Source organism: Giraffa tippelskirchi, chromosome X, assembly GCF_054371585.1.
Source record: "Giraffa tippelskirchi isolate mGirTip1 chromosome X, T2T-mGirTip1v1.2.pri, whole genome shotgun sequence".
Taxonomy (NCBI): domain Eukaryota; kingdom Metazoa; phylum Chordata; class Mammalia; order Artiodactyla; family Giraffidae; genus Giraffa; species Giraffa tippelskirchi.
The window spans coordinates 27,208,472-27,280,560 of NC_137289.1; the positions used below are offsets into that span (position 1 = coordinate 27,208,472).

The following is a 72,089-nucleotide window of genomic DNA, read 5'->3' on the forward strand; positions in this document are numbered from 1 at the left end:
CAAGGAGAAGAGGCAGCTCTTGCTTAAAAGACCCCCAAAACTCCTCAGTGGCTTTCTGGGAAGGGTTTTTAAAGGGAACATTTGGGGTTGGGATTGTGTACTTTCTTCTTATGGATTGTAGATGAGGTAACAGGGTGGTGTTGGGGGAATCTTAATCATAAACCTTGTGGTTCCAACTAGTCTGGGATCCACAGGCTTGTGGTCAGTGTGTAGTCACCATCTGTCTAGGCAGAGGAGTCATAGTTTTTACAGATCTCAAAGATATGGATCAAATTGCTACATATATTCCCCTCCCTTCAAGTGTAGGTGAGACGAATGACTTTCTTTTAACCAACAAAATATGTCAAAGGTAATAGGATGTCAATTCCATCACTGTGTTATGTTATACAAAACTCTCCCTTACTAGCAGACTTACTCTAGGGTCTTGTTCTCCTACAAGAAGAAACAAGCTGCCATGAGTCCTACAGACGTAAGGAAATGAATCGTGTCAATAACCTGAGAAAGCTTGGAAGCAGACACTTACTCAGTCAAACTTCCGTGTGAAAATTCAGCCTTTGATGACACTTTGATTAGAGCTTTCCTGAGGACTCAGATAAGCTGTGTGCAGATTCTTAACCAACTGAAATTGTGAGATAGTAAATGTATGTCTTTAAACCATTAATTTTGTGGTAATTTGTTTTGTAGCATAGAATATGCAACTCCTTTTGATAATATAAATACGTATCCCAAATTAACCTATCCTACTTACTGTTTTTTTTTCCTGAATAAATTTAAAATTCTTGCATAACATTTTGAAATTTTCATATCCTATCTATAATTGAGATGTGAATGCCAACTACTGATAACTTAAGTATTTATTTTCCTCAAAACAATACTATAAAATACTTGGAGAAAGAGAAAAGTCAGTTTTCTACTCCTTTTCACATGTTATCATCTCATAGTAACTAGACACTGTTTATGAAAATCATTAAATGCTAAATTTTTAGATTGTTATTATCAATATTAAGATTATTTAAATTAAATCATAGATTCATAAGAAATGAAAGGGACCTTTGAGATGTTTAAATCCTTATTATTCTTTTCAGAGATAAAGAAGTTGAAACCCAGAGATGTGAAGTTGACTAAGATAACTTAGCTAATTAGTGGCAGAACAGGAAATAGGAAACTTGGATACTAACTACTTTTTAACCATTTTATCCTTACATCTAATAACTGTGCTGTTATTTTAAAAGAAATGCATAACTCACTCAAATGAATATTACATATTCAGAATGTAACTAAATGTTTAATTATAAAGGTAAGAATTATAGGGGTTACTATGTTTCTGGGTTTTCTTTTTTTTATAAGAAATGGTGTGCTACTACATTCATGAAGTTATGACATCTCTTTTTCTATCACATTGTCTCTCCACATTAGTGCAAAAGTGATGGAGGTCAATCCATATTTGCTTTTACTGATTTAAGACACACACGTGATTCTTGTTGAAAGACATACTATTTGAATTGTATAGAAGAATAATTCACTATATTGATTAAACACTGCAGTTTCTGTAAGTGGCTCCTGAGGTGTTGAGTCAATACTGAAATGCAATAATTCTCATACTTGCAGTTGGCTCAAAACATTTCTATATCAATCTGTCATATATTAAAGACCATCTGGTACTACATTCTATATTATAACATTTTATTTGGGTTTTGTTAAGACAATTTTTTTACAAACAATGTGTTCTTTCCCCCCTAAATGAGCTAGTTATTTTATTTTGATTCTAGAGCATCATGAGGTAACTGAGTCAGCAAATACTCCTTAGTCACAGTTACCACTAATGCAGCAATTCAATTAGGTAAACTTTCAAACTATAATATTTGTGTCACAAATAATCCCTTTAAAGATGTTCTGGTGAAAAATACTGAAAGGAAAATATGCTATCTATATTCAAAATTCAAGTTGCAGCCTTAAATTTATCATTTCTTTATAAAGTCTTATTGCCCAATAGATGTTTGTGTACTCTATAGCCTTCAATACCTCCCAGGGAAGAAAATAAAAGGAAAATGAAAGGAAGAAAGGAAAAAAGGAGGGAAAGATTAACAATGCACTAATAAAAGAGTAGTAGAATATCACTAAAGATTGCTTTAGGTAATCCAAAATTTCACACCTATCTCTAGGTTATTCAAACTATATTTTGAAACTCTCAACACACATACATGCATGCACACTTTGATCTGACCTTTTGAATAACAAACAGAAGTAAACTAAGGGAATTTACATGGAGAATAGCACATTTTGCCATTCACCCTTTGGTAAATACATTCCCACCCCAATAAGCCAAATTGTCCATTATTCTTTTTATGTACTTTATGAGACAGCAAGGCACTACAGTATATAGATATGCCAGGCAATAAGTGGCCTACAGCTTGGGAGCCAAATCCAAAGGACCAGATGACCCTGATGTTATAGGATTGCTCATGTGAATGTATGGCAAAAACCACCACAATATTGTAAAGTAATTAGCCTCCAATTAAAATAAACTAAAAAAAAAGAAATTAATGGAGACCCTTTATTAATTTCTTTTCATTACTTGGGAACTATATGACTGAGTTCAATCACGTCTTTTCGTTTTCATTTTAGTTTCTCCAAATATAATGCAGATAATAAATACATTGTGGTGGTCCAGTGTTGTAAAAAGAGACATGGACCTACCAGAAAAGATCTACTACTAAAGATATAAAGAAGGAACCTCAATGAGATGGGTAGGAGGGGCAGAGATATGGTATACTCAAGACTTATATGTTTGGGTGGGCAACCCAAAAATTGAAGAATAATTACAAGTGTAGAAATTTTCCCCAAGAACTAAGAGGCCCAATCCACACATCAAGCTCCCCAGCATAAGACTCCTGTGCTGAGAAGACAAGCCCCTAGACCATTTGGATTAAAAGGCCAGCAGGGTTTTCATCTGGGAGACCCACAGGCCTGTGGGAAATAGATTCTACTCTCAAAGTGTGCACAAAAAGATCTCACATGTGCCAAGGAAGAAGCAGTAATTTGATTGGAGCCTGTTTCAGACCTACTTGCTAACCTTGAAAAGCCTCTTAGAGAGGCAGGAGGCATCTGGAGCTCACCCTGAGGACATAGAAACTGGCAGCAGCCATTTTGGGGAGCTTATTCTACCATGACGACACTGGTGCTGGGAAGCATAATTTTGGAATTCCATCCTCTAGCTTATTAGCACTGGTACCCAGCCTCACTCAACACCCTGTCAGCATTAGTACTGAGACAAGCAACTAACTGGATACAGACACAGCCCCATCCACAAACCAGCAAATGATTTGCCTTAAGAAATCCTGAGCCCAAAGAAACTCTGAACATGGCCCCGGCCACCAGAGGGGCCAGCACTAAGCCCCACATACCAGTGCACAGGCACTAGATCTAAGCCAGAGGCTCCAGAACCCATCTTCACCCAACAGTAGGCAGGCACCAGCCCCAGAATCACTAACTGCCCACCAATGAGCCTGCTCAAGCCCTGTGACTAGCCTCATCCACCAGAGGGCAGAAAACAGCCCCAGGAACATCTCAGTCCTGCAACCTGTGGACAAATCCTCTCCACCAGCAGAACAGCTCCAGACCTGGAAGAGCAGGGCCCAAACACTGGCCACCAGCAGGGCAACACAAGCTTTGGGACACCCCAGACACTGCAGCCAGCTGTGTCAAGAATCAGCATCACCCACCATCAACTCTGGGACTCCTAGATTCTGCAGCTAGACCCCAGGACCTGGCTCTGCCTGCCAATGGGCCAGCACTAGCTCTAGAACCAAGCTCTATCCACAAGTGTGCAAGTGCCAGGTACAGGATCTCCTGGAATCCGACTTTGGCTACCAAGGAGACAGCACTAGCTCCAGGACACCCAGAATTCTATAGCCAGCTACCTTGTGACCCAGCCTCACCAAGCAGCAGCCAGAAGTCTCTGCACCAGGTGGGACCTGGCAACCATATATACCAGGGGCCAGTCAAGCCTACTAAACCACCCAGAGTACTCATCCCACCACAACAGAAGGATCCAAGAAGCCCACATAGAAGGCAAAACTAGAGCATATACCTCCAGTGACCGAGAGGAGTACATGATTCTGGAACTAATAAGATATCTCCTAAAAAAAGGCCACTTCTCCAAGTTCAGGAAATGTAGCCAACATACCAGATACATACAAATAAAAACAGCAAGGTAGGTGAAATGAGATGAAAGATGAACATTTTCCAAACAGAAGAACAGGATAAAATCCCAAAAGAAGAACTAAGTGAAGTGCAGATAGCCCATCTAGCTAAGAAAGAGTTCAAGATAAAGATCATAAAAGACACTGAAAGAACTCAGGAAAAGAATAGATGCACAGAGTGAGAAGACAGAAGTTTATAGAGTTAGAAAACATAAATAAAACCAAACAAAGATGAAAAATACAATAACTGAAATGAAAAATACACTAGGAAGAATTAAAAATAGGCTAAATGATACAGAGGAAAAGATCAGCAAGGTGGAAGACAGAGTAGTGGAAATCACAGAAGATGAACAGAAAAGATAATAAAAAGAAATGGGGGCATTTATGAGACCTCTGAGACTATACTAAACATACTAACATTCAGATTATAGGGTTCCCAGAAAGAGAAGGGAGAGAGAAAGGGGAAGAGGGTATATATGAAGGTATAATTGACAAAAAAAATCCCTAATCTGAGAAAGGAAACAGACATCCAAGTCTACACAAAGAAAGTTCCAAGCAAGATCAACCAAAAAACAAACACACCAAGACACACTGTAATTAAAACGGCAAAAATTATAGATAGAGAGAGAACATTAAAAGTCGCAAGAGAAAAGTAACTAGTTACATACAAGGGAATTCTCATAAGGCTATCAGCCTTACATTGATACAAGCTTACCTCAGGAAACAAGAAAGACTTCAAATAAACAACTTAACTGTACACCTGAAAGAACTTGAAAAAGAACAAACAAAACACAAAGGTAGTAGAAGGAAAGAAATAATAAAGATCAAAGCAGAAATAAATAAATAGAGACCAAAAAAATAGAACAGATCAATGAAACTAAGAGTTGGTTCTTTGAAAAGATTTTTTTTAATAATAAACCTTTAGCTAAACACATCAAGAAAAAAGAGAGGGTCCAAATCAAGAAAATCAGAAATGAAAAAGAAGTTACAAATGACACCACAGAAATAAAAAGAGTTAAAAGATATTACTACAAATAGCTATGTGCCAATACAATGGACAGCCTATAAGAAATGCACAAATTCCTAGAAATGTGCAATGAATAGAACCAATAATGAAATCAAGCCCATGATTTAAAAAAACCTCCCAACAAACAAAAATCCAGGGCCAGATGTCTTCACAGGGGAATTCTACCAAACATTTAGAGAAGAACTAATATCTACTCTTCTCAAACAACTCCAAAAAATTGCAAAGAAAGGAATATTGAATTCATTCTATGAGGCTAGCATCACACTGATACCAAAACCAGATAAACATATCACAAGAAAATTACAGGCAATATCATTGATGAATATAGATGCAAAAGTGCTGAACAAAATATTAGCAAACCAAACCACACAATACATTAAAAGAACCATATACCATGATCAAGTGGGATTTATCCCAGGGATGCAAGGATGATTCAATATCCACAAATGAAACAATGTGATAAACCACATTAACAATTTGAAGAAAAAAGTCCTTTTATAAAAGTCATTTTAATAGATACAAAACAATCTTTAAACAAAGTTCAACATTCATTTGTGATAAAAATTCTACAGAATGGGGATATAGAGGGAATGTACCTGCACATAACAGAGGTCATATATAATAAGCCCACAGCTAACATCATACTCTATGGTGAAAACCTGAAAGCATTTCCTCTAGGATCAAAAACAAGATGAAGATGACCATACTCTCCATTTCTACTCAGCACAGTATTATAAGTATTAGAAGTCTTAAGGAAGTCCTTTGCGACAATAATCAGGCACACACACACACATACAAAAAATAAATAAAAGAAACCCAAATTGAAAAGGAAGAAGTAAAACTGTTACTGTTTGCTGATGACATGATTTTATACATAGGATATCCTAGAGACATCACCAGAAAACTACTAGAGCTCATTAATTAATTAAGAAAGTTGTAGGGTACAAAATTAATATACAGAAACCTTCTGCATTTCTATGCACTAACAACAAACTATCAGACAGAAATTAAGAAAGCAATCCCATTTACAATTAAAGAAACTAAAATACCTAGGAATAAACCTACCTAAGGAGGTAAAAGATATATACTTGGAAAACTATAAAACACTGATGAGAAAAATTTAAGATGACAGAAACATATGAAAAGATATATCCTGTTTGTGAACTGGAAAAATTAAATTGCTAAAGTGACCTTACTAACCAAGGCAATCTACAGACTCAACACAGTTCCTATCAAAACGCCGATGGCATTTTTCACAGAACTGAAATAATTTTAAAATTTCTATGGAAACACAAAAGACCCTGAAGAGCCAAAACAATATTGACCAAAAGAACACAGCTGGAGGTATCACATTCCTTAACTTTAGACTACATTACAACACTACAGTAATCAAACAGTATGGGTACTTGCACAAGGCAGACATATAGATCAGTGAATCAATATAGAGAGCCCAGAAGAAAACGTACACATTCATGAACAATTAATCTATGACAAAGGAGACAAGAATACACAACAGAGAAAAGACAATGTTTTCAATAAGTGCTGCTGGGAATACTGAACAGCTACATGTAAAACAATGAAGTTAGGATATTATCTACCAGAACCACACACAAAAATAGACTACAAGTGGATTACAGACCTAAATATAAGACCAGAAACCACAGAACTCCTAGAGGAAAACACAAGCAGAACATTCTAACATAAATCACAGCAATATTTTTTTTTTGCTCTCTCAACTAAGGCAAAGGAAATAAGAGCAAAAATAAATAAATTGGACCTAACTAAACTTAAAAGCTTTTGCACAGCAAAATGAAAACAAATCCTACTGAATGGGAGAAAATATTTGCAAAGAACATGATGGATAAGGGGTTAATACTCCAAACATTCAATACAACTCAACATCCAAAAAATCTGGTTAAAAAATGGACAAGGGACAGAAGAACTGAATGGACATTTTTCCAAAGAGAACATGCAGATGCACAGCAGGCACATGGAAAGATACTCAAAATTGCTAATCCTTCAGTTCAGTTCAGTCACTCAGTCGTGTCTGACTCTTTGCGACCCCATGAACTGCAGCAAGCCAGGCCTCCCTGTCCATCACCAACTCCCAGAGTCCACCCAAACCCATGTCCATTGAGTCGGTGATGCCATCCAACCATCTCATCCTCTGTCGTCCCCTTCTCCTCCTGCCCTCAATCTTTCCCAGCATTAGGGTCTTTTCAAATGAGTCAGCTCTTCATATCAGGTAGCCAAAGTATTGGAGTTTCAGCTTCAACATCAGTCCTACCAATGAATATTCAGGACTAATTTCCTTTAGGATGGACTGGTTGGATCTCCTTGCTGTCCAAGGGACTCTCAAGAGTCTTCTCCAACACCACAGTTCAAAAGCATCAATTCTTCCTCATGGACTGTAGCCCACCAGGCTCCTCTGTCCATGGAATCTTTCAGGCAAGAATACTTGAGTGGGTTGCATTTTCTTCTTCAGGGGGTCTTCCCAACTCAGGGATCAAACCAGAGTCTAATGCAACGCAGCAAATTCTTTACCACTGAGCTACCTTCCTTGTTGTTCAGTTGTTCAGCCATGTCCAACTCTTTGCAACCTCTTGGATTGCAGCACACCAGGCTTCCCTGTACCTCACCATCTCCCAGAGTTTGCTCAAACTAATGCCCATTGAGTCGGTGATGTCATACAACCATCTCTTCCTCCGTCGTCCTCTTCTCCTCCTGCCTTCAATCTTTCCCAGCATGAGGGTCTTTTCCAACAAGTCAGCTCTTGGCATCAGGTGGCCAAAGTATTGGAGCTTCAGTTTCAGTCCTTCCAATGAATATTCAGGATTAATTTCCTTTAGGATTAACTGATTTCCTCTTGCTGTCCAAGGGACTCTCAAGTGTCTTTCTCCAACGCCACAGTTCAAAAGCATCAATTCTTTGAAAGTGCTCAGCCTTCTTTATGATACAATTCTCACATCCATACATGACTACAGGAAAAACCATAGTCTTGACTAAATGGACCTTTGTCAGCAAAGTAATGTCCCTGCTTTTTAATATGCTGTCTATGGTGGTCATAGCATTTCTTCCAAGGAGCAAGCGCCTTTTAACCTCATGGCTGCAGTTACCATCTGCAGTGATTTTGGAGCCCAAGAAAATAAAGTTTTTCACGTTTCCATTGTTTACCCATCTATTTGTCATGAAGCAATAGGACCGGATGCCATGATCTTCGTTTTTTGAAGATCTTTGTTGAGTTTTAAGCCAGCTTTTTCACTCTCTTTTTTCACCTTCATCAAGAGGCTCTTTAGTGCTTCACTTTCTGCCATAAGTGTGGTGTCATCTGCGTATCTGAGGTTATTGATATTTCTCCAGGCAATCTTGATTCCAGCTTGTGCTTGTCCCTGGCATTTTGCATGATGTACTCTGAATATAAGTTAAATAAGCAGGGTGACAATATACAGCTTTGACGTACTCCTTTCCCAATTTGGAACCAGTCCATTGTTCCATGTCCAGTTCTAACTGTTGATTCTTGACCTGATACAGGTTTCGTAGGAGGCAGGTAAGTTGGTCTGGTATTCCCATCCCTTGAAGAATTTTCCACAGTTTGTTGTGATCCACACAGTCAAAGGCTTTAGTGTAGTCAGTGAAGCAGAAGTAAATGTTTTTCTGGAATTTTCTTGCTTTTACTGTAATCCAACAGATGTTGGCAATTTGATCTCTGGTTCCTATGCCTTTTCAAAATCCACCTTGTACACTGGAAGTTCTCGGTCACATATTGTTGAAGCCTAGACATCTTCCTTAGCCAGTGGAAAATTAGATGGATACAGTTTATATGTAAGAGAAACAAAATTTTGAAAATTGTAAAGTACATTCTTGGAGGATGTTTTTCCTTTCATGCCAGTTTTGTTTTAAAGTTTTTTTCCCATGATTTTTACTTCTAAAAAGCATACTGCCACCCATGTGTTTTGTACCATTGTTCATTCTGCTCTGGTCCCAGGGTTTCTTTGCTCAATTAAAAATTTGTTTTCTACAGAACCAAAAACAACCCAGCATAGAATTTATCATGTCTTCTAATGTGTCCAATCTCTTCCTTTAAAAATATTCCTGCATATCTAGTTTTCCTTGAAAGTCCAATTCAATTTGAAGTGGACTAGGAAAGTTTCTTAGCAAAACTAGACTGAATTTTTCTCTCTAGGTTGTACAGATAAGGAAAACTTTTTTTTTTCAACTAGTTTGGGTAACCTGGGTCACTACTTAGGTTAAATTGCATGTTTTCTCTTTCAAAGAATAGACCTAAATATGAATATTTGCCATTATAAGTTATCTCAAGATCAATTCCTAACTCAATAAAACTAATGTGCTTAGTCACTTCAGTCGTGTCTGACTCTTTGCGATCCCATGGACTGTAGCCCCCCAGGTTCCTCTGTCCATGGGGATTCTCCAGGCAAGAATATGGAGTGGGTTGACATGCCCTCCTCCAGGGGATCTTCCCAGTCCAGGAATCGAACCCAGGTCTCCTGCATTGCAGGCAGATTCTTAACCACCTGAGCCACCAGGGAAGCCCAATGTATTATTAATACTGCTAGTAACCATTTATAGTTACATCCTAATATATATCCACTTCTTTTACAATGCAGCTCAAGCCTGCCCCTTCTATTTCCTTTCTTTACTCTGTTTCCTCTTTCTCTCCTACACTTATTATTTAACTAAAGTTTTATTTCCCATCTTTATAAAAGGTTCCATGTTGCAATTTGTTTGAAGGATACCATAATAAAAAATGTAGAGTATTATATTTATATACCACTTTTCACCTCAAAGGATCCCAAATCACTTCAAAAACTATACAATGAACCAAAATCTACAATCAGTCTGTGAACACATCTCCTGTTAGCTTTATTGGAAATTCTGTGTTAAAAACTATTACAAGATCACATTCCTGAGTATATACTTTAATCATATCACCCTCCACTGAAATATAGTCACCTCTGGGATTGGAAGCTGTTTGAAAGCACAGCACAACATTCCACAAGTTTAGAATAGGAAATGAGATTGTGGCTATTCAAGTTAGCAGTTAGTTATTATTTGATTCATAAATGTACCCAATGCTATAAACAGCTTCTGGGCACGTGTACAACATTCATAGAAAATTTAAACACTATTCCAAAAAGAGAGGAAAGCAGTTGGGTGAAAATAGGTGTATACTTTATAGCTGTGCTCATGTATTAAATAAATAAATTATCTTATGGGATGATTTCATCCTAATGTTCTTTGTTAAGCCAGGTCAAAGTGAACAATACTGAGAAAAGTTAATAAAATAGCAAATGAAATGATAAAGGAGAAAAATAGTATTCTAACATTTGACTCTCAAAAGAATTTGAGAGAATGAAGATTCAGAAAAAGTAATCTCTGAGGGAGTCCTCAACAAGGACTCAGAATATTTTCTTAGATTACCTGAATAGTTAGAGTATTTCTTTGCATCAACCCTCCACCATCCTTCTCCAAACTTCAGGCTCCTCCCAGCCTCAAAACTCTCCAATCCCATTTGGGCTAACAATCACATTAAGTACCTATACAAAGAAACACAGATTTGCTTGTGTTCTTTTGCCTCTTTTCCTTCACTATACTTCAAATGGCCGCTTTCTATGTCTTCTACATTGTGGATTGATTTTCTGGACTATCTTCTGAAGTTCTTTACATTTCTCATCCTTTCAAGTGGAAACCACAATAGCCCCTTTCCTATATACATAAAATCACTCATATAAGGGAAGAGGATGTGTTCCTTACAGTTCTTTCAGGCTAACAGGTAAAACTTTATAGAAAAAAGATAAATTACTTTTCTTAGATCATACAGCTTAACAGTGATAGGTCCAGGACTCAAGTTTTCTAAACTTACTTAGTTTAATCAAGCAACTCTAGTGCAAAAACATTCTTTCACTTGTATCTGATCAGTGAGGGTTACTGAATTTTATCTAAAATATGAAACCAAAGTATTAATATGTTTCTACCTAATTCATGACCTTCCTATAAACTTGTATTTTTCATTGTTTTTATTGAGGTAAAATTCACATAACATAAAATTGACCATTTTAAAGTGTACAATTCAGTGGCATTTAGTACATTCTCAACATTATGCAACTGCCATCTCTATTTCCAAAATGTTTTCATCATTCCCAAAAGAAATCCTGTACCCACTGAGCAGTCATTTCCCCATTCCTCCCTATTCTCAGCAACCACCAAAACTAATCTGCTTTCTGTATCTACCTGTTCTGGATGTTTCATATAAATGGAATCAAACAATATGCCACTAGTTGTATTTGGCTTCCTTAACTTGCTTCCCTGGTGCCTCAGATGATGAAGCATTTGTCTGCAATGCGGAAGACTCACGTTCAGTCCCTGGGTGGTGAAGATACCCTGGCAAAGGAATTGGCAACCCACTCCAGGACTCTTGCCTGGAAAATCCCATGGATGGAGGAAACTGGTAGGCTACAGTCCATAGGGTTGCAAAGAGTCAGACAAGACTGAGCAATCTCACTTTCCTTCACTTAGCATAACGTTTTCAAAGTTGATCCATGTTATAGCACGAACTGTATTTCATCCCTTTTTATGATGAAATAACAGTCCACTGTATGGATATATCACATTTGCTTTATCCATTTATTAATTGATAGACATTTGAATTGCTTTATTTTATCCTTTTTTTTTTTTGGGCTATTATGGGTCATACTGGTAGGAACACTCCTGTACATCTTATGTATGAACTTGTGCTTTCAATTCTCTTAAATACATACGTAAGAGTGAGACTGTTGACTTATAAAGTTATTCTGTCCTTAACTTACTGAGGAACTGACAAAATGTATTTCATAGTGACTGAACCATTTGCATTCCCAACAATATTGCATAAGGGTTCTATATCCTCTACATCCTCACCAACACATGTTATTTCCTTTATTTTTTTTTAAATCATAGCCCTCCTATTGGGTACGATGTGGTATTTAGTGGTTTAATCTGCATTTCCCTAGTAGGTAATAATGATTTACTTCTTTATATGTGTTTCTTGGCCATTTGTATATCTTCTTTGGATGAATGTCTAAATAAATCCCTTGCCCATTTTTTAGTTGGGTTGTCTTTTTGTTGTTGAATAGTGTTTTTTATATGTTGTGCATATTAGACCCTTATCATATATATACACACACACACATATATATATATATGAAAGCAATGGCACCCCACTCCAGTACTCTTGCCTGGAAAATCCCATGGACGGAGGAGCCTTGTAGGCTACAGTCCATGGGGTCGCTAAGAGTCGGACACGACTGAGAGACTTCACTTTCACTTTTCCCTTTCATGCACTGGAGAAGGAAATGGCAACCCACTCCAGTATTCTTGCCTGGAGAATCACAGGGACGGGGGAGCCTGGTGGGCTGCCATCTATGGGGTCGCACAGAGTCGGACATGACTGAAGCGACTTAGCAGCAGCATATATATATATATATATATATATATATATATATAATTTGTAAATATTTCATGTCATTCTGTAGTTTTTTCAATTTCTTGATAATGTTCTTTGATGAACAAAAGTATTTTTTTCACATATAAGCTTTTATTTATCATAGTATTTTGGGTGTTTCAAGCGCTGATATAAATTTTACTTTGGTAGCAACTTTTATTGGTTTCTTTTATAAGTATGCCTGTAATTGTATACCAATGTTGTCTACATTCATCTGACAGATGTTTTTTATTCTGTTATAATTTATCTAAAGCTATAAGTCACAATAAAAATGAACAAAAATGAATTACTTGAGTTCCTTTATCATTCTCTTTCAATTAAATGGCTGACAGTTGCTTCCCATAAAGTTGCTGTAAAATTAGACAAAATCAGAATATTATGCACTTCTTTAAAAAAATGCATTCTCTTTCAACTCATGGTGCCTTTGCTCCCAGCTTTATGTGATAAGGATCTATTTTTTTAAAGTCTGTTTAGAAAATAAATTATTATAACATTTATTTCAGTTTTTCAGAATTCCCCTGTCCTCCTGTATTATATTTAATATCTTCTTCTTAAAAAAGATACTCTTTAATTAATATGTGCATAGACTTTCATGAGATCATAAATTATTTGTTTTCATTTTTTAACATTCTCAAAATGTTTGCTTTGACACAATTCCCTAAAATGTTAACATTAGTACAGAAGCTAGTAGAAATCTTTCTGCAAAAGACAATGATGAATGCTATTCTGAAACAGCTATAAAACCATCAATAAATACAATAATATTTTCATCATTACATAGTTTTTTTCTGACCAGCAAGACAAACAGATCTTTTTTTACTTGAATCCAAAGACTATGGCCAGTATGAACCAGGAAGCTTAGGCATATGCAGTAAAAGACTCTGGTATTTACATTTTGAAATATCTAATGTTTGTACAGAATTAAAGAAAGAATGTTCATCACTTTAAAGGTGACAATTTCCGGGAAAATACAGTTTCCCTGAGGTGGGTGCTAACGAATCAATTAAAATTATAGCTAACAGAGTCATTTTAGTGGTTTTTATAACTAATGGCAAGAATTCTAGAAAAAAAAATAAGGAGAAGGAGTAAGAGGATTCAACATACAAGTTATAGCATAACTCCTCTGAGTCTAGGACCAAGTATTTATATTCTAGGCAAATATATAAAGGCCTCAGTAAGTCCAAATGTAGAACAGCATCTAGTAATGCAACACTTTCAGTAATTGAGGCATCCTTTAGAGGAGGCAAGACAAGTAATGCCAGTAACGGGGTAGGTAGTACAGTAGAGGGCCAAAAGCCAATTTTCAGTTACCAAAAAAATATGTGCATGATGGAGAATTTTGCCATTAATTATTAGTGATGCTATACATCTGTGCATATACATTCCTAGCACCAAAATAAAGATAGAATTACTCTTATCAAGAAAGCATTATATAAACATGTTAAAAGGAAAAAAAATATTTACCTGCAAATGTTCCAGATCTAAAACAAAAAGGATAAAAATGTTGTAATAATAGTTTCTTTTAAAATATTTTCTTATTAAGGTAGTTTTACAGTCACAGAAAAATTAAGTGGAAGGTAAGAGATTTCCCATATATCCCCTAATCCTACACATGGATAGCCTCTTCCATTATCTACATTTCACACCAGAGTGGTACATTTGTTATAAGCATTGAACTGACACTGACACAGCATTATCATCCAGAGTCCACAGATTATATTAGGGTCCACGCTTGTACATTCCATGGGATTTGACAAGTATATGATGGAATGTATGCATCATCATAATTTCACACAGAGTAGTTGCACCACCCTAATAATCTTTTGTGTTTCAATTACTCACCTCCCCTTCTTCCCAAGACACCTGGCAACCACTGATCCTTTTATTGTCTCCACAATTTTGTTTTGAATATCACATAGTTAGGTCATATAGTGTGTAATATTTTCAGAGTCACTTCTTTCACTTAGTAATATGTATTTAAGGTTACTCCATGTTTTTCATAGCTCAAAGATCATTTGATTTAAGGCACTAAATAATATTGCACTGTCTGAGTGTACTATTTTATTTATCCATTCCACCTAATGAAGGACATCTTGGTTGCTTACAAGTTTGAGGCATTATGAATAAAATTGAATAAACACTCATGTGCAGGTTTTTGTGTGGACAGAAGTTTGCAACTCATTTGAATGAATATTGAGTAATACAATTGCTAGATTGTATGGTAAGAGTATGTTCAATTTTGTAAGGAACAGTCAAACTGTTTTCCAGTGATGCTGTACCATTTTGCATTCCCACCAGAATTGGATGAGAGTTACTGCTACTCCACAATCTTCCTAGCACTTTGTGTTGTTAGTGTTCTCAATTTATGCCATTCTAATAGATGTTGAGTGGTTGATAATTTCTTGATAGATTATTTCTCTATAAAATAATCTTAATTCCCTATTTTAAGAATATCAATAATATATATAATATGTTACAGCATACATATATTCTCAATAAGAATATATAATTTTCAGATTTTCTCATTGGGGCTGTCTGCTCTTTAATGATGCTCAACCTGAGGGTGAGAAAGTAGGAACCTGTACTCTAGGTGATCACTACAAAAATTGCAAGAGAATAAGTATAGCTTGAAAATGGAGAATTGATTCTGTTTTGCAATTGTATCGATTTTCTTCCTTCTAAAACAAGTTCATTTTAACATAGCTTATGAAAAATTTAAAGCATTCAATTTAACTGTGAAGTTTAAAGAATTTTGACAAATGTACGTATACCCACTTAACTACCACTTTTACAATAAGAACATTTACATCACTATCCCCTCTCCAATACCTCCTCCAAACCTCTAGCCCCTCTAAACCTCTTCTTCCCCTTTTGCAGTCAACCATACCTCCTCCACATAAAGCCATCCATATCATTAACCCTAAGCAACCACTGATCAGATTTCCCCCATTAAAGATTAGCTTGGCTGTTGGACAACTTCATGTAAATGAAATCATAAGAGTATTACTTTCTGTCAGTTGTTTTATTCAGCATGTTTTTGAGATTTATCTATTTTCTGTGTGTACCAGGTTTTTCTTCCTTTTTATAAGTAATATTTCATTGTACATATATACTACAATCTATCCATTTATCTGTGATAGATCTTAAGTCAGTTCAAGTTGCAGGCTATTAAGAATAAAACAGCTGTTAAAATTTGAGCATAAGTCATTTTGTAGATATAATGTTTTTACTTCTGTTAGATAAACACCTATGAGTAGAATGGCTGGGTCATGTGGTAGGCATAAGTTTAACTTTATGAGAAAGCAGAAAACTGATTTCCAAAGTGTTTATACCTTTATTATATACTCCCATCAATGACATATGAAATTCCTGGATGCTCCAAATCCTTGTTAACAACAGTCACTCTTAATTTTAGCCTAGATCAGTGTGAAGTGGTAGCACACTGTGATTATCATTTGTAGTTCCCAAATGTTAATGAAGTTGAGAATATTTTCATTTGTTTAGTTGTTATTCATTTCTCTTCTTTGGTGAACTGTGTTCAAATATTTCTCCCAAATTACATTGAGTTGTTTTTCTTCTTAGTATTTAGTTGTAAAAGTTCTATTTAGAAAACATATTATAGATAATTATATATATAAAGAATATTCTCTCCCAGTCTGGAATTTGAATGGTCATTTCCTTCATGTTACATTTCAAAGAGCAGGAGCTTTCATTTTGATGAAATCCAATTTATATTTTTATAAATTTTATGATTAATGCTTTTGTATCATCTCTAAGCTTTTTTTGCCTATCCCAAAGTTACAAAGATTTTCTCCTATAGTTTCATTTAAATGATTTATACTCTTAGTTCTTTCAGTTAGACCTATGACCCATTTCAAATTTAGTTTTGTGTATGTTATGAACTAAAGGTCAAGGTTCACTTTTTTCCATATGACTATTCAGTTAATTTAGCACTATTAACTTATTGGAAAGACAATCCTTTCCCCCACTGAATTTCTTGATAATTTTGTAGAAAATCAATTTACCATATGTGTGTGGGATTTTTTTTTTTTTGGACTCTTGTGCTTCATAGATAAATATATATATTTATATAGGAGAAAGAAATGGCAACCCACTCCAGTATTCTTGCCTGGAAAATCCCATGGACAGAGGAGCCTGACAGGCTACAGTACATGGGGTCACAAGAGTCGGACACGACTTAGTGACTAAACCACCACCACCACCATAATGGATTAGTCAGCCATGAAAAAGAAGGAAGTCTTTTCACTTGCAAAAACACAGATGGACTTTGAGGGCATTATGGTAATTGAAATAAGTCAGACAGAGAAAGACAAATACTGCATAGTCTCATTTACATGTGGAAAAATAAATAAATTAAAAAACCCAAGCTCATAATTATAGAGAACAGACTAGTGGGTGCCAGAAGCTGGGGAGTAGGGAGGCATGAAAAGGGTGAAGAGGGTCAAAAGATACAAACTCCCTTTATAAAATAAATAAGTCATAGGGATGTAATGTACAGAATGGCAGCTATCATTAACAATAGTGTTCTCATATTTGAAAGAAGATAGCATGACTCTATAAATAGAAGATCTAAAGACATCACCAGAAAACTAGAGATCATCATGAATTTAGTAAAGCCACAGGATACAAAATTAATATACAGAAATATGTTGCATTTCTATGCACTAACAACAAACCAGAAAGAAAGTAAGGAAAGAATCCCATTTACCATCACATCAAAAAGAATAAAATACCTAGGAATAACCCTACTTAAGGAAGCAAAAGACCTAAACTTCAAAACCTATAAGACATTGATAAAAGAAACTGAAATGACACAAATAGATGGAAAGATATACTGCGTTCTTGGATTGGAAGACTCAATATTGTTAAAATGACCATATTATCCAAGGCAATCTACAGATTCAATGTAAACCTTACCAAATTACCAATGACATTTTTCACAGAACTGGGACAAAAAAATTTTTAATGTATATGGAAACACAAAAGACCCCAAAGAGCCAAAATAATCTTAAGAAAGAAGAATGGAGTTGGAGGAATCATGAGCCCTGACTTCAGACTACACTACAAAGCTACAATAATCAAAACACTATGGTACTTATACAAAAATAGACATATATATCAATGGAACAGGATAGAAAGCCCACAAATAAAGCACAGCATTATAATTATAGTCACCATGCTTTACACTGCATCCCCAGAACTTATTCACCTTAATAATTTGAAGTCTGTACCTTCTGACTCCCTTCACACATTTCACCAATTCACACCCACTCCTGCTTCTTGCAACCACCAATTTGTTCTTTGTTTCTATGAGGCTGTCTTTTTCAATAGATTCCATGTATAAGTGAGACCATATATCATTTGTCTTTCACTGCCTGACATTTCATTTAGTGTAATGCCCTTAACTTCCATCCAGGTTGTTGCAAATGCCAAGATTGCCCTATTTTTTTGAGGTTGAATATATCATATATATTAGAGATCTCTTCAAGAAAATCAGAGATACCAACTGAATATTTCATGCGAAGATGGGCTCGATAAAGGACAGAAATGGTATGGACCTAACAGAAGCAGAAGATATTAAGAAGAGGTGGCAAGAATACACAGAAGAACTGTACAAAAAAGATCTTCACGACCCAGATAATCATGATGGTGTGATCGCTCACCTAGAGCCAGACATCCTGGAATGTGAAGTCAAGTGGGCCTTAGAAAGCATCACTACGAACAAAGCTAGTGGAGGTGATGGAATTCTAGTTGAGCTATTTCAAATCCTCAAAGATGATGCTGTGAAAGTGCTGCACTCGATATGCCAGCAAATTTGGAAAACTCAGCAGTGGCCACAGGACTGGAAAAGGTCAGTTTTCATTCCAATCCCAAAGAAAGGCAATGCCAAAGAATGCTCAAACTACCACACGATTGCACTCATCTCACACGCTAGTAAAGTAATGCTCAAAATTCTCCAAGCCAGGCTTCAGCAATACGTGAACCATGAACTTCCAGATGTTCAAGCTGGTTTCAGAAAAGGCAGAGGAACCAGAGATCAAATTGCCAATATCCGCTGGATCATTGAAAAAGCAAGAGAGTTCCAGAAAAGCATCTATTTTTGCTTTATTGACTATGCCAAAGCCTTTGACTGTGTGGATCACAATAAACTGTGGAAAATTCTGAAAGAGATGGGAATACCAGACCATCTGACCTGTCTCTTGAGAAACCTGTATGCAGGTCAGGAAGCAACAGTTAGGACTGGACATGGAACAACAGACTGGTTCCAAATAGGAAAAGGAGTACGTCAAGGCTGTATATTGTCCCCCTGCTTATTTAACTTCTATGCAGAGTACATCATGAGAAACGCTGGGCTGGAAGAAACACAAGCTGGAATCAAGATTGCTGGGAGAAATACCAATAACCTCAGATATGCAGATGACACCACCCTTATGGCAGAAATTGAAGAAGAACAAAAGAGCCTCTTGATGAAAGTGAAAGAGGAGAGTGAAAAAGTTGGCTTAAAGCTCAACGTTCAGAAAATTAAGATCATGGCATCTGGTCCCATCCCTTCATGGGAAATAGATGGGGAAACAGTGGAAGCAGTGGCAGACTTTATTTTTTTGGGCTCCAAAATCACTGCTGATGGTGATTGCAGCCATGAAATTAAAAGAGGCTTACTCCTTGGAAGGAAGGTTATGGCCAACCTAGATAGCATATTTAAAAGCAGAGACATTACTTTGTCAACAAAAGTCTGTCTAGTCAAGGCTATGGTTTTTCCAGTGGTCATGTATGGATGTGAGAGTTGGACGGTGAAGAAAGCTGAGCGCCACAGAATTGATGCTTTTGAACTGTGGTGTTTGAGAAGACTATTGAGAGTCCCTTGGACTGCAAGGAGATCCAATCAATCTATCCTAAAGTAGATCAGTCCTGGGTGTTCATTGGAAGGACTGATGTTGAAGCTGAAACTCCAATACTTTGGCCACCTCATGCGAAGAGTTGACTCATTGGAAAATACCCTAATGCTGGGTAGGATTGGGGGCAGGAGGAGAAGGGGAAGACAGAGGATGAGACGGCTGGATGGCATCACTGACTCGATGGACATGGGTTTGGGTAAACTCCAGGAGTTGGTGATGGACAGGGAGGCCTGGCGTGCTGCAATTCATGGGGTCGCAAAGAGTCGGACACCACTGAGCAACTGAACTAAACTGAACTGATATCATATATATATACCATTACATTTTCTTTATCCATTCATCCATTGATGGACACTTAGGTTGTTTCCACATCCTGGCTGTTGAAAAATAATGCTTCAATGAACATGGGATAGAGATATTGCTTTGAGATAGTGATTTATAGTTTAGTTAGAGGTATTGCAAATAAAGTTTACATGAAATTCATGTAAAAATCTTTATGTGGACTTTTAAAAATTTATCTTATGTAAATATATAGCGTGAAATTGCTGGATAATATGTTTGGCATTTTAAGAAACTGCCAGACCCTTTTCCAAAGTTTTCTGCCATTTTTAGACTCTGACCAACAATTAATGAGAATTATGATTGTTCTACATCCTTGCCAATGCTTGCCTTGTAAATATTTTTAATTTTAGTTACATGGCTATGTGTGTATAGGCCCTGTATCCTTTTGAATGGTGCCAAGCACTGGGTAATCTTTCTGACTACAGAATTATGTGAACATGATATCCTTAGGAAACACTTTATGATGAATCCAAAGGTACTTTAAATGTCAACTATTACCTAATAGCATCTTAGAGAACTAGATAAAGAGATGTAATAGTTAACCTCTCTATATGTTACAATTATATAGTAATAACAGTAATATTGCCACTTAAACAAGTAAGATCGTTTCATATGGTGAATGATATATGTAGGTAATTTGCAAAATAAAAGTATATATTGCAAAAACTTGTAAGATGCTGATATATACACAGTTCAATGTACAATAATATTATGTTATACATAAATATGTTTAATGTATATAGCAAATTAGTGATATACAGATTGATGGTGACAGTGCAGAGAAGACAGTGCTTCCATACATTATTGATGAAAATGCATATTAGAAAGACTTTACTGAAAATCAGCTGGGCAAAATATGTATCAAAATTTTAAATGGAAAGTATACATAAACTTAACCCCAGATATTCCATTTTTGGAAATTTATTCTAAGAAAATAAGCAGATAGGTATACAACTATATGTACAAGGATAATAGTTGCAGCACTGCTTATAAAAATAAAAATATCTGAAAAAACCAAAATGCCCACAATATTAATTACACTATAACATATTATAATACTATTAATCAATTTTAAAAGATGAGACTACAACTGACATGTGAAGTTTTCCTACACATCATTAAGTGAAAAGAACTGGTTACAAGAGAATACATTTAGTGACACCTTATTTTTGTAGAAAACAAAAATGTGCATAAATATGTAAGCTTTATATATGCAGAGAGAAAAGCTCAGAAGGAAAAACACTATACATTCAACAAGGAGTTGGCAAACTTTTTCTGAGAAGAGTCAGATAAAAAGTGCTTTAGAATTTGCAAGGCACATGGCATCTGTCACACTAAATAGCTCTATCATTGTAGCATGAAAGCAACACAGACAATATGTAAATAAATGGTCATGGTTCTGTTCAAACAATATTTATGGACCCAAAAATTTGAGTTTCCTATAATTTTCACGTTGCATAAAATATTCTTTTCTTGATTGTTTAATTAAAAAATGTGAAAACATTTCAGTTTGTAAGCCATAACAAATAGAAAGTAGGTTGGATCTGTCCCATAGGCTTTAGCCTGCCAACTCCTATTCAGTGAGGTACAATTTTTTTGGAGGGTGAGGTTTGTAAAAGCAGTTTTATTTTATACTTGATAAACTTTAAAATTATTAAAATATTTTAGAGCTAATTTGTGCTACTTTTAATAGAAATAAAAATATTTTATACTGAATAACAAAATGTTAATTTTCCAATTGGAGCTAGTAGAATTCAGAATGGATATTTCCTACTTCTTTGATAGACAGCTTGCTTATCATTGTTAATTTTCTTCACTATAACCTATACTAAAATAGAATTTTCCTGGGAGAAACACATAGGTATAGATACAGATTTAGATTAGATAAAGATATTATTTAGAGTTGAAATCATCCATGGTAGAAAAAGACTGAATATTTTCCCTCTAAGTTTGGGAACAAGGCAAGGATGTACTCTCATCACTTTTATTTAACAATGAACTACAGGTTCTAGTGAGTGCAACAAGCAAGAGAAACTAGCTGAAAAATTATACAGACTGGAAAAAAGGCATAAGATTCTCTTTATTTGTGGACAGACTCCCTTTATTTATCTCCTTATTTATTTAAGGTCACATAGATTAAAAAATGTCCCAAATAATCTAAATAATAGCAACTAAAACTAATGAGATTAATAAGGTCACAAGATATGTGAATGTTTGTGTCCCCCTCAAATGCATATTTTGAAACCTAATGACTCCGGGAGTTGGTGATGGACAGGGAGGCCTGGCGTGCTGCGATTCATGGGGTCACAAAGAGTCGGACACGACTGAGCAACTGAACTGAACTGAACTGAACTGAATGCTCTCAATGATAGTATTAGGAGGTGGAGCCAATAGAAGGTGCTTATTAGGTCATAAGGGTAGAGCCCTTATGAAGTGAAATTAGTGCTTTTATAAATGAGATTCTACAGAGCACGCTAGCCCCGTCCGCTCTGTATGAACACAGTGAGAAGTCCACAGAGGATAACAACAAAGAGTGCTTTCATCAGAACCCTAACCATGCTGGCACCCTAATCTTGCACTTCCAGACCCCAGAAGTGTGAGAAATAAATTCTTGCTGTTTATAAACCACCCAGTTTATAGTATTTTTGTTATAGAAGTCCAAATGGACTGGGTCAACACAGGGTCAATATTCAAAAACTTACTGCAGCCCAAATACAAATAATGAGATAAAAATAATATAAGTTTATTAAATAAAAAGTATAAATTATAATAACATAAAAAATAAAATATTTAGAGATATATCTAACAAAATATTTATGTTGAAAACTATGAAACATAGGTAAAAGAATTAAAGACATAAATGAAGAGATCTATCATGTTAATGATTCTTAAAATTCAATGTTTGGAATATCAATTCTTTCCCAAATTATCTATATATCCAGAGTAATCCCAAACAAAATTTCCTTAGGTTTTTTTTTAGTAGAAACAGAAAAGCTAATTCTAAATTTTATTTGGAAAAACAAAGAATCTAGAATAGACTCCCTTCCCCTAAAAAAATGATGAAGAACATAGTTGAAGGACTTACAGTACCAGATTTTAAAACTTATTAAAATGGTAGACTAATCAAAATAATATAGTGTTGGCATAAGGATAGACATAAACCAGTGGAACACAATAAAGAATCCAAAAATAAACTCATACATATGTGGTTAACTGCTTTTCAACAAAGTTGATAAATACTCAATGAAGAATGGAGAAGCTTATCAATAAACTTTACTAGAAGAACTGAATGTCCATATAGAGGGAATAAACACTCAACCCTTACCTTGCACCATCAACTAAATTTAACACAAAATGTGTCATACACTTATATATGAGACTTAAAACTACAAAAGTTCTAGAGAAAACATCGGAGCAAACCTTTGTGACCTTGGGCTAGGCAAAGGTCTCAGTAAAATCACAAAAAGCAAAAAAACATAAAAGGAATATTTGCTGAATTTAAACTTCTCAAAAGATGATGTTTAAAAATAAAAGGACAAGCCACATATTAGGAGAAAATATTTAGACATATACTTCTGATAAAGCTCTTATATCCGAAATATACAAAGAATTCAAACCACTTAATAATAAGAAAACAGAAAACTCAGCAATAAAATGGACAAAAGATTTGAACAGACACTTCTCCCAAGAAAATGTATAGATGACCAAAATGCACATGAAAGCATGGTCAACATCATTGGTCACTGGAAAAATGCAAATTGAAACCACAAGAAAATATTACTGCACAACTGTTAGAATAGTCAAATCATTTTTTTTAAAAAAACTGATACTATACCAAGTGTTGGAGAGAGTGTGGAACAAATGAAATTCTCAAATAACATTGGCAGAAATGCAAAATGGTAAAGTCATTTGGGAAAACAGTTTGGTAGATACTTGTAAAACATACACATACTTACCATCGTCAATCTCTGTCCCGAAGTATTTGTCCACATGTACACACAAAGACCTATGCTTGAATGTTTATGTAGCTCCTTAAAAAGCAGAAATAATCCAAATGTTGGTCAGTTGCTAAATGGATGCACAACTTGTGGTACATCAAAAATAGAATACTACTCCTTAATAAAATCAAACTACTGATTCATGCAACAGCAATGATGAATCTCAAAAGTATTATGTTAAGTGAATGAAGCCACATTTCATTTACATGATATTCCAGAAAAAGTTTAACTGTAGTGACAAAAATCAGTTCAGGGAATAGGGTAGATGAGGTGATTGATTACAAAGGGGAAAAGGGGAACCTTTTAGAAAGATGAAAATATTCTATAAGTTAATTTCAACAGTGGTTATATGACCATCATGGTTACATAAACAAGACACATAGTTACATGTTACTGAAACCCATTACACTGTACATCTAAATAGGAAGAATGTTTCTGTAAATAAATAATACTTTAGTAAATCTTTAATGAGACATCAAAGTATCAAATTTTATAAATTTAGAGATTTTCATTTAGATCTTTGATAGAACTTTGAAAATCTGCTTTTTGTGAAATAGTCAAGTATATAGATCATAGATTACAAAATAAATTTCTAAGTAGGAGGTTATATTAATGCTCAAACAGAAATAGCAGCCACACCTTTATTATTTTGTTTTGGGTTCATCATGTTTATCGTGAAATAATTTAAAATTATCTTTTTTCCCCTTTTCCTAAAAGTGAAAAGTACAAAATATTTAACACTAGTATTAAAAGCAAGGAGTTATTTTTAATATTATTCTTTCACTTTACAGTTTTGGAAAATTGTAAGTGTCACAAGTAGTCATTTGTTTTTGAAATTTACTCTCAAACATTTTAGGCAAAAAAATCTCAGCTCATTCTGCTAAAATAAATATTCAGTTATACAATATCAACTTCAAAAATTACTTCCCATAGATTTGTTTAGTCCAATTGAAAATGCATTCTGTGATTTCTTTGGGCCCATATGCATATATCTTTGGTGAAAATAAACATTTCCTTTGGAATCTGTAGATTCTTATGAATTAGGGTAGTAGATGCTAAACTATGCACTGAAATTCAAAGAGCTCTGGAAAGGAGCTATCTGACAGAATCTATTTTTTCTGCTTGTTGGCTACTGATTATCAGAAATCCTATTTGCTTGACATGCAAGTCCATCTGCTTAACATGCAAATGCCCTTGGAAGAGAAAACCAATAATTTCTCAGCACCTTAGTGTTAACAATATTAATTTATTTCTCTCTTATCAGGAAGAATAAGGAATCAATTTGAATACGCTGGAGGAGTTGTCAAAGTATTAGTCACTCAGTGGGGAGGGTGCTAAAAGTGAGAAGAAAGGATCAAGTAAGGAAAAGACTGGCCCACAGAAGAAAATCTTCTACTGACTTCACAATACTGCCTGGTACTAATTGTTGAAGGCTAAATGTGACTGTATCTCTACAAAGTTCATGAATAATGACGATTTTTTCCCTTTATATTGTCAATAAAATCATTATTTTAAGGTACAAATAATGTTAACAGTTATCATACATTTGTCCTTTTTATGTACCAAGTTTTACTTTCATAGCTCACACATTTTTATTTGATTCCAGGACCACAATGGAAAGAATGGACAACTGTATATCATTCACTGAACATACGTCTTACAAAATTAAAAAAAAAAAAAGCAATCAATACAGGACTCTTTACTCCTATTTGTAACACTGCAATGTGTGGTGTTACAACAGGAAAAAGTATTGGTGGTAAGCTTTTTTTTTTCTTTAACTCTTCAGCAAGGTAAGAAATATGGCCACTTTTCTATTAAAGTTGTATTCATTTTTAATGATATTACTTTTGGTGAACAGTAATGATCTAGCCTTAAGAAACTGTATATACAGCTTAAATATCAGTTTTATTGAAGATCCATGTTTTTGCTTTACTCTGCTCATCAAGTAAGATGAAGTGTAATCTGATTTTCTAAATAAATTTTAGATTTCTGACTTTAATTTTTTTACTGTGAATGGGAGAGAATCATCAGCTTCATCACTAATTAAGTTATTAATATCTTAAAGAGTATTTCTCTTACATTCAACTTCAGTTCCAACAATACCACCCCAATATAAAATTTTATTTAACTTTCTTCTCATGGTTTGGAAAATTATAGTTGAAGGTATAATGGAAAATTACAGGTCTGGAAGGGATAGCAAGGACATCTTATATTGCAATGTTAAAGAAATTACTTCTCCCTCTTTTTTAGATTATATGTAGAACATATTTTATCAAATCAGTTCTCATAGATACTATATATGGATACTATATTAATAGATTAATAAGTACTATATAAACATACTGTATATGGGTATTTAGATAGTATATGTGGATATCATTTATAGATACTATATATGGATATGACTAACTCTTAATAAATCATCTTGAGGTATGATGATGAGCGAAATGTCTGCCAATTAGTTTTTGGGACTTCATTATAAACCTTAAAAATCTAAATTCTGTACAAATGGAAATCTAGCTTTGGAAACCCAGTTAAGATGTTATGATAATGAAAACTGTATTACTTTAATTTTAATTTATAAAAGATCATCAGAGGTTGATTCTCACTTATAAAGCTCAAATAAATAGATGATTATTTATTCTATAGTGAAGAAAGCCCAATTACAATTCTACATTTAATATCCATTTCATAAGAGTATCAGGCAAATTTAAAGCATCATAAAACATCTTCATACAGTGTATTGCTGGTTAGCTCACTTGGATATATTAATAGCTCTAATAGGTCAAGATCATGTGGTAACGGGGCATTAGCAAAAATGACAGTAGGAACTTCTGAAAAACTGTTCCACCATAAAAGCAATGAGAACAGTGGCCAAAAGTTGTCAAATTAGTTTTTCCAGAAACATGGAAATTAACCAAATTAAATTAAGTCTTGTAGAAATCTAGGAAGTATTTATTTTTTTTTAAAAAAAGCTGAATCTCCTAATAACAGCAAGCTTTGTGTTTTAAAATTCCCCTATTCTCATCTGCCACTCTACCAGATAAGCAATACACTTGAAAATCAACAGCACACAATCATGGTGAAAACCAAAAGTCTTGCAAGAACCAGAGAGGCTATAAGGAGTCTGAGATCCTACTAAGCTTCATGCTCAGAGAATTATCATTATTAGACCTGTTGGCTATTCATGGAGAGATCTCACTTACAAAAATGTCATTATTTTAGGAACTTATCAAGTGTGAGGGGGCTTCCCTGGTGGCTCAGAGGGTAAAGCGTCCACTTGCAATGCGGGAGACCTAGGTTCGATCCCTGGGTCAGGAAGATACCCTGGCGAAGGAAATGGCAACCCACTCCAGTACTCTTGCCTGGAAAATCCCATGGACAGAGAAGCCTGGTAGGCTACAGTCCATGGGGTCGCAAAGAGTCGGACACGACTGAGCAACTTCACTTTCACTTTCACTATCAAGTGTGAAAGCCTTTTGCCCAGGAGCCTTGGTCAAAGACAACTGTGGGGTGATTATGTCTGCTCCGTCAGTGTATACCAATTGAGGCAAACAACAGATTAACCAAAGAGTTTAAAAGTAAAAAGTTTCAACTAGGGAGCCTTGAGAAGCTATGGGATATTCCTGGGAATTTAGAAATCCATGTTTGTGGGGCTGTGTATATAATCAGGAAAGATCTGAGAAAGCACTTATTTCTCAAAACTGGCTGACCTTGAAGCTCTCTGCAGAAGCAGGAAATAGAGACAAAGGCAGAGTTTGTTTGTTTGTTTTCCTTAAACATCTCTTTTTTTAAGTAACTTATTTTTTTTATTGAAGGATAATTGCTTTACAGAATTTTTTTGTATTCTGTCAAACCTCAATATAAATCAGCCATAGGTATACACATACCCACTCCCTTTTGAACCTCCCTCCCACCTCCCTCCCAATCCCAGCCCTAGGTTGATACAGAGCCCCTGTTTGAGTTTCCTGAGACATACAGCAAATTCCCATTGGCTATCTATTTTATTTGGACATGGAACAACAGACTGGTTCCAAATAGGAAAAGGAGTACGTCAAGGCTGTATATTGTCACCCTGCTTATTTAACTTATATGCAGAGTACATCATGAGAAATGCTGGGCTGGAAGAAACACAAGCTGGAATCAAGATTGCCGGGAGAAATATCAATAACCTCAGATATGCGGATGATGCCACCCTTATGGCAGAAAGTGAAGAACTAAAGAGCCTCTTGATGAAGGTGAAGGAGGAGAGTGAAAAAGTTGGCTTAAAGCTCAACGTTAAGAAAACTAAGATCATGGCATCTGGTCCCATCACTCCATGGGAAATAGATGGGGAAACAGTGGAAACAGTGTCAGACTTTACTTTTTTGGGCTCCAGAATCACTGCTGATGGTGACTGCAGCCATGAAATTAAAAGAGGCTTACTCCTTGGAAGGAAGGTTATGGCCAACCTAGATAGCATGTTTAAAAGCAGAGACATTACTTTGCCAACAAAAGTCCGTCTAGTCAAAGCTATGGTTTTTCCAGTGGTCATGTATGGATGTGAGAGTTGGACGGTGAAGAAAGCTGAGCGCCGCAGAATTGATGCTTTTGAACTGTGGTGTTGGAGAAGACTCTTGAGAGTCCCTTGGACTGCAAGGAGATCCAATCAATCCATCCTAAAAGAGATCAGTCCTGGGTGTTCATTGGAAGGTCTGATGTTGAAGCTGAAGCTCCAATACTTTGGCCACCTCATGCGAAGGGTTGACTCATTGGAAAAGACCCTAATGCTGGGTAGGATTGGGGGCGGGAGGAGAAGGGGACGACACAGGATGAGATGGTTGGATGGCATCACCGACTCGATGGACATGGGTTTGGGTAGACTCCGGGAGTTGGTGATGGACAGAGAGGCCTGGCGTGCTGCAATTCATGGGGTCGCAGAGAGTCGGACACGACTGAGCTACTGAACTAAACTGAACTGATCTATTTTACATATGGTAATATAAGTTTCCGTGTTACTCTTTTCATACAACTCACCCTCTCCTCCCCTCTCCCCACGTCCATACATCTATTCTCTATGTCTTTTTCTCCTTTGCTGCCCTGTAAATAAATTCTTCAGTACTATTTTTCTAGATTTTGTATATATGCATTAGAATATGATACTTATCCTTCTCTTTCTGACTCACTTCTCTCTGTATAATAGGTTCTAGGTTCATCCACCTTTTTAGAACAAACTCAAATGTGTTCCTTTTTATGGCTGAGTAATATTTCATTGTGTATATGTACCACACTTCTTTATCCATTCATCTGTTAATGGACAGCTAGGTTGCTTCCATATTCTAGCTATTGTAAATAGTGCTGCAGTGAACAATGGGATATATGCGTATTTTTCAATTTTGCTTTCCTCAGGGTATATGCCTTAGGAGTGGAATTGCTGGGTCATACGGTCATTTTATTCCTCGTTTGTTAAGGAATCTCCATACCATCTTCCATAGTGGCTGTTATCGATTTACATTCCCACCAACAGTGCAAGAGCATTCCCTTTTCTCCACACCCTCCCCAGCATTTATTCTTTGTAGACTTTTTGATGATGGACATTCTGACTGGTATGAGGTGATATCTCATTGTAGTTTTGATTAGAATTTCTCTAATAATGAGTGACATTGAGCATCTTTTCATGTGTTTGTTAACCATCTGTATGTCTTCTTTGGAGAAATGTCTTTTTAGGTCTTTTTCCCACTTTTTGATTAGGTTGTTTGTTTTTCTGTCATTGAGTTGTATGAGCTGCTTGTATATTTTGGAAATTAATACTTTGTCAGTTGTTTCATTTGCTATTATTTTCTCCCATTCTGAGGGTTGTCTTTTCACCTTGCTCATAGATTCCTTTGCTGTGCAAAAGCTTTTAAGTTTAATCAGATCCCACTTGTTTACTATTGTTTTTATTTCCTTTACTCTAGCAGGTGGGTCATAGAGGATCTTGCTTTGATCTATGTCATCAAGTGTTCTGCCTATGTTTTCCTCTAAGAGTTTAATAGTTTCTGGTCTTAAATTTAGGTCTTTAATCCATTTTGAGTTTATCTTTGTGTATAGTGTTAGGAAGTGTTCTAATCTGATTCTTTTACAGGTAGCTGTCCAGTTTTCCTAGCATCATTTATTGAAGAGGCTGTCTTTGCCCCATCACATATTCTTGCCTCTTTTGTCAAAAATAAATTACCCATAGGTGCATGGGTTTATTTCTGGGCTTTCTATCTTGTTCCATTGGTCTATGTTTCTGTTTTTGTGCCAGTACTATACTGTCTTGATGACTGTAGCTTTGTAGTATAATCTGAATTCAGGAAGGTTGATTCCTCCAGCTCCATTCTTCTTTCCCAAGACTGCTTTGGCTATTTGGGGTCTTCTGTGTTTCCATATGAATGGTGAAGCTTTTTGTTCTAGTTTGGTGAAAAATCCCATTGGTATTTTGATAGGGATCACAATGAATCTGAAGATTGCATTTGGTAGTATAGTCATTTTCACAATATTGATTCTTCTTATCCAGGAACATGAAATATCTCTCCATCTGTTTATGTCATTTTTTCAGTAGTGTCTTATAATTTTCTCTGTACAGTTCTTTTGCCTCGTTAGGTAAGCTTATTCCTAGATATTTAATTCTTTTTGTTGCAATGGTGAATGGGAGTGATTCCTTAATTTCTCTTTCTGATTTTTCATTGTTAGTATACAGAAATTCAAGTGATTTCTGTGTATTGATTTTGTATCCTGAAACTTTACTAAATTCACTGATTTGCTCTAGTAATTTTCTGATACTATCTTTAGGGTTTTCTATGTAGAGTATCATGTCATCTGCAAACAGTGAGAGCTTTACTTATTCTTTTCTGATCTGAATTTCTTTTATTTCTTTTTCTTCTCTGACTGCTGTAGCTAGGACTTCCAGAACAATGTTGAATAATAGTGGTGAATGTGGACACCTTTGTCTTGTTCCTGATCTTAGGGGGATTCTTTCAGTTTTTCACCATTGACAAAAATGTTTGCTGCAGGCTTATCATATATGGCCTTTACTATGTTGAAGTAGATTCCTTCTACATCCATTTTGTGGAAGAGTTTTAATCATAAATGGGTGCTGAATTTCCTCAAAGGCTTTTTCTGCATCTATTGAGATTATCATATGGATTTTATGTTTCAATTTGTTAATATGGTATATCACATTGTTTTATTTGCATATATTTAAGAATCCTTGCATTCCTGGAATAAATCCAACTTGATAATGGTGTATGAGCTTTTTGACGTGTTGCTGAATTCTATTTGCTAACATTTTGTTGAGGATTTTTGCATCTACATTCATCAGCGATATCTGCCTGTAGTCTTCTTTTTTTGTGTTGTCTTTATCTGGTTTTGGTATCAGGTTGATGGTGGCCTCATAGAATGAGTTTGGAAGTGTTCCTTCCTCTGCAAAATTTTTGAAAGAGTTTTAGAAAGATAGGCAATAGTTCTTCTGTAAATGTTTGATAGAATTCTGCTGTGAAGCCATCTGGTCCTGGGATTTTGTTTTTTGGGAGATTTTTGATCACAGCTTCAACTTCAGTGCTCGTAATTGGGTTGTTCATAATTTGTATTTCTTCCTGGTTCAGTCTCAGAAGGTTGAACTTTTCAAAGAACCCGTCCATTTCTTCCAGGTTATCCATTTTATTGCCATATAGTTTTTCATAATAGTCTCTTGTAATCCTTTGTATTTCTGCATTGTCTGTTGTAACTTCTACTTTTTCATTATTAATTTTGTTGATTTGATTCTTCTCTCTTTTTTTCTTGATGAGTCTGGGTAAAGGTCTGACAATTTTCTTTATCTTCTGAAAGAACAAGCTTTTAGTTTTATTAATCTTTACTATTGCTTCTTTCATTTATTTTTCATTTATTTCTACTGGATCTTTATTATTTCTTTGCTTCTAACTTTGGGGATTTTTTGTTCTTCTTTTTCCAGTTGTTTTAGGTGTAAAGTTAGGTTGTCTATTCGATATTTTTCTTGTTTCCTGAGGTAGGATTGTATTGCTATAAACTTCCCTCTTACAACTGATTTTGCTGCATAACATAGGTGTTGAGTTGTCATGTTTTCATTGTCATTTGTTTCTAGAAATTTTTTTTATTTCCCTTTTGATCTCTTCAGTAACCTGTTGGTTATTTAAAAACGTGTTGCTTAATCTCCATGTGTTTGTATTTCTTACAGTTTTTTTTTCTTGTAATTGATATCTAGTCTCATAGCATTGTGGTCAGAGAAGATGCTTGATATGATTTCATTTTCTTAAATTTACTGAGGCTTGATTTGTGATCCAAGATGTGGTCTATCCTGGAGAATGTTCCATGTGCACTTGAGAAGAAGCTGTCTTCTCTGCATTTTGATGGAATGTCCTGAAGGTATCAATGAGATCCATCTCATCTAATGTATCATATAGGATTTGTGTTTCCATATTAATTTTCTGTTTTGATGATCTGTCCATTGGTGTGAGTGGGGTGTTAAAGTCTCCTACTATTATTGTGTCACTGTCAATTTCTCCTTTTATGTCTGTTAGTGTTTGTCTTATTTATTGAGGTGCTCCTATGTTGGGTGCATACATATTTACAATTCTTATGTCTTCCTCTTGGATCGATCCCTTGATCATTATGTAGTGTCCTTCCTTATCTCTTGTAATCTTCTTTATTTTCAGGTCTATTTTTTCTGATATGAGGATTGCTACTCCAGCTTTCTTTTGCTTCCCATTTTCATGGAATATATTTTTCCATCCTCTCACTTTCAGTCTATATGTGTCTTGAGGTCTGAAGTGGGTTTCTTGTAGACAACATATATATGGGTCTTTTTTTGTATCCATTCACCCAGTTTGTGTCTTTTGGTTGGAGCATTTAGTCTATTTACATTTAAAGTAATTATTGAAATATATGTTCCTATTGCCACTTTCTTAATTGTTTGTGGTTGCTTTTGTAGATCTTTTTTCTTCTCTTGTATTTCTTGACTATATAATTCCCTTTAACATTTGTTATAAAGCTGGTTTGGTGGTACTGAATTCTCTTGACCTTTTCTTTTATGCAAAGCTTTTTATTTCTCCATCAATTTTGAAAGAGATCCTTGCCAGGTACAGTAATCTTGGTTGTAGATTTTTCCCTTTCAGTACTTTAAATATATCCTGCCATTCCCTTCTGGCATGCAGAGTTTCTGCTGAAAGATCAGCTGTGAACATATGGGGTTTCCCTTGTATGTTACTTGTTCCTTCTCCCTTGTGCTTTTAATATTCTTTCTTTGTGTTTAGTCTTTGTTAGCTTGATTAGTATGTGTCTTGGCGTGTTTCTCCTTGGGTTTATCCTGTATGGGACTCTTTGTGCCTCTTGGACTTGATTGACTATTTCCTTTTCTATGCAGGGGAAATTTTCAACTACAATCTCTTCAAAAATGTTCTCAAGCCCTTTCTTTTTCTCTTCTTTTTCTGGGACCCCTATAATTCGAATGTTAGTGCATTTGATATTGTTCCAGAGGTCTCTGAGACTATCATCAATTCTTTTCATTCTTTTTACTTTATTCTGCTCTTCAGAAATTACTTCCATCATTTTATCTTCCAGCTCACTAATTCGTTCTTCTGCTTCAGATATTCTGCTATTGATTTCTTTTAGAGTATTTTAACTTCAATAATTGTATTGTTTGTCTCTGTGGGTTTATTCTTTAATTCTTCTAGGTCTTTGTTAATTGATTCTTGCATTTTCTCCATTTTGTTTTCAAGGTTTTTGACCATCTTTACTATCATTATTCTGAATTCTTTTTCAGGTAGTTTGCCTATTTCCTCTTCATTTATTCGGATTTTTGTGTTTCCAGTTTGTTCCTTCATTTGTGTAGTATTTCTCTGCCTTTTCGTTTTTTAAAAAACTTATTCTGTTTGAGGTCTCCTTTTCCCAGGCTTCAAGGTTTAATTCTTTCTTCCTTTTGGTTTCTATCCTCCTAAGGTTGGTACAGTGGTTTTTGTAAGCTTCTTATGGGGTAAGATTTGTACTGTTTTGTTTGTTTCTTTGTTTTTCCTCTGATGGGCAAGGCTGAGTGAGGTGCTAATCCTGTCTGCTTGTGATTGGGTTTGTATTTTTGTTTTGTTTGTTGTTTAGATGTGGCATCCTGCACAGTGTGCTACTGGTGGTTGGGTGATGCCGGGTCTTCTATTCAAGTGGTTTCTTTTATGTGAGTTCTCACTATTTGATACTCCCTGGGGTTAGTTCTCTGGTAGTCTATGGTCTTGCAGTCAGTGCTCCTACTCCAAAGGCTCAGGGCTTGATCCCTCTTTATATGTTGGGGCACTTCAGGGCTTAGTCCTAGGATTTCCCTTCTTCCCTTTATTTTCTCTCCTGTGATCTCCCCGTGTCCTGTCTTCCAAGACCACAGTCATGTAAGTGACTCACAAACTGACTTTTCCAGCTGGGTGTATATAAATGCTGATGTCTTCATCTTTTAAAGCTGGGAGTTAAGAGACACTGTCTCTACAGTTATAGTTGTTGATGGTAGCCGGTTTCTAGGTTACTATCTTTTTCCACACACAGCCAGATCCTAGCCCTGCCAGTACCCACATCCGCTGAGCACACGCTTGCAGCAGGGAGCAGGGACCGAGTTGGGGAAGGCTTGGCGCAGCAGTTCGGCCTTGCATCCCACCACCTGCAATCGTGGATCTAAGGCTGAGTTTTTAACTGTTTGTTTGAGTGCTGAAGGCATGCCTCAACAAACATACAGAGAGGCCTTTGGTGAAGACTTTGGTGAACATGTTGGTTCTATGCATTTAAGGAAATCTTAAATTTCTAATCATTAGTCAACCACTAAACTAATCAGGCACAGAACAGGAAAAGGTAAGTTTTCATTCCAATCACAAAGAAAGGCAATGCCAAAGATTTCAAACTACTGTATAATCGCACTCATTTCACATGCTAACAAGGTAATGCTCAAAATTCTTCAAGCTGGACTTCAGCAGCATGTGAACTGAGAACTTACAGATGTACAAGCTTGATTTAGAAAAGGCAGATGAACCAGAGATCAAATTGCCAACGTTCATTAGATCACAGAGAAAGCAAGAGGATTCCAAAAAACATCTACTTCTGCTTCATTGACTACACTAAAACTTTTAACTGTGTGGATCACAACAAACTGGAAAATTCTTAAAGGGATGGGAATACTAGACCACCTTACCTGTCTCCTGAGAAACCTGTATGCAGTTCAAGAAGCAACAGTTAGAACCAGACATGGAACAACAGAATGGTTCCAAATTGGAAAAGGAGTACATCAAGGGTGTATACTGTCACCTTGCTTACTTAACTACATGCAGAGTACATCATGCAAAATTCTGGGCTGGATGAATCACAAGCTGGAATGAAGACTGTGAGGAGAAATACCAACAGCCTCAGATGTGCAGATGATACCACCCTTATGGCAGAAAATGAAGAGGAGAGGAAAAGCCATTTGATGTGGGTGAAAGAGGAGAGTGAAAAAACTGGCTTAAAACTCAACATTCAACAAACTAGATCATGGCATACAGTCCCATCACTTCATGGCAGATAGATGGGGAAAAGAATAAACAGTGACAGATTTTATTTTCTTGGGCTCTAAAATCACTGTGGATGGTGACTGCAGCTATGAAATTAAGACACTTGAGCCTTGGAGGGAAAGCTATGACAAACCTAGACAGTGTATTAAAAAGCAGAGATATCACTTGGCCAACAAGTGAAGTCGCTCAGTCGTGTCCGACTCTTTGCAACCCCATGGACTGTAGCCTACCAGGCTCCTCCGTCCATGGGATTCTCCAGGCAAGAATACTGGAGTGGGTTGCCAATTCCTTCTCCAGGGGATCTTCCCAACCCAGGGATCGAACCCGGGTCTCCTGCATTGGAGGCAGACGCTTTAACCTCTGAGCCACCAGGGAAGTTTCCAGTAGTCATGTACGGATGTTGAGAGCTAGACCCTAAAGAAGGCTGAGCATCCAAAAATTCACGCTTTCCTGTGCTGGAGGAGACTCTCAAGAGTCCCTTGGGCAAGAAGGAGATCAAATCAGTCAATGCTAAAGGAAATCATCCCTGACTATTCATTGAAAGGGCTGATGGCTGAAGCTGAAGCTCCAATACTTTGGCCACCAGATGCAAAGAGCTGACTCAATGGAACAGATCCTGATCTGGGGAAAGATTGAGGGCAAGAGGAGAAGGGGATGACAGAGGATGAGATGGTTGGATGGCATCACCAACTCAATGGACATAAGTGTGAGCAAACTCTGGGAGATGGTGAAGGACAGGGAAGCCAAATGTGCTGCAGTCCATGAGGGTCACAAAGAGTCAGACATGACTTAGTGACTGTAAAACAACAACCCATCCATTAAGGCCTCCAAATTCAATACCCAATATTATCTAAATTACAGAGTCCATCCAATCAGCAACTGGTATACATTTTGTTATTATAGATTTGGCCAATATGTTATGCTGGGTGCCTATTTCAACATCCTTTCAGTAATATTTTGCTTTCACATCCATAGGGAAATGATACTTAGCCACCAATAGAATACCTCAGAAGCTTTACAATCATACACAACCTTCATAGGCTATATTTTAGCTGTATCACCTTTCCACCATGAATACAGTTATGACACTACATGGTTAACAGACATTCTCTGAGGCAAAATTTCACTTGCCACATTTATTCAGGACATACACATTTAGAAAAGGGCTCATAAAAGTGGCATGGGCCATTGTCCTATATATGTGTCACTTTGGTTAAATTTCTAAAAATTATTTGATAACCTAAGAGTTGCTTCAGATGTGACACTGTCAAGAGACAATTATTGGTCCTCTCTATATCCTCAATATTTAAAACAAGTTCAACTTCTTGTAGGCCTTTTTTGGCTCTGTTGATCTTCATTGAAAAATTTTATTTAACCTCACTTATACTGTTACTTGCAAATAAGCCTGCCATGAACAGCAGCCCCTCAAAAAAGGCTCTAGAACCTGCCATACAACACGGACTCCCATTAGTGGCCCTGAGACTTAATTTTAGAGGCTTTAAGCAACTTCCTCTCATGTCTCCTAGAGTCTCTGGACCACCCATAGTAAGTAAAAGTTGCCCACAGAATTCTGATGCAAGAAACTTCCTTCCTTGGCCATGTGCTTTACACCATTAGAGCAGCAATAGCTGGCCACCTACTTGGGTCTTTTGGAATTTGGGCCCTGGGCCCACAGCCCTCTGTACTTAGCTGACCAATATGCCTTGAGTTATAAAAGCAGCAGCATAAAAGCTTGGCATGGCTACTAAGGCCTCCAGGCTACAAGATGGAGCCAAACCTGGACCCTCTAGCGTATCCCACCTACAGGAAAGGGTGGACACTTTTGCTCTCAGTCCTTTGCCAGATTCGATGGTACTAGAGGAGTCACCCCTCTTCCAGATCTGTTGTTTATGTGTTTATGATACTAAGACCATAATACAAAGTCTTACCAGGACATATTATCAACTTCAGAGCTCCAGACATTACTAATAGTGATCAAGTAACTCAATTCACATTTTGTTGTTGTTGCTATTGTTCAGTCAGTAAGTCGTATCCAACTCTTTCTGACCCCACGGACTGCAGCAGACCAGGCCTCCCTGTCCTTCACCATCTCCCAGAGCCTGTTCAAACTCATGTCCATTGAGTCGGTGATGCCATCTAACCATCTCATCCTGTGTGGATCCCTTGTCCTCCTGCCTTCCATATGTCCCAGCATCAGGATCTTTTCTAATGAGTTGGCTCTTTGCATTCAGTGGCCAAAGTATTGGAGCTTCAGCTTCAGCAACAGTCCTTTCAATGAATATTCAGGACTGATTTCCCTTAGGATTGACTGGCTTGATCTCCTTGCTGTCCAAGTGATTCTCAAGAGTCTTCTCCAACACCACAGTTCAAAAGCATCAATTCTTCAGCACTCAACCTTCTTTATGGTCCAATTCTCACATCCATACATGACTATTGGAAAAACCATAGCTCTGACTAGACAGACCTTTGTCGGCAAAGTAATGTCTCTGCTTTTTTTTTTTTTATAGTTCTTTTTTTTTTTTAATAAATTTATTTATTTTAGTTGGGGGCTAATTACTTTACAATATTGTAATAGTTTTTGCCATACATTGACATGAATCAGCCATGGGTTTACATGTGTTCCCCTTCCTGGACCCCCCACCCACCTCCCTCCCCATCCCATCCCTCTGGGTCATCCCATTGCCCCGGCCCTGAGCCCTTGTCTCATGCATCGAACATGGAATGGTGTTCTGTTTCACATATGATAATATACATGTTTCAATGCTATTGTGCTGTCTATGTTGGTCATAGCTTTTCTTCTAAGGAGCAAGTGTCTTTTAATTTCATGGCTGCAGTCACCATCCACAGTGACTTTGGAGCCCAAGAAAATAAAGTCTGTCACTGTTTCCAGTGTTTCCATATCTATTTGCCATGAAGTTGATGGGACCAGATGTCATAGTCTTAGTTTTCTGATGTTGAGTTTTAAGCCAGCTTTTTCACGCTCCTCTTTCACCTTCATCAAGAGGATCTCTAGTTCCTCTTCACTTTCTCCCATAAGGGTGGCGTCATCTGTATATCTGAGGCTATTGATATTTTTCCCAGCAATCTTGATTCCAGCTTGTGCTTCATCCAGCCTGGCATTTCACATGATATATTCTGCATATAAGTTAAATAAGCAGGGTGACAATATACAGCCTTGACACACTCCTTTCTCAATTCTGAACCAGTCTGTTGTTTCATGTCATTTCTGTTTCTTCTTGACCTGCATACAGATTTCTCAGGAGACAGGTAAGGCAGTCTGGTATTCCCATCTCTTTAAGAATATTCCACAGTTTGTTGTGATCCACACAGTCAAAGGCTTTAGTGTAGTCAATGAAGCAGAAGTAGATGTATTTCTGGAATTCTCTTGATTTTTCTATGTCTCAACAGATGTTGGGAAGTTGATTTTTAGCTCCTCTGCCTTTTCTAAATCCAGTTGGAACATCTGGAAGTTGTTCGATACAATTCACTTTTTAGAACAATGTTAGGCTCTTGAAGAAGACATTCAATGAAATTTCCACCTCCCCCATAAGTCCCAGGCAGCATCAGTAATTGAGGAATAAAGGGCTCCTCAAAGAATTTCTACTTAAGTTTGAAAGAGCCAAATGGACCCCCCTGTGGTTGTCACTATTGCCACAAGTACTGATTAGTCTAAATTCATGCCCCCAGGGAATGTGTACTCCCTACTCTAATGCCACACAGGTCTCTCAATTGACTTTATTGGCCATAAAGGGGAATACCTCTAAATTTCATGGTTTTTACTACCACTCCCTTTTGGTCAAGAGCCTACTTTATTTCCTAAGAAGGCACTTCATCTACTTTGAAGTTCTAGTCATCACCTAGATTTAAACTGATGTCAAGTTATCAAGGAGTCATTTGTTTGTAAGGCTTAAAATAAAGATTCAATATTATATGCTGCCTTGATATATGACAAAATTGGGAGGACCCCAAATGGTGTAACTGCAAGTTCCCCTCCCTAGTATGTTCCCCCAGGTAAGGTCGCCTAATCAAATAACCCTCCTCATCAAGTAAACCAGTCATAGTTTCTGTTTATCCCTGAGTAATAGACTGCAGTTCCCTGACAGCTCACAGAACTATGCAAATAAGCCAAACACATCCTTCTGTGGGAAGCAGAGGGGACACCACACTCTTAATGCTATAAAAACTGCCTCCCACAGCCTGTGGTTATTTAGTCTGTTCTCCAGTGCAACCCCCAGGTCACCCTGCATGGTATACCGTGTCCTCCTTCCCTGGACCATGAGTATATGTGCCTAACAACTACTGTCAGTCTCATCTGCCCGGTACTTGGTGTCATGTGTTTAGCATACTCATAATCCTAGGGCAGGAATTCCTCCCTCACCAACAGAGATAGTAAGTGATTAAAACACACCCTTTCTTTGGTCCACCAATAAGCACAGATAAACACCAAGCAGTTGTGCTTTCAGGAAAACCTGTCCTCTGTCAGGCATGGAAAATAGGAGAGGGCAGGAGATAAGTTTTATTTGGAAGAAGTGCAAGCTGTGTCAGGGTAAATATGTGTCATTGGTAAAGTGATGTACAAATTAGTCAGATTTGAGTAATGTAGGCTACATGATCTTCCTTATCCCAGATTAAAATGGTGATTCGTGAGAATTACAGGTAATGAAGTAAAAAGGAGAGCAAAGTAGCTGGGGGTGGGGGGATGGTTTAAATACCACTTCCTAAACCGTTCATAAGGAACCTGTGAGACAGGAGGTAAATGACTTAAAAGAGCAAGATAGCAGGTGGAAAATGCACAAACACATGTTTAAATAGAAATTGGAGTTTCTATTTAAACAGAGAAAAATGTGCATTTGTAAGAGTGAGAGCAAATGAAAAAAAGTTTGTTACAGATAAGCCTGTTACAGATAAGTTCCTTTATTGTTACATATATTCACAGACTCTAATAAGCAATGGGTCCATGCAATGAATGTCAGAGCTAAATAATATAAAGAATCATCTAGTTTACTAATCCTTTTCCTCAATTTATAAATTCAAGATTGTTTTGTAATTTTTCTCTACACTGTAATTGTTTTACCTGGGATAATTAACCACTCTGAATAAGAAAAGACCTCTGCTTAATCTTTTAATAAATATTTGTATGGGCTAGCTATTGGAAAGCTAGGATTCCATTGCGTGCTTACAAAGTTGCTTCAGTGTGTCCTGTTCTTTGCGACCCTATGGACTGTAGCCCACCAGGCTTCTCTGTCCATGGGACTCTCCAAGCAAGAGTACTGGAGTGGGTTGCCATGCCCTCATCCAGGGGATCTTCCTGACCCAGGGATCGAACCCTTGTCTCTGGCATCTTCCCAGGTGGGGCTAGTGGTAAAGGACTGGCCTCTTTTAAAAATCAAATTCAGGACTGAGCTTCCCCTTTCAGTTTTAAACCTGATAGCCTAAAACAGGAGCAACATTAAGGACAACTGATCAGTCTCTACATCTATTTCCAGGAAGCTGCAACTTCAGATTGCAACATCATACTTCCAGAGAAGGTAAATACCTCTAAGTCTGGAAGACAAAAGAGTCCATCCTTCTTAAGAAACCAGCACTGGAACAAGAAACAAATATGAGAATTATTATGGTTCCCTCCCTGGAAGCATTTCTGATTTAACTACAACAGTTTCTTAGTGCCCATTATATAGCAGCTGGGTAATCTTTTGATTTACAAGGAAATCCCTTCCTACCCTGCTGCTCCCTCAGTTGTCTGTACCTCAGATAGATCTACTTTGCTTTTCACTCTACCCTAGGAATAGTCTAGTCCTTGCAGTTTGCAAAAAAAAGCAAATGTACCCAAGGCACTAATATAACTTATCACCAAATGAGAGGTGCTACTTTTATTTATTTAGGAATTCAGAGTTAGGAAGTCAAAAAAAAAAAAAAAAGAAGGACATTTTCTTTGGTTTGGTTATTGTTTACTCTTCATATAGCACCTAGCAGAGCTCTAAACACAACGTAAGTATACAATAAATACCTACTGATGTTTTTTTCTACTAAATGTGCAAAAAGATGACTGTACAAATTACTCAAATTGCTCTAGCATTCATAGAGTGCTTTTTTTCAAGCATGATCCACATCTAATCAGAAAACACTCAAACCTAAACACAACGCTGGAGAATAGAGACCTTGATAATTCATCCTTGTATTTTTTCCTTAGTAACATGTATATATTTACATGGTTTTTCTTCTAGGTTGGATGGACAGTCCTGTTTGCTGATACAGTGAAAGTGAAAGTTGCCCAGTCATGTTCGACTCTTTGCCACCCCATGGACTATACAGTCCATGGAATTCTCCAGGCCAGAATACTGGAGTGGGTAGCTTTTCCCTTCTCCATATGATCTTCCCAACCCAGGGATGGAACCCAGATCTCCCACATTGCAGGCAGATTCTTTACCAGGTGAGCCACAAGGGAAGCCCAAGAATACTGGAGTGGGTAGCCTATCCCTTCTCCAGCGGATCTTCCCGGCCAAGGAATCGAACCAGGGTCTCCTGCATTGCAGGCAGATCCTTTACCAACTGAGCTATCTGGGAAGCCCTGTTGATACAGGGTATAGCCTATAAATTTGGTTCCAAACCTGTAGATCATAGACTTCTGGGCAATTACAAAGTTATTTATTGTAACTGATATATGATACTAGAAGCAAATTACAATCATTTGCTTAAAATAGAATAGAATAGATATGGTTATGGGAGGAAAGGTAGGGGAGGGACAGTTAGGGAGTTTGGGATTGACATGTACACACTATATTTAAAACGGATAACCACCAAGGATCTACTATCAGTTCAGTTAAGTCACTCAGTCATGTCCGACTCTACGATCCCATGGACTGCAGCACGCCAGGCCTCCCTGTCCATCATCAACTCCCAGAGATTACTCAAACTCGTGTCCATTGAGTCACTGATGTCATCCAACCATCTCATCCTGTGTGGACCCTTTATCCTCCTGCCTTCAATTTGTCCCAGCATCAGGGTCTTTTCAAATGAGTCAGCTCTTCCCATCAGGTGGCCAAAGTATTGGAGTTTCAGCTTCAATATCAGTCCTTCCAATGAACATTCAGGGTTGATTTCCTTTAGGATTGACTGGTTAGATCTCCTTGCAGTCCAAGTGTTTCTCAAGAGTCTTCTCCAACACCACGGTTCAAAAGCATCAATTCTTCAGTGCTCAGCTTTTTTTATAGTCCAACTATGACCACTGGAAAAACCATAGCCTTGACTAGATGGACCTTTGTTGGCAAAGTAATGTCTCTGCTTTTTAATGTGCTGTCTAGGTTGGTCATAACTTTCCTTCCAAGGAGTAAGTGTCTTTTAATTTCATGGCTGCAGTCACCATCTGCAGTGATTTTGGAGCCCAAAAAAATAAAGTCAGCCACTGTTTCCACTGTTTCCCCATCTATTTCCCATGAAGTGATGGGGCCAGATGCCATGATCTTAGTTTTCTGAACGTTGAGCTTTAAGCTAACTTTTTCACTCTCCTCTTTCACTTTCATCAAGAGGCTCTTTAGTTCTTCTTCGCTTTCTGCCATAAGGGTAGTGTCATCTGCATATCTGAGGTTATTGGTATTTCTCCCAGCAATCTTGATTCCAGCTTGTGCTTCCTCCAGCCCAGTGTTTCTCATGATGTACTCTGCATATAAGTTAAATAAGCAGGGTGACAATATACAGCCTTGACGTACTCCTTTTCCTATTTGGAACCAGTCTGTTGTTCCATGTCCAGTCCTAAATGTTGCTTCCTGACCTGCATACAGATTTCTCAAGAGGCAGGTCAGGTATTCCCATCTCTTTCAGAATTTTCCACAGTTTATTGTGATCCACACAGTCAAAGGCTTTGGCGTAGTCAATAAAGCAGAACTATATAACACAGGAAACTCTACTCAATATTATGTAGTAACCAAAATGGGAAAAGAATTTAAAAAATAATAGGTACTTGTATATGTAAAAAAAAATGGTCTTCTTCGTTAATTATTCGTTTATATGATGCTTCCTTTGTAAATAGTGTTCTTTTCTATAACTTATGATGATCTTTAAAGTTCTATTTTGCAGCCTGTGGTGGGGGGAGGGGAGGGGAAGAACATCATGCCAAGAAGATTTATGATAAGTGAAAAGCAAGTTGAAAATAATATCTCATTCCAATATTTGAGTGTATGTATGACTAAGACCACTCATTAGTTACGTGATTTACTCTCTTATGCAAATAATGAAAGGCTAATACAATTCAAATTTGGGCTTAGTAAATTTACAAAAATATTCCACGTGGTGGACCTTCAGGTATTTGGAAAAATGGCTGAACTCTTAAATGATATTTATTCTTATATAGTTTGTAATCTGTTCAATCACCAAGAATATTTGATTAACCCCTATTATAAGATCATTTTTTTAATTTAAAAAGACTTTTATGGAAGAATATATATATCTTGAATGTTCACAGCTTATCTGTGTGTTGTATGCAATGAGAGAGATTTCTGATATTTTCATGGTTTATTTATAACTGCAACACTCACTTACTTTTAGCTTTGATCCATGTAGTGCACTGCCCCGAGTATCTGCATTTGGATGTTGTATCTGTCTTCTCCACAGCTTTAAAAGGTCTACTTGTCTGTTGATTAAACTGGGCTGATATCTCAGCAAATACTTGGACTAATACGTAGTCAAAATGCCCTATATTATTTGTGTGGGAATCACTTAGGGAGTATACTGTGAAAAATAACAAAATATATCAAGGGGCTATGTTAAGATAGATCAATAACTATTACATGAGGGTTTCTTTCTTTTTAGCTTTGTGTAAAAATGCAAAGTAACAAGATAGGATTCTTTTAAAATTTCTACTTTCTTCAGCAGGACTGAGGCCTTCCTCATGTAATACAGATAAAGAAACTATTAATATAAAGGAATGCAGTTCCTATGAGGCAGTATGTGCTCAGTAGTATTTCCAAGAAACAGAACTTCCTGTACTTTTTTTCAGCTGACATCTTTGTCTTAGCCTTGTTTTAAGAGTCAAGAATTTAGAGACAGAACACTACACTTTGAGTCCCAATGGTAGCACCTGTAATTTGTTTAATCTTGGGTAACATATGTGATTTTTGTGAACCTGATTTTTCTTTGAATAGGGTAAATATTATACAATACAGTATCACAATATTAGTATCTATAAATAATAACACTATTTAAACAATGGTAATGATTTTTCCCTGGCCTGTACATTATAAAATGCCATACAATAGTACCATTATTCATAGCAGTATTCAATCGTCAAGCCTCTTTATTTTCTTTAGGGAATTCAAGAGGAGAGTTATAAGTGAGTTAGATATAACCTTACCATGAACAGTGCAACTCACTATATTATACAAATGTTCCTGCACCTACTATGTGGAATGCTTTATGCTAGGGAATGCTATGATATCTCTTAAAACATTTTTGGCTTTTTTACTGCCAAAAAAATTTACTTAACATAAAATTTACCATTTTACCTCTTTTAAAATGTATAATTCTGTGGCATTTAGTACATTCATAATGTTGTATGATCATCACCATTACCTATATCCAGAATATTTTCATCACCTGAAAGGAAACCCCCATCCTCTTTAAGTACCCATTCCTACTTCCCCAATACTTTGGCCACCTGATGTGAAAAACTGACTCATTAGAAAAAACCCTGATGCTGGGGACAACAGGCAGGAGAAGAAGGGGACAACAGAGGATGAGATGGTTGGATGGCATCACCAACTTGATGGACATGAGTTTGAGCAAGCTCTGGGAGTTGGTGATGGACAGGGAAGCCTGGCATGCTGTAGTCCATGCGGTCGCAAAGAGTTGGACATGACTGAGTGACTGAACTGAACTGATTCTGTAAATATCATGTAAATGGAATTAACATGTGGCCTTTTGTGTCTGACTTCTTTTGTTCAGCATGTTTTTGAGACTCATCCACATTGCAGCATGTGTCAGTACTTCGTCCACTTTTATGGCCAAATAATATTCTATTATATAGATAAACCACACTATATGTTTATCCATTCATTAGTTGATGGACATTCTGCTCTTTGACTATTACAAATAATATTATATTGAATATTCTTGTATAAGTTTTTGTATGGGGATAAGTTTTCAATTTTCTTGGTTGTATACCTATGAAGGGATTGCTGGGTCATGGAAACTCAATGTTTGGCACTATTTTTCACAGTGACTTCACCATTTTACATTCTCACCAGCAATGTAAATGTGTTCCAATTTCTCCATATCTTCACCAACACTTGTTATTTTCCTTTTTATTATTGCTATCCTAGTGGGTGTGGAGTGGTATTATGTGATTTCAATTTGCCTTCCCTAATGATTAATGATGATGAGTATCTTGACATGTACTTGTAGGCCATTTGTATGTCTTCCTTGGAGAAATGTCTACACAAGTCTTTTGGCCATTTTTAAACTGGGGTTGTCTTTTTGTTGTTGAGTTGCATGAGTTCTTTATATGTTCTAGATACTAGACTCTTATCAGATATATAATCTGAAAATATTTTCTCCCATTTTGTAGGATGTATTTTTACTTTCTTTGATGATGTCATTTTGAAACACAAGTTTTGAAATTTGATGAAATCCAATTTATATGTTTTTTTTTCCTTTTGCAGCTTGTGTTTTCTGAGTCATATCTAAGTTCTTTGCCAAATCCAAGATGATGAAAATCTACTCCTATGTTTTACTCTAATACTTTTATAGTTCAAGGACTTACATCTAAGTCTTTGATCAAGTTTGCTACTCTCTTGCTACTTTCAAGATGCTCTCTTTATCTGTCTTTTGACAATTTTATTATAACATGCCCTGATGTGGACCCCTTTGTGTTTATTCTACTTAGAATTTTTTGAGCTTCTTAGATATGTAGATTCATATCTTTTATCAAATTTGGGAAGTTAACAGCCATTATCTCTTCAAATGGGCTTCCCTGGTGGCTCAATGGTAAAGAATCTACCTGCAATGCAGGAGATGCAGGTTCAATCCCTGGGTCAGGAAGATCCCCTGAAGAAGGAAATGGCAGCCCACTCCAATATTCTTGCCTGGGAAATCCCATGGACACAGGAGCCTGGTGAGCTGCAGTCCATGGGATTGCAGAGTTGGACATGTCTTAATGACTAAACAACAACAGCAATTTCTTCAAATATTTTTCTTCCCATTTTACTCCCCTCATTCTCAGTCTTCTAGTATATATATATATATATATTTATAATATGTTGTTATGCTTAATGGTATCCCATAGGTTTCTTAGGCTGTGTTCATTTGTCTACATTCTTTTTAATTTCTGCTTCTCAAGAGTAGATACTCTCAATTAACCTACCTTCATGTCCACTGGTTTTTCCTTCTGCCTTGCTTACTCTGCTGTGAGCTCCTCTAGTGAAATTTTCATTTCAATTTTTATACTTTTCAGCTTCAAAATTTCTCTTTGATTTCTTTTGACAGTTTTTATCTTTTTAAAAATATTCTCTATTTGATGTGACATTGTTCTCCTTGTTTCCTTCAGCTCTTCATCTATGGTTTTCTTTTAACTCTTTGAGCATATTCAAGGAGGTCGATTTAAAGTTTTTCTTGAATGAGTCCAATTTCTGTGCTTCCTTGGAGACAATTTCTTTTTTTTTTTTCTGGGTATGGACCAACTTTCTTGTTTCTCTGCATGCGCATAATTTTTTTTTATTAAATTGGATGTTTTGATATTATAATATGTTAATGTGATATTATATAATTTGATATTATAATTTATAATTTAATTATATCAAATATGTTAATATAACATTACAATATTATAATGTGCTAACTCTGAAAATCAGATCTTCCTTCTCCTCAGGGTTTTTTGTTATTTACTGTGGATTATGGATACTTATTTATTTAATGACTTTTCTAAAGTATATTTAAAGACTATTTTTTTGTTGCATGTGGTCTCTGAAGTCTCTATTTCTTTAGCTTGTGGTCAGCTAGTGGTTTGACAGAGATTTCCTTAAATGCCTAGAACAAAAAAGGAAAAGAAAATACTCTCCTGGTCTTTTCAAACTGTATCTGCACTGGATACTCCCTCAACACTTACCCACCTTTTCAACAACTCTATCTTAGCTTTCACCTCCTAGTTGAGCTGAGCCTAAAGATCAGCCACAGGTGAAAGTTTATGGCTTTCACAGGTCTTCTCTGAACATGTGCCCATGATTTTCCAGGATCCCTGTCATTTGCAACAATGCACATGACTTTCCAGATTCCCTGTTATCTGTGGGAATTTTTCAATGCTCTTATTCACCAAAATAACTGTTTCCCCAGATTTTCCATTTGAACCAGCATGTCTTATTTTTTGCAACTGTAATATTTTACTCCTGGTAAGCAGCAGTGTGGCTCAGATGGTAAAGAATCTGCCTGTCATGAAGGAGACTTGGGTTTGATCACTGGATTGGGAAGATCTCCTGGAGAAGGGAAAGGCTACCCACTTCAGTATCCTTGCCTGGAGAATTCAGTGGACAGAGGAGCCTAATGGGCTATAGGCCATGGGGATGCAAAGTCAGACACAGCTGAGCAACTAACACTAAGCAGTAGTTTGTTCATTTGCCTTACAATTTCTTTGACAAACAACCTCTGTTCAGTCCTTTTCCACCTTGAGAAAGTTCTGAGTTAGGTAAAAAAAAAAAACCTTGTCAGGCCTTTGAGGAATCCTCAGATAAGTCAAAGCAGATACACACAAGTTCTCAGAAATAAGTTCTGCTCTGCTCCCTCTCAAAACAGGTACCCACACCAAGAATGTAAGTGCTATCTCTAAAACTACTGCCACTCTGGCAAGGGGAATGAGGTAAGGCTACTTAAAACAACCACAAAACTTGACTTCCACATTTAAGTCAGCTTTTTCTCAATTCTGCTATTGTTTGGGTGCTATAAACTTTTGCCTAGTTTCCAGAGTTCCAAAAAAGTTGATTGTGAACATTTTCACTCAATTTTCAGTGTTTGTTTGGCTATATCAGCCCTTGGAGGGCTTCCCAGGTGGCTCAGTGGTAAAGAATCTGCCTGCCAATGCAGGAGATACAGGAGGCATGGCTTTGAGCCCTGTGTCAGGAAGATCCCCTGGAGGAGGAAATGGCAACCCACTCCAGTATTCTTGCCGGAAAAATCCCATGGACAGAGGAGCCTGGAGGGCTATAGTCCATGGGGTCATAAAGAGTCAGATACAACTGAGAGACTGAGCAGACACACACACATCAGCCCTTGGAACTTCTTTCTCCTGCATTTTCACTCTGATCATTTTATGAAAGTGCAGATGGGTGATAGTATATAGTCAGGAAGGAGGGTAGGAGGAATAATCAAAGGTGATATGATCTACTTTTGTTTGTATACTATTTCACAAATTATGGAGCATTCCCACCACAGTGAAAATATATAAAAAGTTTCAAAAGATGTGACTCTCACAGTTCATAATGTTGAAAGCCAAGTCATCTTTTGTAATAGGAGACCTTTAGAATAACATAGAGGTTGGGACACCAACCTTCCACACAGTTGAAAATCTGTGTACAATGCACAGATTATACAGAAATCCTCCGTATCTGTGGTTTCACATACACAGATGTGAACAACCACAGATTATGTGGTACTACAGCATGTATTTAGTGAAAAAGTCCACATATAAGTGGATCCACAGAGTTCAAACCTATGTTGCTCAAGTGTCAACTGTATTGGTAATAAAGGGATAAGAGGAAACTGTGTAAAATCTCTTTTGCCACAGATTCTATACATAGAGGAAATCAGTGGTCTAGTCAGATTCAAAAGAAAATTCAGAGGTATAAAAAGTAATAATTCAGTTTGGCGGACTCTGGAACCAAGTTCTAATGGTTCGAAGGAAAAGGGAAAAAGTAAAGTAAGGCACGGGGTGAAATCAAACTGTGATGTAGACTTAGATATTTTTGGTCAATTTCACCAAGATTTCTGTAGTGTATATGTCCCTTCAGACTTATAGCACAGTGGGTCAAAATGATTGGGCCTTTATACCTCACCTCAAGCTGTCATTGGCTATGAGCTGCCCCTGGAAGGATGTGATCTCAAATAGGACAATTTTTTGCAGCTGAGTCACTACCTAGAGTTGCTGATACCTGAGGCACTTGTCCTTCCTTGCAGTTCTGAATGATACATCACTGAATCAACCATAAGTAGAAATTCTAGTCTAAATTAGGTACATATTAATATAACTGATGGTATTATATCTTAATAACATTTTGAAGAGAGGTACATAATACAAACTTTAAATTGATGCCTAGATATCAGTAGAGATATATGTTATAAAAGGTAGTGTCATTTAAAAGCCCTTCATTAGTGCTTCTTAAGAAAGTAGATTTTAAGCCAATTTATGTTTCAAAGGAAAATAAAGACATTTTATGGTGCAGAGAAGGAACTGTGCAAAGATAGGAGATATCAATATATTATTGAACAACAATATTTGGTTGCCTGTTTTTTTCCCAAGGATGATCTGGGGACAGAATATAGTCTTCACATTGAAAATTTCTTTTGGTACACCACATTAGAAATCTGTAGCACATCTTACTCTTATTGTTTTTCATTATCCTTTCAATAATAAACCTATATATCAATGTGGTCCTCTGTTAGTCATAAAATGGCAATAAGGGCACATAATCCAGATTCAATACCTGAAAAACTAGTTATTCTAATTTTAATGACCATTCCAAATAAGATTCTAAAAGACAGCATATATCATATATATATATATATAATATATATCATATATATATATTTATATACATACATATAATCCAGAAATATGACATTGCTGATTAAGAAGTTATAAAGATAACATATTGCAAACATAATGCCTCTCCTTCCTGACCTATTAGGGAAAAGGTATAGAAATATTAAACATATTAAAGACTCATCAATATTAGTTAATAATGATATTATGGCATGTTATCAATGAGCTCTGATTTCAAAATTAGTAATTTCTGTCTTCTGTTTTAAATATTCTATTTGTCTTGCTGTCCAGTATTATAATAGAACACTTTTTAGTCTTTGTTATTCAAAAAATGTTTACTCCTAGAAAAATCTGAAGAATGAGTAAGTGCCTCCTTTCTAAAACAAAATGCATCTAGAAGGTTTTAAAGCACAAAGCAATTAATTTGGTCTCATATTTCTTTGTAGTGGAAATGAAAATGCCAAGACTCTTAGAACATTGGCTCATGTGTATGTAAGAGTAGACTTGCCAATTAAATTGATACAACTCTTCACAGATTTTTTTTTCTCAATTCTCAGTTCTTCGCCAAATATCTTTATCATCTCACAGCAATTCTCTAAAGACTTATTACAATTGAGAAAAAGGGAACAACTTAAAATTTAATCTGAATCAATAAGCTACCATAGTTTATCAATTCAAATTTTAAAAGTTCTGGGCAAAGTAGTTTTTACCTGTAGTACATTATATATATTTAAATCTACATGAAGGATTATACATGAACTCACACTGAGGAAAATATAAACAAAGCTAATTATTGTAGTCTAACAGAAACAACAGAAGCAGCAAAGACTTCCCAAGTCAATAAAAAAAAAATTCTCACATTTAGGAGTATTACGGATGTTATCAGTAAATGTATATGCATGCACGCTCAGTCATGTTCAACTCTGTGGGACCCTATGGGCTGCAGCTTGCCAGGCTCCTCTGTTCATGTTATTTTCCAGGCAAGAATACTGACATGGGTTGCCATTTCCTCCTCCAGGGGATCTTCCCGACCCCAGGGATCGAACCCATGTCTCTTGTGTCGCCTACATTGCAGACGGATTCTTTACTGTTGAGTCGATGGTATAGAGAATAATAAAGCAAAGAAATAGGAAGTGGTATTGTGGAGAAAGTAGAGGGGTTGCCTCACAGGCTACAGAGCCTCAGTGGGAATACAGTCAGGAATGGGATGATCTGGATTCTAGGAATTCTGGACTTCTTTCAAGGACTGAGACAAGAGAGAACATCAAGGGATTCATCCAGATAGTCTCAGAACACATAACAGAGGTGAAGTTGGGACAATGAGAGGTCCAGAAGGGTGGTGAACCAATCAAAGTTCTAGGCCCTCCCCTTCAATCTTGTGAATGATTTCTGGGAAAGATGGTAATCTTGTCCTAGGCTAATGGAGCTCTGGGACGACTTATTGACTCTTCTTGAATGAGACGTGGAGGCCTCCACAAGATAAAATAGCTTGTGTATGTGTGTATGTTTTTAACTCCTCATAAATAGCCAACAACTTATTAAATGCAAACCAAAGTAAACATTTTTACAACTGTAAATAAAGCCTCACACACACACTATTGGAGAGACTGCAAAGGTTTGTGGCACACTGACAAATTGTTGGTGAATTCTTTTTTTTTTTTCCTTGAAAAACTTGTACAAGTTCATGGGGCTGAAACTGCTGATGGAATTTACTTCATGTCTTACAGATATTTTGTTGAATAGCACAATATAAAGCAAAGTACAGTAATCATGTTTGGTTCACATTTATTCTTGAGTTTCTACAATGTTTTACTGTCCACCAGCATAAAAGCAAGTAACCTGAGGCACTGGTAATACTTTTATTGTGGCATTCTTCAATAACTTTTATATACTGTTTCCTTTCATAATTTGAGATGCGATAATGATTTTTGTTATAAATTTCTTCATAAATACTCTCACTGATAGATGATGCCTTTATTTAAGCATCAATGGACAAATAAAGTTATCCACGGGTGACTAACAACCTTAAATAAATACCACTTCACTCAGTTGCTATCCATAGTACCTAAGAAATGCAATTACATGCTGGGACCTATTATCCCAATTAATGGACTGTTTTATATTCACTGTGCATTATACGTGAAACACTTTAGAGGCCTGGCCTTCGCTTAGCTACGGGCAAAGTAAAATTTATAACAAATAACCAAGAAAAGTCATTCATTTACTTACCAAGATATGTAGCGTGTAATTATACTTTAAGCGTAACTAGGCAGGACTCAGTAACGCCCTTTGATTTAAACCACAATAAAAGTATATTTTTAAACCCATAAGAAATATAACTTTGTAATGAACAAGTCATTTTAGGTTGCTGCAACACTGGAAGTTTCATTATCAACTATGTCTATCTTTCCCTTCTTGTAATGATGTGGCCAAAGGTTAAACTTGATTATTATTTATTATGCTCAGAAAGATTCTCATTATTCCAGGCATATGGACTAAAAGAGCAACAATAGTCTGAGGTCTTCCAGTAGCTATATGGGTGAACAAACAAAATAGTCAGCTAAAGAGTACACAACACTTTGTTGTGTTGCTCCTTTGTAAAATGTCAGCCTGAGGCTATGTTTTACTGCAATGGAATTTGACCACTGAAGTTTAACTCGACTCCCTCTGGTGGTTTCTAAAGCTGTACCAAAGCTATAAAATAAACCACGGTTGTAATTCTTCGCCTTATTGTAAGAAGCATTGATCGCCTCTGATTGTATATTATAGCAAAGGGGCAGTCTATTACATGAATTTATTGCATTTTCTTCCTGATAATTACTGGAAGTTATTGAACAAGGGAGGGAGTTATAGCCAGTAAGTTCCTGTGCTAGCTGAGGAAGCAAATCTACAGATATTTAGTGGATCTAAACAGCTGTAAACAACACATCCTGTTTACAGTGTACTACAAATTTATAATTTACAGTGCATTTGAGGTTATTTTAAGAATCATACTCTCAATTTCACAAATTTAGAATTGAATTATGAACTGTAACAAAATGTCACACAAACTATATCATCTTTGAGTTTTTAAAACTGATCTGACACTTAAAACGCCAAAAGTCAAACAATTTGGATTTCCTAGCTCACTTTCTTAAGACAGATGAGTTCTATTAATTTCTTATTTAAATTTGTCACGTATAGTGAACATATTATCTTTGGTCATATTTATTTTTGCACTTGAAATTATAATTATTTATGTATATAAACTCTTCTTGTTTAGTAAAAAAAAAATATCCAATAATTACAAAACAGATCAAGCTGCCAACATCTACTGGATCATAGAAACAGAAGAGAATTCCAGAAAAACATCTGTTTCTGCTTTATTGACTATGCCGAAGCCTTTGACTGTGTGGAACAAAACGAACTGTGAAAAATTCTTTAAAAGATGGGAATACCAGACCACTTACCTGCCTCCTGAGAAACCTGTATGCAGGTTAAAAAGCAACAATTAGAACTGGACACAGCCCAATTTGGACTATTTCCAGATTGGGAAAGGAGTACGTCAAGGCTGCATATTGTCATCCTGCTTATTTAACTTATATGCAGAGTATATCATGCGAAATGCTGGGCTGGATGAAGCACAAGCTGGAAACAAGACTGCCAGGAGAAATATCAATAACCTCAGATATGCAGATGACACCACCCTTATGGCAGAAAGAGAAGAAAAACTAAAGAGCTTCTTGATGAAAGTGAAAGAGGAGAGTGAAAAAGTTGGTTTAAAACTCAACATTCAAAAAACTAAGATCATAGCATCCAGTCTCATCACTTCATGGCAAATAGATGGGGAAAAATAGAAACAGTGACAGACTTTATTTTCTTGGACTCCAAAATCACTGCAGAGAGTGACTGCAGCCATGAAATTAAAAGACACTTGCTCCTTGGAAGAAAAGCTATGATAAACCCAGACAGCGTATAAAAAAGCAGAGACATCACTTTGCCAAAAAAGATCCATATAGTCAGAGCTATGATTTTTCTAGTAGTCATGCCTGAATGTGAGAGTTAGACCATAAAGAAAAGGCTGAGTGCTGAAAATTTGATGCTTTTGAACTGTGGTGGTGGAGAAGACTCTTGAGAGTCCCTTGGACTACAAGGAGATCAAATCAGTCAATCCTAAAGGAAATCAACCCTTAATATTCATTGGAAGGACTGATGCTGAAGCTGAAACTCTAATACTTTGTTCACCTGAAGTGAAGAGCCAACTCATTGGAAAAGACCTTGATGCTGGGAAAGACTGAGGGCAGGAGAAGAAGGAAGTGATAGAGGACGAGATGGTTGGATGTCATCACTGACTCAGTGGACATGAGTTTGAGCAAACTTGGGGAGACAGCGAAGGACAGGGAAGCTTGGCATGCTGCAGTTCATGGTGTCACAGAGTCGGACACAATTTAGTGGCTGAACAACAAATACCATTACACACTCTTTAGTTACAATTAAAAGACTGACAATATCAAATGCTGGCAGAACTCTCGTACACTGTTATTAGGAGTGTATGTGATATAACTACTTTGAAAAAAGCATCAAGCAGTTTCTTATAAATTAGATATACACTTACACCATTACCCAGCAATTCTACTTCTTAGTATTTACCAAAGAGAAATGAAAGTTTATGTTCACAAAAAGTCTTATAAGGCAGTGTTCAAAACTGTTTTATACATAATAACTAAAATCTAGAATCAATTTGGGTATGTGACTCAAAAAAAATGAATAGACAAAGTGTGATGTATTCATACAATGGAATTCTACTTAATAATAGAGTAGAAATAAATAAATACAACATAGATGAATCTCAAAGTCATTAATCTGAAAGAAATAAGCCTTAAATAAAGAGCAAAAGCATCTATAGTAACTTTTATATTAAATTCCAGAACATACTAAATTGGCAGTAGAAAAAAAAATTAAGCGAATGTCTTCTTGAGGTGCTAGCTAGAGACTGACTTAGAAGGGACATAAAGGAATTTTCTTTAGTAATGTTAACACCCTATATCTTCATGAAGGTTTGAGTTATGCAAGTGTAAAACTTGTTGAAACCCAGCAAATTTCACTTAATATCTCTGTGTTTCATTGTATATCAATTTTCTCTCCAAAGAAAAATATATAATCATATATTAAACTCTAGTTAACAATACCCAAACTAAAATATTTAGGGATGAAGTATATTGATGATAATTTATTTTTATATGTCAATATAAGTTAAGATAGATAAACATATGATAAAGCAAATACGCTAAGATTTTATTGGAAAATTTAGATGGTGGTATGTGGGTGTTCAGGCTTCCCTGGTGATTCAGTGGTAAAGTCTGCCTGCCAACGCAGGAGATGCAGGTTTGATTCCTAGATTGCAAAGATTCCCTGGAGAAGGAAATGGCAGCCCACTCCAGTATTCTTGCCTGGGAAATCCCATGGACAGAGGAGCCTGGCAGGCTACAGTCCACGGAGTTGCAAAGAGTTGGACATGACTTAGAGACTAAACAATAACAACAACAAATATGAGTGTTTACTGTATAATTCTGTCTACTTTTATGTATGTTTTAAATTTTTCATATAAAATGTTGTAAAAAAGGGTATGGTAGAAGAAACTTGGTCTTTTAGTTATCTATTAATAATTAACAAGTAACCCAAACTTGGTAATTAAAAATTACAATCATTTTGCTTTACTGCATGATTTTGGAAGTCAGGAATACAGACAGGGCTTGACTTGACAATTCTGCTTCACTTGTTTTTGATTGGAATCACTCTGTAATATTCAGCAAGCAACTGGACTGGTCTGGAGGGCACAGAATGGTTTCACCACCCTGGTACCTTGGCAGGATTGGCATAGGTAGGCCCTTCTCCCTTTCCATGTCTTTCCAGCCATGTAGTTAGATTTCTTATATGACAGTTCAGGGTCTGAGAGACCATTGTGGAAGCTCTTTTAAGGACTAGGTCATCATATTCTGTTAGTCAAAACAATCACAAAGCAGCCCACATTTAAAGAGAGGAATGTCAAATACTTTGCTGCTATCTTTAATCTACCAAACTTAGCATAAGTGTTTTTTAACTGAAGCAATTTTGGTATTTAAGTGTTTGAACTATTGAACACTGATTATGTACTATAAGAGGATAGAACTCAGTGATACATGGTTTGAAAACATGTTTCTTGCCCTCAGTGAGCTTACTGTTTAGATTGATGAAAGGAAAGGTAAACATAAACTTAGAATATTATAATTACTTTAATGGAGGAATAAACAAGGCAGCCAAGAACACAGAAGAGGGAGCAGGGAGGAGACAGGGAAACTTTCGTAGAACAGAAGAAAACTGCTGACTCTAAGAGCAGTGGTGGAAATCTGTCATACAGATAATAACAAGATGGCATTACATGAAGAGGAGGAAAGCATATTACTTGGAAATTATTTCTTGTCCCTTTTATCCCCCACATAGATAATACTCTCCACTACCCTCTTTGTGCCTCACTATACCTATACATGGGGCTTCCCAGGTGGCACTAGTGGTAAAGAACTTGCCGGCCAATGCAGGAGACATAAGAGCCGCAGGTTCTATCCCTGGGTCGGGAAGATCCCCTGGAAGAGGGCATGGCAACCCATTCCAGTATTCTTGCCTGCAGAATCCCGTGGATGGAGGAGGCTGGCGAGCTACAGTCCATGGGGTCGCATAGAGTTGCACATGACTGAAGTATCACAGCACGCACACATACCTATAGGTATTTGTATCATAGCACTTATATCACCCATTATCACCCATTATCATTGATTAAGCTGCACTTAAATCACTGCAGATGGTGACTGAAGCCATGAAATTAAGACACTTGCTCCTTGGAAGAAAAGCTATGACAAACCTAGACAGTGTATTAAAGAGCAGAGACATTACTTTGCTGACAAATGTCCACCTAGTCAAAGCTATGGTTTTTCTAGTAGTCATGTATGGATGTGAGAGTTGGACTATAAAGAAGGCTGAATGCCAAAGAATTGGTGCTTTTGAGCTGTGGTGTTGGAGAAGACTCTTGCGAGTCCCTTGGACTGCAAGGGGATCCAACCAGTCAATCTTAAAGGAAATCAATCCTGAATATTCATTAGAAAGACTGATGCTGAAGCTGAAGCTCCAATACTTTGGCTACCTGATGCGAAGAGCTGACTCATTAGAAAAGACCCTGATGCTGGGAAAGATTGAAGGCAGGAGGAAAAGGGGACAACAGACAACGAGATGGTTGGATGGCATCACTGACTCAATGGACAAGAGTTTGAGCATCTCTGGGAGATGGTGAAGGACAGGGAAGCCTGGAGTACTGCAGTCCATGGGGTCGGACATGACTGAGTGACTGAACAACAACGTACATCACCCATTGCATTTATTTACATGTGTATCTCACCCATTGAAGCAAAAGCCCCTCGATGGCAGGGAAGATGACATACTTTTCAATGTACCTCTAACAAGTGAATAAAGATTTCAATAAATTTTTATGAAAGAGGCAAAAAATGAATAATCCAATAGCAGTTCTCCTGAGTTATTTTGGAGTCCAACTTTGGGCGATATTATAACCTGTAGCTCCACAAAATTGCCAAGGGATGTGACTTTAGCCATAGAGCTACAAGCTTTCTTGAGTTTCACCTAAAAGTGGGAAAAGAGATACATCTTAATATTATAAAAGTGTCCCTGCGGATAGAGACAAAGGGAAAGGGGCCTCATTTGGAGCTCTACCCCTTGTGCTAGTAGTTCCTTTTCCATATTCAAAAAAGCATGAAAATTGAGGAGTTGGAAATATTTCTATAAATTAATGAATAAACTTTAGAGTATATAACAATAATGATAAAATAAGTGGTAGTATTAATTCTCAAATGATAACATTAATTCCACAATGATAAGAAGGGATGCTAAGATGTAAGCAAAGTCCTTTGGCATCATTAAGAAAAACTGAAGCAAATAAAAAGCTACCAAATGTCCTATTAACTGAGGTGAAAAATCTTGTCTCCCACTCTGATCCTCTGGCTTGAAGAAGAGAATCAGAGAATGAATAACCTCTTAAAAGTTCTCTAGTGAGATAGCCAAGAGCAGAGAGTCCTTTTCCCAACAGAGCCTTGATCAGATGCCTTCAGACCAGATTCCCACAGGAGAAGGGATAGCCTCAGTCATTTCTCTGTCTAGTTAGTAATATCAAAACTTTTAAACAGATCCCAATTCCACCTCACAAAGATTCAGCTTTACCTGATACCAAAGCCCTAGTATTAAATTATTACTAAAAAGAGAAAAACAATCACTCCTTAGCTCAGGAAGTCTCAAGACTATTCTGTTTACTGTGATCGTCAGAAGGGCCCAGGTTGAGAAAGCAAGTGTATAATTTTCATACAGTTGTAATATTCTGAAACACTGTCAGTGATAGCAGTTAATGTTATAATAAGGAGATCTGTGATGGGCAAGTAACAACTGTGGTGGACAAAAGAAAAATAAACACAATCAATGAGTTAATAACTGATCTCTGTTTAATGAGTCCCAATTTCTTCGTTAGCTATAGATCTTCCATTTCCATCTTTCTACCCTGTGTATATAATTTAGATGTACATTTCTCCCGGTTAGGAATAATTTTTTTCCAATTGACACAATTATATTTTTATTTGAATGAATGCATATAGCACACATGCTTAGGACTAATACTAAAGAAGAACAAGAAAGAAATTTGATGTATTTTCCCAAACTTTTGTCTAAATGAAAATTATTAAAATTCTTTTCTTATCATACATGGCAAGCTTAAAGGTTGTTGGCTAAACAAATATATACGTCTTTTCACTTTACATTTATTGACACATCATATTACTTTTGAGAAGATAAAGGATTTATCTTTAATCCAAAGTCATTATTGCCATAATATTTCACAACTGACTTGCCATTTCCTCTATTATCATAAAATCCAAATTATCCTTGATGATCACCCAAGTCAGAAGTAAAGACAGAATAAAAGGCACCATATTAAAGGAAATTGTAAAACTATTCATCATCGTCCCAGATTTTTTTTAATATAAAAACTTCTAAAGAAAACGTTAGAACCATGCCCTTTTAATCTTTGTTTTTTAAATAAAATGGATCTTTTTCCCCTAAAAATATTTCCTTCCCAAATATTTACATTTATTTTTCACTTAATGCATATTTTATTTAATCAGATATAGGACATTCTTGTTACACAATAAGACCTAATATTACTGAGTCCCTATAATGTTCCAGGCACTGTTTTGTTTTATACAATGATACTAAAAACAACATCCATAGTGACAGATAACACTTAATGAGTGCTTACTATGTCAAATATTATTCTAAGTACTTATATTCAATTCTAACAACCTTTCAAGATAGCATAATCATTACAGTTTTATAAATGAAGACACAAATGCATCAAGATGTAACTTACAACACCAAAGCATGAGCAACAACAACAGTTAAACTTGACCTCATCAAAATTTAAAACTTTGTTCTACAAAGGACACCATCAAGAAAGTGAAAAGATAACCCACAATATGGTAGAAACCATTTGTAAATCACATATCTAAGCAACTTGTATCTCGAATACATAAGAATACTTACAATTTAAAAGACAAATAACTCAACTAAAAAATGGGGAAAGGTCTTAAATAGATATTTCTTCAAGGAAGATACACAAATAACATCATTAGTCACCATGGAAATGCAAAACAATACCACAGTAAAATACCACTACACACACACTAGTATGGGAAGAATCAAAAAGTCAGAAAATAAGAAGTGTTGCCAAGGATGCACAGAAATTAAAACCCTTCAGCTGTTTTGGTGCACCAGAACAGATTGGCACTTATGAAAACAGATTGGCAGTGTTTCAAATGATAAATATAGAGATATTACGTGACCCAGCAATTCCATTCCTAGACATATACCTAATAGAAATGGAAACACAGATCCACACAAAAACTCATATACAAATGTTTCTAGCAATAGTATTCGTAATAGCAGGAAGATGGAAACAATCAAAACTTTCATCAACTAACAAATGGATAAACAAAATCTGATTTTCCATACAGAAGAGTATTATTCTGCCATAAAAAGGAATGGAGTTCTGACTCAAGCATATGGGTCTGAGAAACATTATGCTGAATGTTAAATCATATAATATGTGGCTGAATGGGTCTGAGAAACATTATGCTAAATGTTAAATTATATAATATGTGGCCTGTGACTGAATTCACAAAATTCACAATTCATATGAAATGTCCAGAACAGGGAAATCTACAGAGACAGAAAGTAGATTAGTGATTGTTTAAGGCTGGGGGAGAAGGAAATGGGAGATGCTGGGATGAGAGCTAAAGGGTGTGGGAAGTTCTTTTTGTGGCAATAATAATGTTCTAAAATTGACTATGAGTATGTCCCTAGTGGTCTAGTGGTTAACAATCTGCCTTCCAGTGCAGGAGATGCAGGTTCAATCCCTGGTTAGGGAACTATGATCCCACATGCCCTGGAGCATAGAGAGGCTGCATGCTGCAACTAGAGAAAGCCCATATGTAGCAACAAAGACTCAATGCAGCCAATAATAAAAATAAGCAAAATTAAAAGAACGAAAAATAAAATTGACTGTGGTGATGGTTGCACATCTGTGAATGTACTAAAAACAATTGAACTGTAAAATTTAAAGAGACAAATTATATGGTATGAACTGTAGTTCAATAAAGCTTTTTTTCAAACAAAGATTAAGTAACCTATTCAAGATTTCACAGCTGGTAAGTGACAGAACTGGGATGCAAACTCAAACAGCTGAGTCCTTGAGTTCAAACTTTTAACCAGCATATCCTTAGTCTGTCATGTGTTTCTTCTGTTTAATCTTTATAATAACCCAGAGAAGTGGGTACTGTTATTAAATGCATATTATAATGAAAAATGAATATATAAACGTGCTCTCTGCCTTCAGAGAAATTTTCATCTAGCATGGAGGAGATATCAATACATGTGCTAAAAATTAACTAAGTATAATACAAGGTAAACTAATAATGAATTAATGAATAAAATGAATATTATATAATATTACACACATAATAATAATTATATATATGGAATATTGATATAAAGTGCAGAGAAGAGATCAGAGAAGCATTTGTTTTATAAAATTGTTGTAGAAAATTTAAGAAACTTGGTCCATATAGCACTGTTCCTTTAAATGAACAAAGAGGACTTAGAAATATTTTTGGAAACTGCTCAAAAACCTTCACCATCCTTTCTTTCTATCTCACATTGCCTACAGAATGAAATTCAAAATTCTTATCAATGGTATTTAGGGTCTGTCACCATCTGGCCTTAAATGTACCTCCTAGTTTCATCAATGACTGTATCCTATCACATGTATTATGCACTAGCCATAGTAAGCCATGTCTTTTCAGGTCCCATCACTTCTGTCATGATTCTGGTATGGAACACTCATTTCTCCCTACTCTTTTAATCAAAAAGGCAATAGTCATGGCTCAAATGAACTTTCTCCCCCTCTACAAAGGTTTCCCATCCGCTTGGTATTAATTATTCCTTCTGCATTCTACATCAATTTTTTTGTAATGTTATTATAAATCTTATTTTAACTTATTTTTTTCATCTTTGGGCTTCCCTGGTGGCTCAGATGGTAAAGAAACTGCCTGCAATGCAGGAGACCAGGGTTCGATCCGTGGATCAGGAAGATCCCCTGGAGAAGGAAATGGCCACCCACTCCAGTACTCTTGCCTGGGAAATCCTGTGGACAGAGAAGCCCGGCAGGCTACAGTCCATAAGATCACAAAGACTTGGTCATGACTGATCAACTAACACAACACTATTTCAACTTATTTTGCTCCGTCTTGCATTATACTTAGTTTGTCCCCCTCCCCCACTACATTATGCACTCTCTGAAGGCAGAGACTATGTCTCATATATTCATTCATTCTTTCCAGCACTTCGAACATCAAAAATGTCTGCTGAATGAAATCCTGCCAGTTCTAGATTGCAATTATGTAATTGTTTCCCCTATTTTACCTATGGTTTTATTTAGATATTTGTGTCACAGGCTTGTTATATACTTCACTATCAACTGTGACTGGAAACAATTAGCTTATGCATGAACTGTAATGCCTCTAGACGAAGTGCCCTGACGATTCTGACTTTATATTTTGTATCTGTGTCTCTAATTCTGTGACTGGTACACATTTGGCCCATAGTGAAATGTTACTGAATGAATAAAAAAACATTCAAATGAGAATATTTCTCCTAGTAACATAAAACATGCACACACTGCTACTATAGGTATCATATCTGAGCAATATAAACAATGGACATAGAAGCATAAAAGTTGTGTAAGTGAAGATTAGTACCTAATAGTGAAAATACTGATTTGCCACTCATTTTCATTAAATTGTATTGTCAATCCTTAGTTTCAGGACAGTTATCACAGTTGGTTCTTAAATAACTCAAAAGTCTGGTTTTAAAAGGGAATTAATGTAAAGGCACATTTAAATATGTGTCATGCCAGAAAATAAAGTGTCACCACACATGCTACAATTAAGGCTAAAAACTCAACTAGATTATAAGCACTAGATTTTAAGGCTTTTATTTCTCACAGAAGATTTGTGAAGGTAAACACTTCCGTGGTTGTTCTTAGCTTAACTGTCCATTTTATTTTAGAAACTTTTAGCAAATGTGTCACCATTTTGTGGTGAGTCTGGCCTAAAATACATATTCTAGTCACTACGAAATTATTTATATGCTTTTCTCACTGCTAAATGATTCAAAAACAATTTTATTTTAAAATGTCAAGCTTGGTCATGTGTGTAATGCTGAATGATGATGTGTGACGTTACTGTAATCAAGTGAGTTTGATTTTTGAAATTGAAAAAATATATATGGAAATTTTAAATAGCATATTGAAAATAGTGTGCCCTACAAACATTACTGTTTATCTTCAAAAGAGAGAATTCTGATGTTTGTTCTACTCTCTGCAGTTGTAGTATTAAAAGTTCTGGTAGTCGGAGCAAAAAAAAGAGAAAGAGGAGGAGAAGGAGGAGGGGGAGAGAGAGAAAGAGAGAGGGAATGACAGAGAGAGGTTGATTCAGCTCTCTCTTTTTAAGGAAATATGTTCTTTTTAAACTTTTCTTTTTGGTATTCCAAGAACATTTATGTGACAAAAATATTATTTTTCTTTTGAAAGAGTCAGGAAGAAGAAATATTCTCTACTGCAGGACCTGATCCATGCACAGTTCATTTTTTAAATTATTATTATTAAATAAACACACAAGATTTAGCCTCTTAAATTTTTAAGAGTATAATACAGTATTTTTAACTGCAAGCACAACGTTTTGCAGCATAAGCATATCTCTGAATTTTTCATCTTACATGACTGAAACTTTACATGTAATGAAAGAACCTGCCCATTTCCTCCTCCCCCCAGTTACCAACAACCACCATTCTACTTTCTGCTTCTGTGAGTTTTACTACTTTCAGTTCAGTTCAGTTCAGTTGCTCAGTCGTGTCCGACTCTTTGTGACCCCATGAATTGCAGCACGCCAGGCCTCCCTGTCCATCACCAACTTCCGGAGTCTACCCAAACCCATGTTCATCGAGTTGGTGATGTCAGCCAACCATCTCATCCTCTGTTGTCCCCTTCTCCTCCCGCCCCCAATCCTACCCAGCATTAGGGTCTTTTCCAATGAGTCAACCCTTTGCATGAGGTGCCCAAAGTATTGGAGCTTCAGCTTCAACATCAGACCTTTCAATGAACACCCAGGATTGATCTCTTCTAGGATGGATTGATTGGATCTCCTTGCAGTCCAAGGGACTCTCAAGAGTTTTCTCCAACACCACAGTTCAAAAGCATCAATTCTGCGGTGCTCAGCTTTCTTCACCGTCCAACTCTCACATCCATACATGACCACTGGAAAAACCATAGCCTTGACTAGATGGACTTTTGTTGGCAAAGTAATGTCTCTGCTTTTTAATATGCTATCTAGGTTGGCCATAACCTTCCTTCCAAGGGGTAAGCGTCTTTTAATTTCATGGCTGCAGTCACCGTCAGCAGTGATTTTGGAGCCCAAAAAAATAAAGTCTGACACTATTTCCACTGTTTCCCCATCTATTTCCCATGGAGTGATGGGACCAGATGCCATGATCTTAGTTTTCTGAACGTTGAGCTTTAAGCCAACTTTTTCACTCTCCTCCTTCACCTTCATCAAGAGGCTCTTTAGTTCTTCTTCACACTCTGCCATAAGGGTGGTGTCATCCGCATATCTGAGGTTATTGGTATTTCTCCCAGCAATCTTGATTCCAGCTTGTGTTTCTTCCAGCCCAGCGTTTCTCATGATGTACTCTGCATATAAGTTAAATAAGCAGGGGGACAATATACAGCCTTGATGTACTCCTTTTCCTATTTAGAACCAGTCTGTTGTTCCATGTCCAGTTCTAACTGTTGCTTCCTGACCTGCATACAGGTTTCTCAACAGACAGGTCAGATGGTCTGGCACTCACATCTCTTTCAGAATTTTCCACAGTTTATTGTGATCCACACAGTCAAAGGCTTTGGCATAGTCAATAAAGCAGAAATTGATGTTTTTCTGGAACTCTCTTGCTTTTTCGATGATCCAGCGGATATTGGCAATTTGATCTCTGGTTCCTCTGTCTTTTCCAAAACCAGCTTGAACATCTGGAAGTTCACGGTTCACGTATTGCTGAAGCCTGGCTTGGAGAATTTTGAGCATTACTTTACTAGCATGTGAGATGAGTGCAATTGTGCGGTAGTTCGAGCATTCTTTGGCATTGCCTTTCTTTGGGATTGGAACAAAAACTGACCTTTTCCAGTCCTGTGGCCACTGCTGAGTTTTCCAAATTTGCTGGCATATCGAGTGCAGCACTTTCACAGCATCACCTTTGAGGATTTGAAATAGCTCAACTGGAATTCCATCACCTCCACTAGCTTTGTTCGTAGTGATGCTTTCTAAGGCCCACTTGACTTCACATTCCAGGATACCTCATATAAATGGAATCAAGCAGTATTTGTCCTTCTGTGCTGGTTTATTTCCTTAGAATAATTTCCTCGAGGTTAATTGATACTGCAGCATATGAAAGAATTTCCTTCCTTTTTAAGTCTGAATAATGTTCCACTGTGTTTATATACTACATTTTATTTGTTCATCTGTCAATGGACATTTAGATTGTTTCTACCTCTTGGCTATTGTGAATACTGCTGCAATGAACATGGGAGTGCAAATATCTCCTGCAGATACTGATTTCAATGTTTTTGAATACCCAAAAGTGGGTTTGCCAGATAACATGGCAGTTCTGTTTTTAACTTTTTGAGGAAATTCCATACTGTTTTCCATAGCAGCTGCAACATTTTAAAGCCCTGCCAACAGTGCAGAAGCATTCCAATTCTTCACATTTTTACCAACATTCATTATTTCGGGGGGGTTGATAATGGCCATTCTAATAAGTGTGAGATGATAGCTCATTGAGCTTTTGATTTGCATTTTCCTGATGATTAGTGATGTGGAGCATCTTTTCATGTGTCTGTTGGCTATCTGTGCCTCTACTTTGGATAAATGTCTACTGAAGTTGTTTGTCCATTCTTTAATCAGATTATATGTATTTTATGCTAAGTCATAGGAGTTCCCTATACATGTGAATATTAATCCCTTCTCAAATAAATGGTTTGCAAATGTTTTCTCCCATTCCGTAGGTTTGTTTTTCACTCTGTTTATTGTTTCTTTTGATGTTCAGAAGTTTTTTTAGCTTGATATAGTCCCACTTGTTTATTTTTGCTTTTGGTGTCATATCCAAGAAATTACTACAAAGACCAATGTCAGAAAGCTTTTCCCTTTGCTTTCTTCTAGGAGTTTTACAGTTTCAGGTCTTACATTTAAGTCTTTAATTTATATCAAGTTGATTTTTGTGAAGGTCCAATTCCATTATTTTCCATGTGGATACTGGTTTTCCCAGCACCATTTGTTAAAGAAACTATCCTTTCCCCATTGTGGATTATTAGCATGCTTGTCAAAGATAATTTGATCCTATGTACATGGTTTTATTTTGGGGCCTTATATTATGTTCCATTGGCCTATATATCTCTCTGCCAGTGCCAAACTATTTGACTACTGTAGCTTTGCAATATTTTTTTAAATCAGGAAGTGTGAGGCCTCCTGCCTTGTCTCCCTTTCTCAAGACTGACTTGGCTATTCAGGGTCCTTTGTGATTTCTTACATATTTTAGGATTATTTTTTCTATTCCTATAAAAACATCTTTGGGATTTGATAGGGATTGAACCAATGCTGTACATTAATTGGGTAGTATAGACATTTTGACAATATTAATTCTTCCAACTCACAAGGATTATCTTTCCACTTATTTTTGTCTAATTTCTATTATTAACGTTTTGTAGTTTTCAGTGTACAAGTCTTTTTCCACCTTAGTTAAGCTTATTCTTAAGTATTTTATTCTTTTTGATACTACTATAAATGAGATTGTTTTCTTAACTTCCTTTTCTGATCATTTTTAGTGTATCAGTCAGTGTACACAATTGTTCATTGTTAGTGTATTGTTCATTGTTAAGAGTATCAATATACACAATGGATTTTTATGCTGACTTTCTAGGATGTAACTTTATCATATTCATTTATTAGTTACAACATTTTTGTAGAAACTTCAGGGATTTCTATACATATATGATTATATAACCTATGAACAGATACAAATATACTACTTTCATGATTTGGAAAATTGGAAATATCTCTTTCCTAACTTCTCTGTCAAGAACTTTGAGTACTATGTTGAAGTCACAACAGCAGGCATCCTTACCTTTATTCTGATCTTAGAGGCAGTTTTTCACCACTTTTCACCATTGAGTATGATGTTAGCTATGGACTTTTCATATATAGCCTTTGCTATCTTAAGGAAATTATCTTCCATTCTTGGTTTGTTGAGTGTTTTTAGCATGATAGGGTTTTGAAATCTGTCAATGCTCTATTTGCATCTATGGAGATGACCATGTGATTTTTATGCTTTGTTCTGTTAATGTGGTATATCACCTTGATGGATGCCTTGTATTCTTTCATGAGATAGTCAGTCAGGTTCAGCCACAAGAGTGGGACACAAGAGGGGTAGAGGAAAAGAAAACATATTATCTCAAAAGTCCTAGAGACACAGAGTCACTGCATCCCATGAGGGAACTACACAGGGTGAGCACCAAGGGAGCAGGCTCCACCAAGCAGGTAGGAACTGAGAGAAAGAGCAAGAACCCATGGACAAGTGCCTTTATTTGGGGTGGGGGGGGAGCATGTCCCGAATGGAGTACACAAGCAAAAGGCATGAGGTGATTTCATTGGTGTGTTTGAATGTCACAGTGAGGGGAGGAAAAGGGGAAAGTTGTTGCTGCTGCTAAATCGCTTCAGTAGTGTCCAACTCTGTGTGACCCCATAGACGGCACCCTACCAGGCTCCCCTGTCCCTGGAATTCTCTAGGAGTAGTTGCAGGGGTCAGCCTTATCACACTAGTGCACCTGGTCATCTGAACAGGGTGCAAACAACCTGTTTGTGGGGATGTTGAAAAAGAAGGAAATAATGAACATTTAAAATTTACTCTAAAATTTATTTTTGTATGATTTTAAACCATTATTACCATCACAGGGATAAATTCCAGTTGGTCAATGTGCATGATCTTTTTAATGTGCTATCAAATTCAGTTTGCTAGCATTTTGTAGAGAATTTTTGCATCTATATTCATAAGGGATATTTTCCTGTGGAATTCTTGTCTTTTAGTTTCTTTGTTAATGTCTGGCTTTGGTATCAACCTACAAATGACCCCATAAAACAAGTTTGGAAGTATTCCTTCTCCTTCAATTTCTTGGATAAATTTGAGGAGAACTGGCATGAATTCTTTAGAAGTTTGGTAAAAGTCACGAGTGAAGTCATCTGGTCCTGGGTTTTTCTTTGTTGGGAGATATTTGAATACTGATTCAATTGATTTACTACTTATACGAATGTTCAATTTTTCTATTTCTTTATGATTCATTCTTGGTAGATCAAATTTTCCTAGGAAATTGTTCATTTCTTCTAAACTGTCCAATTTGTTGGTGTATTTTAGTTTTTCTTCTGCTACTGATTTCTAATTTTCATTCTAATATAGTCAGAAAAGATACTTGGTATCATTTCAATCTTCTTAAATTTTAAGAAAGGTTTCTTATGTGATCTATCCTGGAGAAATATGGTGCTTGAGAGTGTGTATTCTGCTGTTGGGTAGATTGTTTGCTATATGTTTGTCAGGTACACCTGGTCTTAAGTATTATTCAAGACCTCTGTTTCCTTATTGAACTTCTGTCTTGATATTCTGTTATTGCAAGTGGGATATTGAAATGTACTACTATTGTGTTGCTGTTTATTTCTCTCTTCAGTTCTTCTAATGTTTGCTTCAAATATTTAGGTACTCTGATGTTGAGTGTGTTTAAATTTGTAATTGTTATATCTTCCTGGGGAATTGACCCTTTTATATATAATGCCCTTTTCTGCTTATTGTGAGAGTTAGTGACTGGGAGACTTTTCTGTTTGATATAAATGTGGCCACTTCTGCCTTCTCCGTTGCCATAATCAAGGAGCATCATATTCCATTCTTTCATTTTCAAGTATCAGTTCAGTTCAGTTGCTCAATCGTGTTCGACTCCTTGCGACCCCATAGACTGCAGCATGCCAGGCTTCCCTGTCTATCACCAACTCCTGGAGCTTGCTCAAACTCATGTCCATCAAGTCGGTGATGCCATCCAACCATCTCATTCTCTGTCATTCCCTTCTCCCCCTGCCCTCAATCTTTCCCAGCATCAGGGTCTTTTCTAATGAGTCAGTTCTTTGTATCAGATGGCCAAAGTATTGGAGCTTCAGCTTCAGCATCAGTCCTTCTAATGAATATTCAGGACTGATTTCCTTTAGGATTGACTGATTGGATCTCCTTGCAGTCCAAGAGACACTCAAGAGTCTTCTCCAACACCACAGTTCAAAAATATCAATTCTTTGGCACTCAGCTTTCTTTATGGTTCAACTCTCACATCCAAATATGACTACTGGAAAAAATATAGCTTTGACTAGATGAACCTTTGTTGGCAAAATAATGTCTCTGCTTTTTAATATGCTGTCTAGATTTGTCATAGCTTTTCTTCCAAGGAGCAAGCATCTTTTAATTTCATGGCTGCAGTCACCATCTCCAGTGATTTTGGAGTCCACGAAAATAAAGTCTCTCACTTTAAAGTATGGGTATCCTTAAATGTGAAGTGAGTCTCTTTGTAGACAGCATAGAACTAGATTCTGGTTTCTATTCATTCAGTCACTCCATGGCTTTTGATTAGGGAGATTAATCCATTTACATTTAAAGTAATTGTTAATAGGGAAGGATTTATTATCACTATTTACTATTGTCATGTTTTTAATTGTTTTCTGTTAGTCTTGCAGTTCTTCTGTCTCTTGCTGTCTTCCACTGTGTTTCACTGATTTTTTTTGTATTGACACACTTTGATCCCTTCCTCTTTTCCTTTTACATATTTTCTATTGGTATTTTCTTTGTGGTTATCCTGGAGATTATATAAAGCATCTTAAAGTTATAGCAATTCCAATTTATTTTAAACTGATAACAATTTAAATTCAACTACACACAAAAACTCTATACTTTTGGCTCCCTTTCCCAACACTTTGTTAGTGATGTAATAAATCATATACTTTTATATTGTATATTCATTAATGTTTGTATAGTTTCTTTACTCCGAATTTCTGTGCCAGAATTAAAAGTGATTTAAACACCACTGTTACTATATCATGGGCTTTGGGGGTGGGTCAGTGGTAAAGAATCCATTTGCTAATGCAGGAGACAATATCATAATATTTTGTGTATGTGTCTATATATTTATCTTTACCAGTGAGCTTTATACTTTCATATGCTTTTATGTTTGTGCTCAGAATATTTTTGTTCCTAATTGAAGGACTCTTTTTAGAATTTTTTGTAAAGTAAGTCTATTAATGAATTCTCTCCACTTTTGTTTGTCTAGGAATGCCTTTAAAGCTTTTTCACTTTCAAAATACATTTTTCTCAGGTATAATATTCTTTGTTGGCATGTTTTCTCTTCCAGGACTTTGAAAGACTATCATCCTGCTTCCTTCTGTTCTGCAAGGTTTCTGCTGAAAAATGCACTAATAGTTTTATAAGGGTTCCCTTGTACATGCTGGGGCTTCCCAGGTGGCTCAGTGGGTAAAGAATCCACCTGCTGTGCAAGAGACATAGGAGAAATGGGTTCGATCACTGGGTTGGGAAGATCCTCTGGAGGAAGGCGTGGCAACACACTCCAGTATTCGTAAGAATCCCATGGACAGAGGAGCCTGGCAGGCTACAGTCCATACAGTCACAAAGAGTCAAACATGACTGAAGTGACTGAGCATGCATGCACTTGTATATGCTAAATCACTCTTCTCTTGCTATTTTCAAAAGTATTTCTCTGTCTTTGAATTTTAACAATTTAATTATATTGTGTCTCAGTGTGTTCTACTTTTAGGGTCCAGGGGTATTCTTGAATCTGGATGTCCAGTTCCTTCCCTAGATTTGAGAGGTTTTCAACCAGTTTCTTTAAATAAGCTTTCTGCCCCTTACTCCCTTTCTTCTCCTTCTGGGACTCATAAAATTTAATGTCTCATAAATCCCTTAGGCTTTCTTCACTCTTTCATTCTTTTTTTTGTATTTCTGACTGAATAATTTTAAATGACTTGTCTTCAAGTTTACTGTTTCATTCTTCTGCTTGATCAAGTCTGCTCCTGAATCCCTATTGTGATTTTTCTTTTCAGTTAACTGCATTTTTTACCTCTAAAATTTCTGTTTCATTCTTCTTGTATATTTTATCTTTGCTGAAATTCTTATTTGGTTTACACAATGTTTTCCTGAGCTCATTGTCTTCCTCATGATGGTTACTTTTAATTCCTTGTCAGATAATTTAAATATTTCCATTTCTTTAGGGTCAGTTACTGGAGACTTATTTTGTTCCTTTGGACAATTATTCCCTATTTCTTTGTGTTCCTGTACCTTTGTGTCAGTATTCATACATTTGGAAAAAAACATGTGAGAGCATTTACAGCCTCAGTAGGGAGGCCAGAGGTCCCCAAGTGGGAGGAGGAAATAAACTGCAAGTGGCAGACTTCTCTTTCTTTTCTCTTCTGATCCTGTTTTGTCATGGTGACACCTGGTTTCCGCCTGAACTTAACTTTATCTCAAACCTTGAGCTATGGATCCTAGAAAAAGAAAATTCCAGAATAACATCTTTTTCTTCTTTATTCATTATGCCAAATCCTTTGACTGTGTAGATCAGAACAAACTGTGGAAAATTCTTCAAGAGATGGGAATACCAGACCGCCTTACCTGCCTCCTGAGAAATCTGTATGCAGGTCAAGAAGCAACAATTAGAACCTGACATGGAACAAGAGACTGGTTCCAAATAGGGAAAGGAGTACGTCAAGGCTGTATATTGTCACTCTGCTTATTTAACTTATATTCAGAGTACATCATGAGAAATGCCAGGCTGGATGAAGCACAAGCTGGAATCAAGATTGCCGGGAGAAATATCAATAACCTCAGATATGCAGATGACATCAACCTTATGGTAGAAAGCAAAGAAGAACTAAAAAGCCTCTTGGTGAAAGTGAAAGAAGAGAGTAAAAAAGCTGGCTGAAAACTCAACATTCATAAAACTAAGGTCATGGCATCCGGTCCCATCCCTTCATGGCAAATAGATGGGGAAACAATGGAAACAGTGAAAGGCTTTATTTTCTTGGG

General features: G+C 36.5%; 1 non-coding gene across 1 annotated transcript; it reads right to left on the reverse strand.

Moving 5' to 3' along the window:
- Positions 1-35,815: 35,815 nt before the first annotated feature.
- TRNAW-CCA (transfer RNA tryptophan (anticodon CCA)) lies at positions 35,816-35,887 on the reverse strand. Its single transcript has one exon. It is a non-coding gene; the product is annotated as a tRNA-Trp (tRNA).
- Between the last annotated feature and the right edge of the window lie 36,202 nt (positions 35,888-72,089).